The following is a 72089-nucleotide window of genomic DNA, read 5'->3' as shown; positions in this document are numbered from 1 at the left end:
TATGAATAACTAAATAAATTTATAAATGTATCAATAAATTAAAAAAAAAATTGTGAGAGATTTTAGGAGAGAAAACTATGAAAAAAAAAAGCTTATGCTTTAATGGAGGATAGCAAATCGGGAAGGAAGATCCTTGATTTAATATAATGATGCGATCAATTTCAATTTAGTGTGGTTCATTTAGTGATTTCCACGTTTGGACTTTGAATGCTGAAAATTTTATAACCTGACATTTTATTGTAAATACTTATTTTTGAAAAAATTTAAAAATATGTGTATAATTTGGGAGAGATTTTAGGGAAGGTAATCTTTGAGAAAAAAAATCTTGCATGAGTTAATAGTGGAGTAAAAATAAGATATGGGGTTTTGTAGATATGTATCAAGAGTAAAGTTAAAAATCATGATTTAATATAATTTTCTAAAAAGTAAAGGATATTGGGTAATATAGTCTCTTAAGTTTGGAATTTATATAATTTTACCTTTTTTATATAGCACAATTATTTATTTGCCCCTCAATATCTCAAATATTTCTAAACAACTTCATACTTATTTATCTTTCAACTTTTATTTTTTTTCTCCTTTTTATTTTACTTTAATTTTTATCTTTTCTTTTCTCTGTCTCTTTCTTTTTTAGTTTTTCTCAATCCTTACTTTTTTCCCTTTTCTCCTCTTAACTTTTATTTTTTCAAAATCTTTTTTTATTATTTTACTTTGATTTTTTTTAGATTTTCTCAACCCGTACATTTTTTTCTTTTCTCCGCTCAACTTCTATTTATTTTTTTAATTTATTCTCCTTATTATTTTTTTATTTTTATTTTTTTATTTTTATTTTTTAATTTTTAATTTTTCTCCATCTTTATTTTGGTTGTCTCTTTTTTTTTTTTTTCGATCTTTATTTTTTCTTTTCTTCCCTTAGCTTCTATATTTTCTTTAACTTTTTTATTTTCTTTGATTTTTTTAAATATTTTTCTTCATTTTCTTTTTTTTTCAATTTTTATTATTTTTTTCTTTTCTTTGATTTCTTCCAATCAAGTTACATCTCATGAGCAAAAGTTGACACTATCATATTGTAGGGGCAAAATTATGACTTTCAAACAAGAAGTTACGTTTAAGGGGCAAAAGTTTACACTATCATATTGTATTTTGATTTATGAGATGTTCTATAACTCTTACCTTAGAGGTAAGACTTAGCCCAAAAACTTTCAAACAATAAATTATACCCCACGGGCAAGAGTTGACTCTATCGCATTATATTTTCATTTATGAAATGTTCTACAACTCTTTCATTAGAGGCAACACTTAGCTCAAGGACTTTCAAACAACAAATTATGTTCTACAACTCTTGCCTTACATGCAAAACTTAGCTCAAAGACTTTCAAACAATAAATTATGTCTCACATGATACTACCATGTTATGTCTTCATTTTTGAGATATTCTACAACTCTTGCCTTAGAGGCAAGACTTATTCAAGGACTTTAAAACAACAAATTCTGCCTCATAGACAAGATTTGACACTACTATGTTATGTCTTTATTTATGAGATGTTCTACAACTCTTGCCTTAGGGGTACAGCTTATCCCAAGAATTTTCAAACAAGTTACATACATTAGGCAAGAGTCAACACTAACACATTATGTTTTTTACTTATGAAATGCTCTATAAATCTTGTATTAGAGGTATGACTAAGCCCAAAGGCCATCAAACAATAAGTTATGTTTCATGGGCAAGAGTTGACACCATCACATTGTGTATTGATTTATAGATGTTTTATAACTCTTTTCTTAGAGGCAAGACTTAGACCCAGAGCTTTCAAACAACAAGTTGTGCCCTATGGGTAAGAGTTGACATAACCACATTGTATTTTGATTTATGAGATATTCTATAACTCTTGCCTTAGAGGTAAGACTTAACCCAAGGACTTTCAAACAACAAGTTACGTGCCCATGGATAAGAGTTGACACTATCACATTACGTTTTGATTTATGAGATGTTCTTTAACTCTAGCCTTAGAGGCAAGACTTAGCTCAAGGACTTTTAAACAAGAAGTTACGCTCCATGGGAAAGATTTGACACTATCACATTGTGTCTTGATTTATGAGATATTTTATAAATTAAATACTTTCAAACAACAAGTTATGCCCTATGTGTAAGAGTTGACATTACCACATTATGTCTTAATTTATGAGATATTTTATAACTCTTGTCTTAGAGGTACAAATTAGTCCAAGGACTTTCAAACAATAAATTACGCCTCATGGGCAAGAGTTGATACTACCACACGTGTCTTGATTTATGAGATATTTTATAACTCTTGCCTTAGAAGCAAAACTTAACTCAAGGATTTTCAAACAACAAGTTATGCTCCACAAGTCAGACTTGACACTACCACATTGTATCTTAATTTATGAGTTGTTCTATAATTCTTGCCTTAGAGGCAAGACTTCTCCCGAAGGACTTTCTAATAACAAGTCATGCCCTTCAATTTGCTTTGATGTAAAGAAAAAATTTATTTTGTGAATTATCCAACTTTTTATTTATTAGTAAAATATAATAAAAGTGGAAAAAAAAAGAGAACGAACAAAATAGAGAAATAAAAAAAAGAGATTGAGAAAAAAAATAAGAAAAAATAAAGGTTAAGAAAAAAGAGAAGAATAAATAACAAAAAAAAAAAGATTGAGAAAAACAAACATGAGAAGAAAGAAAATAAAAATAAAATTTGAGAAAAATAAAAAATGAAAAATGATAAAAAACCAAACAAAAAAAAATTGAGATCGATGAATTAAAAGAGAGAAAGAAATAAAGAATTAAATAATGTTTGAGAAAAAAAATAATGAGAAGAAAAAGTAAAAGAAAAATAAAATTGAGATAAATGAATTAAAATAAGAAGAAAATAAAAGTTAAGGTAAAAAATAAAATAAAAAATTAAAATAGGAGTTGAGAGACAGATGAGAATGAAAAGTTTAAAAATATTTGAAATATAGAGAGACAAAAATATACTTATACTATACATAAAAGAGAAAGAAAACTACTTTTTAATGATTTTTCTTATAAAGACCAAAAATTTAAAATCACTAACTTTTGAGGTATCTCATGTAATTTCCTGAATTTTAAGGTCAATATATTTGTCCTTAAATAAATGGAAAAGATGCCACCAATCATGCCGAGAGTCGGTATATTATTATGTATGCAGACTGCACTCTGGAGTTGTTATATGTTGGGCCTATTAATTTTATTTTATTAAATAAAATAAAGCTACTCCTTTTGACAATGAGGCTACAGTTTTTATCCCATTTTATCTGATATTATATGCGTTCAGTGAGTGAATGTTTGTCTTTTTAAGGTACTGTTGTTACAAAATTGTCAAATGGTATTTTGAAAACGAAAAATATTCTAAAATATCCTATAACTATGTAAAATAGTGTAAAAATATCCTTCGTCTATTTATTGAATCTAAAATATTCTTTCTGTCTATTTATTGGGCCTAAAATAGAGATTTTTTTTTTTTTGAATCGATAAGCAAGCACTTACTCTCGCCGTACAACAACAGTAATTGTTTACTATACCAAAAATAGAAAACCAACAATACTTGTTTTTTGAAAAGTTAATAGATAATTTATTATTTTCTTGTTATTTCTACCCAATTTACCTTTACTATTAAAAACTATTCATCAATACATTTCTCCAAACATTATATTCAAAGAATGATATAGTAAAACTACTCCTATTTATTTATTTATTTATTATTTTTTAATATGCATATTAAGTTAATAATAGATAAATATTATTAGACAACGGAGTAATTTAAATTTTATCTCGTAGAAATGGTACAATAACTGAAAGATGACAATTCAAAGCACAATGTTCCGATTTTCTAGTCAAACTGTACTTCACATTGAACCTTTTTCTTAAACTCATTAGTTAACCAACTAAGAAGAAAAATCTTATAAAAGTTTTGGAATTTCTAGGAAGATAAACCCTTTGTTTCCATACATTTATCACATTTTTTTGTTTGCACAATCATTAAAAAATTATGTATTTTTATAATCATATTCTTATTTAATTTCTTTAATCATATTTCTTTAATTAATGAAAAATGTGATTTCTTATTAATTTTCTAAAATAACAAATATTGTTAAAAATATATTTTTAATATAATAGGTATATAGAAATAGAGAGAAGCATAAATATATTATTTTTAAATCAGAAGGTTAATTACTACTTCAGATTTCAGTAGTCTTTGTATCGTAGCCACCCCAGGGTTTTTTTTTTCGTTCTTTTTCTTTTAAAAATACATTGGAAATTTAAAATGACTACAAAGATACTAGTGACTTTGAGCTAAAAATGACAAAAGAGTTTGAAAATAAGGTGTAGGTGGTCTTAATAATTGAGTGAATGTGACAATTACTTTATTATGAATTAAGAAAGTTAAAATTTTTTAAAAATAACCCACAAGTTTTTCAATTTTCATTTTGATCCAAATATTTATTAATATAACGAGAAACGGAGGAAAAAAAAGGTGTGTTTGTCTCTCTTCTCATCTGTTGTATTCTCTCTCTTCACGATTTTTGTTGTTTATTGTTGTTGCTGCTTTATTCATCATCTTCTGCTTCATTATCATCATCTTCTTGTCGACCATTATCACCTTCATCTTCTTCTTATCGATCATTGTTGTTGTTCTTACCACTACTGCTGCTACTTGACCTATTTTTTAGGTAAAATTTTATTTCATACATCACTTTCCATGTTGTCATTACTTTATAAGTGACTTTGGGAAGTAAAATTATGATTTTTAGATGACACTGCTACTGCTGTTTTTTCAACAATGGCTAGAACCCGTTCAAGAATACAATATAAGAGCCCACAATTTAAACAGACCACTCAATCTATTGCAATAGATAAATATTCGGTTGCAACAGAAGACTCGTATGTTGGATTCATGTTTATGGTCCTATAGTACTCGTAACATGAATCGAACAGATGGGTAATTTGTTGCAACAAAATAATTATTTGTTGCAATAGACTAGCTAGTTATCTGTTGCAATATATTACTTATCTGTTACAACATATAAGTAATCTGTTGCAATATAATATTTATCTGTTGCAACAGATAATTATTCTGTTGCAACAGATGAGTAATCTTTTTGGAACAACGCAATACAACTCCTATCACAAACCCAACAGATGAGTAATCTTGCTATTGCTACTGGATTCAAATTATTCCTTAATCGTCGACATATTTGTTGAGAAGAAGAAAGACATAATGAAAATTAAATAAGAATTAAAACGTCAAAGTCGATCAAACATAAATTTTTTAATTAAACAAAAACAAATAAAATACATAGGCTAAAAGAAAAAAATAATCTAATTATTATTATTACTATTATTATTATTATTATTATTATTATTATTATTATTATTATTGCCAGTCGGCCAATCTTCAACCGACAGCAGCAGGGCCCTCCTTAGCCTGCGGATCTCCCGGAGCATCCTTGCTCTCACGTCTCCTAACTCCCACTGCAGGTCATGAACCTGCCTCTGAAGTTCCCGCACGGCTTCTTGCAGAAAAGCAACGTCCCACACTGGATTAACCATATCTAGAACACACATGAATTGACAAAAAACGTAAAAACAAAAGTAAAGTAAAGAATCTGAATGTAATACAACGTATACTATCAATTGGGTATATTTACACACAAAGCAAGAAGAAAACTCACCTGAGTCAGGGAAGAGAAAGTGGTTGAAGGTGTAATATGAAAAACAAGATGCAAGGAATGAATAGAATGTAGTAGAATGAACGAGTGAATAAGGAGAGACCTATTTATAGAGGATTAAATTTGAATGCGTTAGGCAAATAGACGCGACTGTTCACCTCCATTTATTAATTACATATTTGATTACTGTGAAAAGTTATGACTTAATTAAATCAAGCTGCCAACTGACTTTTTGAATATTGTGATAAGTCATGACTTTTCAGCTTATTATTATTAATTAGTTCTTTCCAATAACCGTTTTTATTAAGTTGTGACAACAGATTCTATATCTGTTGCAACAGATAACCCATCTGTGACAACAGATATATCATCTATTGCAACAAATCATCAACCTATTGTATCAGATAATCTATCTATTGCAACATATAATCTATCTTTTTTTTTAATAATCATCATATCATTAATTCAAATTTGGTGACTTTTTAATTATATAAATTTAAAAAATAGATTCAAAAACAAAAATGGTGAAAAGTCATTACTTGTCGCCTATTTAATATTATCATCAATTATTTAAATTAAATAACCATTTTTTTACGGTTATAAATTGTGCTTATCATTTATTTTCTTATTACTTTATGTGAAAAGAAATGACTTAATTAAATCAAGCTGGTGAATTTTTTATTATTGTGATAAGTTTTGACTTTTCAGCTTATTATTATTATTATTATTAATTAGTTCTCAAATTTAAATAACCTTTTTCTCAATTAAAAAATCGAAGACACCTTTTTAATAACCGTTTCTTTAATAAAATAATAACTATTTTATTGAGTTGTGGCAACAGATTGTACATTTGTTGTGTCAGATAACCCATCTATGGAAAGAAATATACCATCTGTTGCAACAAATCGACCATCTATTTTAGAAGCTTTTTTGATTTCTTCTAACAGTTGATTCATCAGTGGCAATAGATGGAGAATTTGATGCATCAGCTTGTTTTAAATGTGTTAGACAAAAAGTCACGACTGTTCACCTTTTTTTAACAATCATCATATACCTTAATTACTCCAATGTTGTGACTTTTTTATTATATAATAAATAAATAATTTTAAAAAACAGATTTAAAAATAAAAATGGTGAAAAGTCACGATCAGTTACTAAAATTAAATAACCATTCTTTTATGGTTATAAATTGTGTTTATCATTTATTTCCCTATTATTTGTTTACAAACCATTTTCATGTTAAATAATCGTAAAGTCATGACTTTTCATTCTCTCAATAACAATAATCCTTTTTTTTATTAATAACTGTCTGTTGCAACATATGATCCATCTGTCGCAATATATTAAACATCTATTGCAACATATGGTTCATCCGTTGCCACAAACGCTCAATCCCTACCTCCAACGACCGACATCTTGAGAATAAGGAATAGACAGAATGAAAATTTAAATATTAAATAAGAATTAAAATTCCAAAGTCGACCAAACATAGATTTTGGAATCCATTATATACAAATATATACAATAAAAAAACAGATCCTTGGGTAGATCCTATATAAAAAAAAATAAAATACATACTCTAAAAGAAAAAACATAACCTAATTACTACTACTACTACTACCACCACCACCACCACCACCACCACCACCACCATCACCACCACTACCGAATCCATTATATACAAATATATACAATAAAAAAATAGATCCTTGGGTAGATCTGATATAAAAAAAAGAAAATACATACTCTAAAAGAAAAAACATAACCTAAACCACCACCACCACTACCACCACGACTACTACTACTACCACCACGACTACTACTACTACTGAAGTCGCCCAACTTTCTCCGAAGTTTATGAATCTGCCTTTCAAGTTTCCGCAAGGATTCGAGATGAATCATCTTGTACAAATCTGGATCAGCCATATCTAGAAGTGGAGTAGAATGAACATATAAGGAGGGACCTATTTATAAAAGATTGAGTTCGAATGGGTTAGTCAAAAAGCCACGACTGTTCATCTCTTTTTAAATAAAACTAGTGACTTTTTGAATATGTAAATTAAAAAAATGGATCTAAATACAACATTTTGTCTTTATTGTATTTCAAAAAGAAAAGAAAATTTCTTTAAAATAAATCTAACAGATGGGTAATCTATTGCAAAATATATTCTATCTGTTTGATAATTTATAATATATTGATAACTGTTGCAACAGATGGATATATCTGTTGACTTTTCCAACAGATAAGTCATATGTTGCAATAAATTGATGATATGTCGTAACAGATGTCTATAATTATTTGATAATTTTAACAAATGTGTCATCTGTTGCAATAGGTTAGTCATTTGTTTATTCAAATTAAGCCTGGGCTAGGAAGAATAAGGTGCGTTCATATGGATGGATCCACTTTCATGTGTGGGAGTTATGTATTACTGATAAGGTCATCGAAACAATATACATAAAGTACAATATTTTTGTGAATGGAGTTTTTAACCGATTAGGCATTGATCATTCAAACAAGATCCTGCATTGTACAGTTAAGTTTGCTAGGTTTGAATTGATAAGGCTGAGGGGACCATAAAGATGGTGTTGATACCTTGTTACGAATTACTGATGGTTGTTGCTCATGTTTATGCGTGTCAAGTTTTGAGAAGGGATTAATATTTGGTGTCATTGCAGAGACCCAATAACGATTGGACTTAACTTTAAGTGAGCATTGGACTCTGAGAAGGCCTTCAAAGCCTCGCACTGCATAAAACAAGAACGAAAAAACAATAGAAATTTCCTTGGCCTAAATTTATATGGAAGGGTTGTTTGAGAAGATGATTATACGCCAGAAGGAGCTGTAGGAGAATATTTGCGAGGGAAAGGGGAGTTGATGAAAGACTATATCATCTGAGAGCTAATTAAAGCAGAAAAATAGGGTAATAAGAAACTTCTAGCGAATCTAGCCGATGAAACTGAATTTAAACATGAGAAATCTAAATCAAGTGAAAATATGAAAGTGTATCCAGTAATGAAAATTCATCTGTTGTCTCGCTGAAAGAAAAATAATACAGATGTACACTTTGCTAGGGAGCTGCAACTGGATAGTGTGGTCGGGATGATCACCTACATAGAAAATAATAGAACACCAAAAAAGCAGCTTTGCAGGCACTGGTGGTTGTAATGATGTACAGTAAGTCAAGAAAACTTGCGCCAAGAACAACTATAGTTAAAATAAGGGATCTAAGTGAAGGCGGCAATTTCTGAATTTTTAATTGCATCCCATGCCTTCTTGTTTGCAGTTCTGATTTGGTCCACTGCTATTGACCTGATCAGAACCACATACAAGATTGAAAGGCATATTGAGTATCATTACTTCCTTAGCAATATGCAATATGGATATAATTGATTGTGTTTTCTTGCCTTAGCATGCTTTCAACATATCTTGGAGAAGATCAGATGCTTCTTGTAGTATGTGAATCTCGATAATTTTCAAGCTTGCCTCCAGCTTGTTGATTCGATATTCAATCTTGTTGTTGCTGTCTTTGAGGTTAGTATAGAGATCTTGGTCTTTTGTGAGCTCGTCAATGAGAAACACTTCCTTAAAAGTTGTGGCATTGTAAAACGCCTTCAGAAGGCTTCCAGAACACTTTCTTCAAAAGGCTTAAATGATACATGGAGGGTCGCTATGTTTGTTTTTGGTCAACGTATTGATGCACACTCAAGCATTGGTCCCAATAGTTGAACAACTCACTTTCTCGAGTGTTGTTCAATGCAGCTTGTTCAACTAACCTTCAAATGATTTGATAGGATAATAAGCCTGGAATTAGTGGAATCAATTTAGATCAAACATTCTGAAATTACGTAACGTTTGATCTAAAATGATTCCACTAATTCCAAGCTCATTATCCTATCAAATCCTTTAAAGTTTGGTTGAACAAGCTGCATTGAACAACACTTGAGAAAGTGAGGTGTTCAATAGTTGGGACCATTGCTTGAGTGTGCATCAAAACATTGACCTAAAACAAACATAGCGACCCATCATGTATCATTTAAGCCTTTTGATGAGAGTATTCTGGAAGCCTTTTGAAGGCCTTTTACAATGACATAACTTCGAAGGAAGGGTTTCTCATTAACGAGCTCATAAAAGACCAAGAACTCTATACTAACCTCAATGACAAGTTTGAATACCGAATCAGCAAGCTAGAGGCAAGATTGAAAATTATTAGGATTCACATACTTCAAGAAGCATATGATCTTCTCCAAGATATGTTGAAAACATGCTAAGGCAAGAAAACACAATCAAGTATATCCATATTGCATATTGCTAAGGAAGTAATGATACTCAATCTGCCTTTCAATCTTGTATGTGGTTCCGATAAGGTCAATAGCAGTGGACCTAATCGGAACCATAAGCAAGAAGGAATGGGATGCAATTTAAAATTTAGAAATTTCCACCTTCGCTTAGATTTCTTATTTTAACTTCAACTATTCTTGGTGTAAGTTTTCTCGACTTACTGTACATCATTTCAACCCTCGATGCCTGTAAAGCTGTTTTCTTGGTGTTCTACTATTTTCTATGTAGATGATCATTCTGACCATGCTAACTAGTCGCAACTCCCTAGCAAAGTGCCCAGCTGCACTATTTTTCTTTGAGATAGGCAATAGACGAATTTTTCATTACTGGATACACTTTCATATTTACACTTGATTCAAATTTCTCATGTTCTAAGTTAGTTTTATCGGCCATATTCGCTATGACCTCCCTTCCTATCCTATGTTTCCTCTTCAATTATCTCTCAGATGATATAGTCTTTTATCAACTTCCCTTTTCCTTCCCAGGTATTCTCCTATCGCCCTTTTGGCGTATTATCATCACCCTGAGCAACCCAACCATATAAATTTGGGCTAGGGTAATAACTATATTGATTTTCGTTCTTGGTTGAATTAGTGGGAGGCTTCGAAGGCCCTCTCATAGTCCAATGCACCCTAAAAGTTAGTCCAATCGCTATCGAATTTTTTTACAATGCCACCAAAACTTGATCCCTTCACAATGCTTGACACATAAACATGAGCAACAACTATCATTAAATCTTAACACGGTATCAGAACCATATTCATGGTCCCTCAACCTTATCAGTTTGGATCTATCAAACCTAACTGTAAAATTGCAGATATCTTATTTGAATGATCAATGACTAATCGGTAAAAAACAACGTTCGCAAAGTCAATGTGCACTATGTATTTTTCATGATAACATTATCAGTAATACATACCTCCCACATATGAAGTGGTTCCATCTGCAAGCAACTTATTCCTCCGAATCCATCTTTACTGTAGCCTCTTGTGTTGGTCAGGCAAAAGTCGATCAACTTTTATTTCCTTATATCTACAAATAAGAGAAAAAAATTAATGTCAAACAAGAAAAGAACAGAAAGAATATTATCTATCTGTTGCAACAGATTCCTATCTGTTCAACAGATTGTCAATATGTTGTAACAGATGTGGAGCCTGTTGCAACAAATGTGGATTATGTTGCAATAGATGTGTAGTCTATTAGAATACATCAAACCATCCTTGCTAGTGGTTTAATTTGTTCCAATAGTTGCTCTATCTGTTGCAACATCAACAACAACATCAACTACAAAGAAACAACATCAAAAACAACATCAACAATAAAGAAACAACATCATTTGTTCCAACACTATCAACAACAAAGAAGCAACATTATTTGTTCCAACACCATCAACAACACCACACCACAAGTTCCAATAACACCAACAACATCAATAACAACATAAAAAATAAAGAAACAAATAAAATACATATAAAAAAATGATATTGCCAACAAGACTTTTAAACTTCTCCCAACAAATGACTTTTTTTACATATTTTAATAAAAATAATGGTTCGTTCATTCAAGACTTAAAAGTAACCTTTTCTTTATTTTTTTAAATAAATATGATATGGATAAAGGGTAATTAAATAAAAAATAAATGTAAATAACTAATTTAAATAACTTGCAAAGAAGAAGACGAGAATGAAAGAGCAATAATGAATCATACCTGCAATGTCAAAAGCAAGGGGATCAAAACAACAATTTCAGTCAAAGAAATATATAGATCGATTTTGATCCGAAAGGATCCTTATAAGAAAGAGGAGATAAAAGAGAGAAAAAAGAAGACAACTATGATAACTCTAAAGAGGAGAGAAAAAAAAGAGATATGAATAAATTTAGGGCTGAAGGAAAGATAATTCTAGACATGGGTTTAAATAATTATTAATAACTTGAGGGGCACGAGGAAGACATGTGACATTGAAAAGACAATATAAGACTACTCAACGATGATATTTTTGAGTTATCCAAGAAATATTTTTTATCGCCTTAGTAGTACTATTTTATCTATCTTTTTTCTTTCGGACAAAAGATTGCTTTAAAATTAAAAAATAAATTTCAAACAGATATGTCATTTGTTGCAACAGATATCAACATCTGTTTGAAAATTTTCAACAACTCAATCATCTGTCATAACAGATGCAAATATCTATTTGATAATTAAATCAAATATGCTATCTGTTGTAACATATATTAATATTTTTTTGAAATTTACAACAGCTCAGTCATCTGTCACAACAGATGCAAATGTCTATTTGATAATTAAATCAGATATATTATCTGTTGCAATAAATATAACTATTTGTTTGAAAAATTCCAACAACTCAGTCGTCTGTTGCAACATATTTCTTTACAATTAATTTAGCTAGAACTAGGGATGAGTACACAGGGTTAACTACAACTTTAATTGAGTCTTTGCAATTGCATAATATTGGTATTGCATTTCTCCCGACCCGAGTCGTAGATCGATCACTCTGAGTTGAAATGATCCATATTAACTTATTGTTAAGCTAATACCTAAATTGATTTAGCTAGAACTAGGGATGAGTGTATAGGGTCAACTACAACTTCAATTGAGTCTTTGCAATTGCATGATGTTGGTATTACGTTCCTCTTGACCTGAGTCATCGATTGATCACTCTGAGTTGAAATGATTCATATTAACTTATTTTTAAGCTAATACCTAAATTGATTTAGCTAGAACTAGGGATGAGTACATAGGGTCAACTACAACTTCAATTGAGTCTATGCAATTGCATGATGTTGGTATTCATTCCTCCCAACCTGATTCGTCGATCGATCACTCTGAGTTGAATGATTTGTATTAACTTATTATTAAGCTAATACTTAAATTGATTTACCTAGAACTAGGGATGAGTACATAGGGTCAACTACAACTTTAATTGAGTCTTTGCAATTGCATGATGTTGGTATTGCGTATCTCCCGACCCGAGTCGTCAATCGATCACTCTGAGTTAAAATGATTCATATTAAATTATTGTTAAGATAATAACTAAATTAATTTATCTAGAATTAGGGATGAGTGTTTTGGGTTAACTACAACTTCAATTAAATCTTTGCAATTGCATAATGTTGGTATTACGTTTTTCCAGATCCGAGTCGTCGATCGATCACTTCGAGTTGAAATAATTCGTATTAACTTATTGTTAAGCTAATACCTAAATTGATTTATATAAAACTAGGGATTAGTACATAGGGTCAACTATAACTTTTATTAAGTCTTTACAATTGGATGATGTTCGTATTGCGTTCTTCTTGACCCGAGTCGTCAATCGATCACTCTGAGTTGACACAATTCGTATTAACTTATTATTAATTTAATACCTAAATTAATTTAGCTAGAACTAGGGATGATTAATAAGACCAATTACAACTTCAATTGAGTCTTTGGAATTGCATGATGTTGGTGTTGCGTTTCTCCCGACCCGAGTCATCGATCTATCTCTCTGAGTTGAAACAATTTATATTAACTTATTGTTAAGCTAATACCTAAATTAATTTATCTAAAACTAGGGATGATTACATAGGGTCAACTACAACTTCAATTGAGTCTTTGCAATTGGATAATATTGGTATTGCGTTTCTCTCGACCTAAATTGCCAATCGATCAATTTGAGTTGAAATATTTCAAATAAGTTAATACCTAAACTGATTTATATAGAACTAGGGATGAGTACATAGGGTCAACTATAACTTCAATTGAGTCTTTACAATTGCATGACGTAGGTATTGCGTTCCTCCCGACTTGAGTCGTTAATCGATTACTCTGAGTTGAAATAATTCATATCTTTTAAAATTTAAAAAAATAATTAAGATCAATTCCAACCAAATTAACAATTTCAAAACTTGTCATTATTTTTCAAAAGTACAAATCAACCCATACAAATGATCTATTTACGGGAAAAATATTTCATTATTTTAAATATTGAGTTCTCGTTGTTTTCTTTCTCTCTCAACAATACAGACAACAACTTCTCAACATATTGCTCCACCCTTCAAAACAGATCAATTTTATTTGCTTTTCCGACCACATAGTTATTATTTATGACTTTATTCTCACTTGTATCTGTCGTTTTCTCTATCTTCGCAGGTAATAGAGTTCGAGAAGAGTTCTACATTTATTCTTTATTCTAAAAATTAGGGCTTTTTAGTTAATGATGAAAAAAAACTTTTAGTTGTATTATCTTTGAGAATGGGTAAACAATTTTGAGTTTTGATGCTAAAAATGTAGGAAGAACCCGAGAAAATCCTAGTTTTTGTTGAAGTGTTTCATTGATTGTTGTGCTATTATTGAATGGTGTTTGTGGTGTTGTTGTTAGTGTCGGCATTAGTGGTCTTGGTGGTGGTGTAGGTGGTTTTGGTGTTGGTATTGGTGGCATTGGTGTTGGTGGTGGCGGTCTTGGTGGCCTTGGTATGGGTATTGGTGACATTGATGGTGGTGGTGGTCTTGGTGGTCTTAGTGGAGGTATTGGTGGTCTTGGTGGTATTGGTAATGGTGTTGGTGGTGGTCCATCCATTGCAACAGGTGGAACATCTGTTGGGAGATATTAAATAGGTCTTCAAACAGGTTCCCCACCTGTTTCAACTGATGGGTTATCCGTTGGAGTATTTATTTATAATGTGGCATATAATAATTTATTGAAATTTATCTTACCTTTTTAAAAAAAAATTATGCAGCTATCAAAGGTAATGCATTTTTTATTTTTCTACTATTTGTAGTTAAAAAATGTCTCTCAAAAGAAAAGAAACTGAAAGTGGATCAACTTCTGACCACTTAACAAAAAAGGCTAGAGTACAGATAGATTTGGAGGAACTGCCTGAACAATCTCACTCAGGGAAAAATGAAGCCGGGGAAAGTTATGAAAAGGGAGGTGAAGAAAGGTATATAAAGGCTGGTGAGAAAAATAAAAGTGAGGAAGAAGAAGAAGATAAACAAGATGATAATACATTACCAATGTGGCGTGAATTAAGATCGAAATCCCAGCATGAGGCTGTCAAAACTATTAGTATTGACAGGCTTCAAGTTGCGCTGCTGATAGATAACCCGGAAGAACTAACTGGTGATCTTGTACTTAAATTTTAGTTGGGGAAACCTTTTTATGACTTTAGGAACATTATGAAAAATGAAAACATAGACAGATTTTTTAAGAAGAGCTGTTTTAGATGCTTTCTTGAGTTGCCTGAGGACCACATTGACCATTTTCAAATGAGCATGGTATATGGTCTTCTCAAGTGCGGGATCAAGTACGTGGGGGATGATAAAGATTCGAAGAAGGGGGACAAAAAGATGGATGAAATCTGGATCAACTATTGTCGCATGCCGATTTGTTTTGGCTTGAAAGAGTTTACCATAGCGACAGGCTTGAGATGCAATCGTCTAAAAAAACCTCTCATCAAGGAAACACCCAGAGAAAGGTCCAAGGCAAGCCACAGCCAAACCACCACCATCAAATAGACGAAAGGCATTGTCCAAGCAACCACCCACCAAAACCAACAAACGTAAGAAAAAATAGATGAGTTGTTCAACATTGCTGGACGTAGCTACAAAATAGCGGATTTGATAGAAGATCTCAAGGATAAAACCATACCAAAGTAGTACAGAGAGCAATTGTGCTTAGTTTGATTTGCCCATTTCGTTATATTGGCAAGAGATGTCAAGAAAGTCATAGAAGATAATTTGTTGGCGCTTACTGAGGATCTTGAGAAATTCAACGATTATCTCTGGAGATATTACAGGTACAACTTGACTATCAAATATTTACTGACAAAGCTATCCCCAAAGATGATCACATTATACGGCTTTTCTTGGGCTTTAATGGTAAATTTAAGCACTATTTGTTTACTCATCCATTATTTAATATTGAATAATTATTATGATAATTTTTTGCTTGCATCCTTTTTACATATTTTAGACTTGGTCATTTGAAGCCATTCCTCCCCTCCGAGAGCAGGTCAAGAATTACTCGGACGAGGTTTCGCATCCAAGGATTCTTAGGTAGTTGGCTACAAAGAGCAGCACAAGAATTATAGAGGCTGATTTCTTTAACCTTCCGAATGATGCAACATGTCTTCTTTCAAGTAAAATAATTTGACTCAAAGAAAGATATTGAAACAGATGTTCCATCTGCTGCGATAGATGGGTCTTCTGTTGCAACAGATTACCCGTCTACTACATCTGGTGCAATAGATGGGTAATCTGTTATAACATATTATCCATATTTTGTAATAGATTAACCATCTGTTGCTCTGGTTCTCTGATCCTGACTCAATAGATTACCCATCTCTTATAAATTATTCAATAGATGGGTAATCAGATGCAATATATTATCAATCTATTGTGATATACAGATCAATTTTTGTGACAGATAGATCATCTGTTGCATAAGTTGACTGTGTTAACATATAACCCAATTGACTGCAAATTATTATTATATGATTTAAATATGTCTTTTTTATAGGTTTTGTATCCTTGGATTGTGCCTACTGAGCATGAGTTGGGGATGACTTCTTTTATTACTCTAGATCTTGTTGATACAATAGCAGACCCAACGGTGAAGTAATAAAGAAGTAATTGGCTAGAGCAACAGCCATAAAAAGAGCAGTTATGCGAGGTTAGCCTAATATTGAAGCTCTTCATGACCAACCTACTACAACAGATGTGGGTGCTTCTTCTGGGGGTGTTGCTAGTGAAGGTGTTGATGTTGGTGGCAGCCATCCTAATGCTGATGCTGCTTCCAGTCGCGATGATGAGTATGTTGATGCTCAAGAAAAAATAAATACGTTTGAAATCACCCCTTACACAGTTCTCTCTTACCCTTACATTGGTCCCTCCCATCCTTTTAGTGGTCCCCCTCACCCCTCTTTACCCTCATGTTCTCATTGCAAATGCCAAGTGTGCAAAGATAGACAGGATAAACTCCTTAAAAAACTAGAGGCTATCACTAAAGCTGTCGAGGAATTGAAATCCAAGAGGGATGTTATACCATCCAAAAAGGTGAGGGAGCCATACACTTCTGCAATGGCGGTTAGGAGAAAGAAAATAAAAATTAGCCAAATACTCTTCGGACTGAAAACAAAAAAATTGCAAATCCTTCCTCTCCAAAAGTTGTTAAAGTTCAGGGGCTACTGAAGAAGGTGAACATATACCTGGCACTTGGCGATGAAGAGAGAAAGGAACTGTGATAGACTACGCATGAAAAGAAGCAAAAATCTTTGCAAGAATACACCATGCATATGTTTGATGCCCAAGAATTCAAGATGATGACAAATATACGTGAGTGGTACGTGGACAAGGTAAGTTTAGTTTTCCTAACCTATCCTTCTAGTCTATTCCATGAAGAAGAAGTTACGCAACAGATATGTAATCTTTTGCAATATCTAGATATTTTGGTGCAAGTGTTGGTTCTGTTAAAATAGATTAAACATTTGTTGCATAAGTTACGTTAGCTGGGTAATTTATGACCAGATTCATAGAACCCTCTATAACAGATGGACCATCGTTGCATCTTTTCACTATGTTTTTTTTTACAATTACTAACATATTTAAAAATTGTCTTCTTATATCACAGTATGTTAATGAAATTCTCTGCCTCGTGGGGGAAGGAAATTAGCGTACCCGGATACTTATGATGCTGTTGATATGATAATGGATCTCAACTTCTACAATAATTTCAAAATAAGTACAATGATCTCACTAGGCTAGCTAAAACTCTTGGTCTCTTGGGATTTGATTGGTATGTTTCTACGTACGAATGAGATGAAGATATGATTAACTATGTTAGAGGGAAGAGGCCATATCCACAGGTAAGAAATGGACCAAGGCAAAGAGAATTCTTACAGTCATGAACGTGAAAGTCATACATTTTTTGCTGTTGAGATACTTCTCGAGGAGGGAAAGATCAAGGTTTATGACTGCAACTTACCTGTCTTCGACGACTGTAATTTTTTACCCACATGCAGCCACTGCTGGAGTTGCTCCCCTGCTTTTTGAGGCAGAGTAAACTGATGGATCATTTGCCAGCGGAAATGTTGAAGAAAAAACATAGAGTTTTGAAGGTCAAAACAAGGACATGGGCCTTCAAAAAATAAAACTAGTGTAGCGTGCGGGCCATACGCGCTTGCATACATCAAATGTTTATTGATCATCACAGAAATAGTCGGTATATGTGATGCTGTTGTGGAAAAGATGTAGGAAGTCTGGGCTTATGGGGTACTAACTAGATGCTTGGAGCCTGTGTATAAAGAAGATGTACAAATACAAACACCATAACAATTTTTTATTTCATGCCACTTCACTTTACATGTAGTGGCAATTTTTTATGTTTGACGAAAGATAAATTTTTTATAATGCAATAGATTATCTATCTGTTGTAGTAGATAGTATATCTGTTGTGATAGATTGATTATCTGTTGCAACGGGTTGGTCATCTGTTGCATTATGCAGATGTTTTTTAGTCTATCTATTGCAACTGATAGGTAATCTATTAGAACAAATCAAAGCATTAGGAAGACCCGTTTGATAATTTTCAACAGATGACCTACATGTTACTATAAATGTCTAAATCTGTTTGATAATTTCCAATAGATATATCGTATGTTGCAACAGATGTATTATCTATTACGATATTTAAATCTAGCATTCTATTTCAATTAATAAGTTCAAAACTAAGGATTAAATTATATTCATAGACAACATAAAATAAATTGAAGCCTTCAGAAATTAGATGAAATAACACAACAAATAAATGAAATGTAAATAAATTATTATGGGTACAAATGACCTACTCTACAAACAAATCAACAATTTAATCTTTGGTGCCAACAATTCCCAAGAAGAGGTTATTACTTTGACAGACTCAACCTATAAATATCTACTTAATACGGACAAGTTGTTCTTCATCCGGCGCTATGAAATTTGGTTTTGGTCATCGTGGATCTTTAATGTCGCTTGCGTGCGATTTCTGCGCTTTTGCTTCTCCATGTTTCCATAAAAGCGCAGCATATCTTTTGTGGAGTAATCTGACACAAGTCCATCATTTGGTACTTATAATCCATCGCTCTAATACTCAGCGTAAGCAGCAATAAAAGGACCGCAATCCCTGTGTTTTAAAAAAATGGATAATTCATATCTTGCAATTAATATAAGTGTTATGAAATCTATAAAATGAAACTAAATCATGATACTTACAGGCTACCAAGGTGTTTTTGAGCAATTCCTTCAACAAATTCTACATCAAATGGATTGCCCATTTTATCTCGGTATGCTTCAATTGTCGATCAATCAGTACAAACCTTTTGATCCAAAAAGCGACTTACATCAAGGTAAGTAGGCAATATTTTGGCCAACTTTTGTATCTTAGACTCAGACGATGGCTCGAAACGTCTCCTCTGTGACATCGAGTCATAAACTCGGATGCACCTTTCTTTTAGAATGATGACAGCCAACACCCAATGAAATTCATCACCACAATTGATTGAGATGTAAACTTTCTCAACCAAATACCAAGGTAATTCAGTTGAAATGCTAAAACCTTTGAAGATGTTGATTAAATATTCCTCATTTTGGGAAACTTCTGATTGTTGTTAACAAAACCTATCGTAGGCATTATTGATGTAAACTTTGAACAAATAATTTTCTGTCGTTGTATCGATATTGTTCTTGTGTTTACAACTTGGCCTTCTTCCGAAGGTAGTAAAAAATAGCATCGATGTGCTACACATATTATCAGACATTTCAGATTACGTGATAATAAAATTAATACACAGATGCAATTAAATAGATTGTTAATTAATAGTAATATGTATGACATTCAAACCTCATCATTCTAGCAAGTTTGGGGTTGTGATATCAAATAGAACCAATCCTTCATTTCGAGATGTGCAATAACATAGTCGAACATATCAAAATCAAGACTTGATTCAGCCACTTTGTAGTGTTTGTCATTTTTTTTCAACATGATTTATATGTGTTAATGTCATATTTTTACAACAAGAGTTGTATAAATTAATAAATTTAAAAATAATTTATGTACCTACCGGTATGATGCTTTAACAACCCATTCTGAATATTCGTTGGTCAACTTTGTTAGTTTTTTTGGAGCCTCGTCTAAGATATTGAGCCCTTCAAATGGTTAATTCTTCTGTTCTCCCAAATTAACAGGCTCCACTTTTTCTTCTTCCATGAAAGCAGTTGATGAATTATCAACTGTGATATTATGTTGTTCGTCAGTAGCTTCTACTGTGACATCTATCTGGAAAGCTAGAATTGTCAATGCTAATCACAAATATACAACAGATTATCTATCTGTTGTATTAGATGGATCATCTGTTTGAACAAATTCAAATAGGTAAAATAAAGTTGTACGATAATTTCAAACAGATGACTCATCTATTGCAACATATGACTTATTTGTTGGTACAAATTAAAATAGTATGAAGACCTATTTGATTTGCGGAAATAGACGAACATATGTTGCAATAGATAACGCATCTGATGCAACAAGTTAGACGATAGTTGCAACAAATGTATATATCTGTTTGATAAATTTTAGCAGATGTATCATCTGTTAAACAAATATGTGTCTATTTGTTTGTTGGAACAAATGATATACATTCACCTTCTTCAGCTCATGCTGCTCTCATGTGGCCCATTTCCATTGATCAAAAGTGCAAGACAAAGACAGAGGAGTTACAATTTTGCTTTTTTCAATGCTTGATGATGTCTTGGAAAATTCTTTCCTTCTCCTCTTAGACACCTTGATCTCCAGTGGAGTGTATGGATATGGAATCCTCTTTGATGGAATGATACCCCTCTTAGATGTCATTTCCTTTACCGAAGTAGTTAATGGATTAATAACATTAATCACTCCATCATGTTTCGTCTTGCAGTCTTAACATTTGCACGTCAAACATTCGCTAGAAGTGACAAAATCTGTATAACCAGTATGATCATAATCATAATGATTTGTTATTTCAAAAACTGTAAGAGCAACACCATTAGCTCCAACAGAAGCACCACTACCACTACCATCATCAACAATAATAAGCCCATCCTCTAAAATTATTTTTCTTATGATGGTTGTTGCTCCAAACAATTCCTTCTTTATTCTATCAATGACCTTAGGGTTCGATAAAATTTGCACAGATCGTAAAGTCAGAAAAAATGACATCTTCAAATCTCGATTGGTCGAAATAAGCCACGGATGGAGAATCTAAAATAAACCAGTACATATATTAGAATGATGATGAAATCATTTTTAAAAATCTTTAAGTAAAATAAAAACTTAATTAAAATTAGACTTGCTGCTTTCTTTGGGGGTGGGGGGTGAAGAGATCAAGAAATTTTACATTTTTATCAGTTTTGGACGACAACCATCTCAGGATTCTTGGACAGAAAACTTCTTCCTGGTAGTTCACTTATTGTCTCTAATAAGGAATGACTTCAAATGCCCAAGCCTATAAAATAACGCCAATAAATTAAAAGCATTATTGAATAAAAAAATGAATTATGTCATAATAAAAGGAATATTTACCATGAAAACCCATGAAAAGACATATAAGTTGACTGTCTTTGGCGTTAATGGAGTCAACAAATATTTGGCAGTTATTTTGAAGCTTTCATAACCCCAAGGATAGCTGTTAAATGCCTCATGATCCTTGGAGAGCTTTATCAAACCAAGTGGTATGTTGTTGTTAATGTCTCTTGCCCAAAGAATATTATGTACAAACCAAACCAAGCACAATGATTGCTTGTGCTTTTTTGAAAGTCTTTTAGCTTTCGACGCTTCTATTAAATTTATGTTTTTGAAGCTTGGACCAACAAGGACACCAGGTCATCATGATCACTCGACTTGCCTTTGCCTTTTTTAGTATGCGGAGTGCTTTTTTGGGGTTAGAATAGGTATAACTTGAGAAGGAGAAGGAGGATAATATTTTAATCCAGTAACTATGAAAAACTCCCTCCAACCAAAACAAATAGGCATACCACAATAATTTATCCATACCTTAGCCATCTTATCTTTGTTTTCATACATAAACCTACACTTGAGAAGATCATATACCATTTTCATTTGGAAACGAGCATTGTTGTCCTCCGGTAAATCAAGATATTGCCCAAAGCAGCTGTCTCTGAATTAAGCTTTCAAATTTTGCTCTTGAAGTATTTTTCTAAAGGCGTCAAAAGATTTTCTCATGGCTGACTTAACCGCAAAATCACCCGTTAAATCTGTGGCACCATCGCACTGCATTCTCGCAAGATAACTATCAATGCTGAAGGTTTTGACCCACTCTTCGGTGAAAGGGCAATTAGCATTTGGATCATCTCTTTTGAAACATTCCTCCTTCCCATGTTCATTATCTTCTTCTTCTGATTGAGATAACGCTTGTAAAGAAAGCTCAGAGAATGGTGGATGTAGCCTAGCTGCTTCACTTGTTCCTTTACTTGGACTTAATTAGGTTTCTTTTTTGGGGAGCCATATAATCTAAAAATAACAAGAACATAAAATAGATTATAATTGATTAATGCATTATTAAAAAAGGATAACAATATATCTGACATGTACAACAGTAAAATAATAGTTTCAACAGATCATACATCTATTGCACCAGGTAGGTTACTGTTGCAACATATAACTAACCTTTTGCAATGGATGAGTAATTTGTTGCAACAATAAAAATAGATCACTAATCTATTGAAACAGATGACTGGTATGTTACCTGTTACAACATATAACTAACTTATTGCAACGGATGAGCAATCCATTGGAAATAATAAAAAAATCTCACTCATCTGTTGAAGTAGACACTCCTTTGTTGCACCAAGTAGGTTATCTGTTACAACATATAACCAACCAATTGCAACAGATGAGTAATTCATTAGAAACAGTAAAAATAGATCAGTCATCTGATGCACCAGGTAGGTTATCTGTTGCAACATATAACCAACCTATTGCAACAGATGAGAAGTCTATTGAAAATAATAAAAATAGATCACTCATCTATTGTCAAATGAGTTATCTATTGGAGTTGTTATCAACTGTCAATATTGTTTAGGTTTCTTCCAAACAGAATAGTTGTCTGTTGCAACAGATAAATGATCTGTTAGATTGTTCATCTGTTGCATCAAATTTTCATTATTGCATCAGATTTTCATCTATTGCATCAGATTTTTATCTATTACATCAGATGTTTTATCTGTTGTATCAGATGGTTCATCTATTGCATCAGATAATTCATTTGTTGCAGAAAAAAAGTACTAGAATTTTATTCAATAAAATAATAGAAATATCACCATTTAATATCAAATACACCATTTTTATTAAGAAAAATAACAAATCAACCCAGAAACACCAACACAATACACACACCGAGAACATCAACAGTGACCAAAAAACACGAACATTGTTGTTTTGCGTTTGTACAAACACAAACAATAAAAATTAAACTTCAAAAAACTCAACAAACACCAACAAATCGAATCAACAGTTCGACAACAAGAACTACAATAACAATAAAAATTATATTTCACACCGAAAAAAGTATAGAAGAAATGTCAAAAATTAGGATTTTCTTTAGTCCACATTTCAAATTTAAGCAAGAAATATTGAAATTATTAATCAATACTAGAAGAGAAGTTGGCTCAATTTCCTCTTTTTCTTCATAACTAAAAAGACATAATTTTGTACCTATGAAAGAAGAAATAGGACGACGAAGAACTCAAAGTTGTTGTTGCCGGAGAACACTGTTGTCATGTCGATTGACGATTGAAAGTCAAAAAGTAACTCGCCCAACTATTTTTCGCCTGATGTTGAAGTCGCCGGGGATTGAAGGAAGAAATTTTACAGAACTGCTGGTTGGGGTAGAGAGAGAGGGGAAAGAGACGGTTGATGATTTGGATAGGAAGGGGGTACGGGTTGATTTGTATTTTTGAAAGTGGGTTGATTTGTATTTTTGAAAAGATTAGAAAGTTTTAAAAATATTAATTAAGTTCACAATTAACTTAATCAAGTTTTCTAATTATGTTTGACCCTTTAAGTTGGTCAATGTCACTAATCCTTCATTCATGACTTAAATGACACATTTTCTTCAATTTTCTCAAGATACTTCTTCTAATTCAATGTAAATAAGTATTCTGTTTTATTTTTCTTGGTCTTTGTTGAGTGGTACACTCTTTAAAAAAAATTAATTAGGGGCGTATTGTATTATTCCCTTCATTTCTAAATACTATTCATCCTTACTAAAAATAAATATTTCATAATACTTTTCTTATCTAACAATACTTGTCCACTATTGACTTGACACACACCTTGAAAAATAAGAAATAATAAGAATAATTTTACTATATCATCCTTTTAATATAATAAATTTCACGCTTTGAAAAATATATTGGATAATGAATAATATTTAACTCTAATGGTAAAAATAAGTAAATTATCCATTGATTTGTTCAAAAACACGTATTGTCGAACATCTATTTTTAGTAATATGGACAAGTAAAATAGACGGAGGGAGTACTTGTCATTTTAGAAAATCTAGAGATAATTACTTGTTTGTTTTCACTTTTATCATTAGTCATAAATATGGAGAGAAATTAACATAGTGTAAAAAATAGACGTATTAAATAAAGAGGCGTAGTACTTCTGCCGTCCCATATTAGTTGACCGTCTTACTAAACATAAATGTTCCGAATTAAGTGATCACTTACTAAATCAAGATAAAATTAATTAAAAAATTTCAATTTGCTCCTACAATTAATATACTCTTTGAAGTTTAAGCAAATTATCTTTATATCCATTAATATGGATAGAAGGTATAGTAGTAAAATTGATCATTCCATTAATGATTCTTATGCACCGTACAAAATAAAAAGTGCTCAACTAATATGGGATAGGAAGTAAATAATAGTAATTTAGTCAAATTAGTCTCTAGTTAATATTTTTAACAAGGCACGCGCAAACCAAATATGTGATGAGTATTAAAAATAGAGAAAATAAATTAACCTTATTAATGATGCTTGAAAACTTTAAATGTAACTACTCCAATAAAAAGGTAATTTATCAGTATTATCCTTTTGATTCTTTCTAAACTCTTCTTAAAAAATAGAGATAATCATTATTTGGAATTTGAACCTAGTTGAAAGTCTAATTTAAAAGAAGGATGGTTCTAAAATAAAAATGTTTCCTTTGTTTCATTTTGCTTAACACATATTGACTTGACATTTCCTTTAAATAAACATTTATTAGAGTTTTACTTTATTAAACTAACCTTATTAGTTATGTTTTGAAAATCTAAATTTGACTATTAGTACTTTATGTAGTCACTTAACGATAAAGGTATTATTGAAAAACGAATTCTTTTGAATTCATAAATTAAACAAGTACTTCGTTCATTTTTACTTTTCATACTTGGAATTGACACACCCATTATGAAAACAATAATTGACATGACTATTTTACCACACTATCTTTATTAATTAGTGTTTAGTAGTATTAGTCTTGAAAAATAATATAGATGATAAGTAATTAATGTTACGGGTAAAACATGACACAAGTAATTATCTTTTCTAAATATATTAAAATGACAAGTAAAAAGAAATATATATTTTTGAAATAATAAATAAATAAAATTAAATAGAGAAAGTAAATTTAAAAAGCTGTTTTTAGTAAGAGGGCTAAACAAAATAAAAAGAAGGAAATAATTAGTACATCTTGAACTTTGAATTCATTTAGTTTGTATTATAAAAATATATCAATAATTTATTTATATTGGATGAGATGAAATAATTTTTAATTTTAAAAGCAAGTAATTTAAGTATGTCATAGAAGAAATTTCATATTGTAACGATCTGAAGTGTGAAATCATACTTTTTATGTGATTTGACTGTTTTATTTTTTCTCGTAGTTGATACATGTTGATTTTGGAGTGTGAAGATGGTTGACACGATTTTCAATGTCTTTGGAAAGGTTTTGAAAGAGTTTTAGGTGTTTGAAGCTTTAAAAGTTTCATAAGTTGACTTTAGTCAATATTTCATGTTTTGTGTGTTGGATGACAATGTGGACAATTCCATTAATATAGAATGTCAAATTTAGATTATAGCGAGGTTGATTCGGGTTCGGAGTCTTTAGTTTGCATTTTGATCCTCCATTTGAAAATCAGTGAAATATGTCTTAAAGGAATTCTGAGGTTTAATTTATTAAAAATGATCTTTTTTCAGAAATTCAACATCATCATTGAGTTCAAAACGTCGAAATTAGCCTAATAACATATATGGTTTGTTTCTGTGGCATCCCGTTCAAATCTCAAGGATCCATTTGGGGCATTGTTGTCTTGCACCAAAACTAGCACTTGCTGATATTTGGTACAACCTCTTAAGCGGTAGCCACCTTAGTGGTTCAAGATAGCTTAAGCGGTCGTCGTTGCTTAATCGTAGCCGCTTTAGCGGATTGATACCACTTTAGCGGTAATAAATTCTATTTCACAATTTTTCACCATTTTTAAACTTTGAGCTACGGGTTTGAGTGATTTTTAGGATTTTCATCACCATTTGAGCTTTGGTAAACTCTAAAACCTTAATTTCATTACTCTTCATTGAAATATATCATCAAAACACTCTCTAAACTTGATTTTAACATGAGATTTTGAGATTTTTTTCGAAAAAACTTAAAAATAATTTTACTTCGATTTGAACCTCGTTTTTAACTTATTTTCGCATGAATTTTCAACTGTAGATTCCTTTACCATTGGAGAATGTATTTCTAAAATAAAATTCTAATTTTATCCCTTTCGTTTTAGAACTTATTTTTCAAATTCGTTTTGGATCTGGATTAAATATGGACAATATAAGTATTATTAGTTTTATCTTACCATGTAGATACTATATTTGAATATTGTAGTTGATTCTGAGGTCGACTGAAAGAAGAAGACTCCATGTTGAAGGACTTTAAGCTTGAATTTCATCGCTTCAAGGTAGGTTATGACTTAACTTCTTCAGACTGGGGTGAGTAGTTAATGGATAATTAAAGCATGCTATGAGTTTGAAAAAATGACGATAAGTTATTTTTTTGAGCTATTTTTTATATATTGCGTGATGCCCATGCGTGGGCTTATATTATTGTTATCGACTTATAATATTATATATTGCATGTTGTTCGTGCGGGACTTTATTTGACATTATTGACCTTATTTATGCATTTGAATGTTTTATTCCTTAATGTGATGTTTGAATGGGGGCTTGAATAGATATTATAAGCCTTATTGAAAATTATTTATCTTTATCATGATAAAATACCCGTGTTTTTGATTGATATGATATTAATGATATCTTACATGCATATTTATTCTAATGGTGCCCAACTAGAACTGATATCATGTATTAGTGGCATACTGATTTGATTTCTTATATACGTATTGAATGAATTTGATATTTTCATACGGATTTAATTTTGAGTATTACATCTTCATTATATACATGCATATTCATGAGATAGTTTTTTTCAAAGAAAATGACACACTTTTGAAAATGCCTAGACCGAGGAATGTAGCGGTCGTGTAAATTGAGATATGAAATTGAGATTGGTGAAAATATGAGATAGTATACAGGTTGAGAACCTCTATGGATTCTATTTTGGGAGCATTGAGGCTCGATTGGTGTATACATAAAGTCATGCGATGATTTTAAATCATTCACTTCAGCATATATTGCATTGCATTTGCATGTTTTGTGTTTCCCATTATGTGTTTACTTGCCATATTTTGCTTCTATTTATATTTTCGTGTATGCGTGTCCGTTGATGATATATATATATATATATATAAAACTGTTAGTGGAGACAATATGAGCTACTGTTTGAAAACTTTTTGCTTGCAAGTTGCGTGCTCATAGTATTTTTCTTACTTGTATTATTTTTTACTTTGCTCAGTCGGTCTGTTATAACTACTGAGTACAAGTGGACCGTACTTACTCCTACTGTGCCCTTTCGGTGTAAATTTTAGTACAAGTGCAACACACGGTGGCTGAGTTTGTGTTTGATTCTTGATGATTTTGAGACGTTGGCATTCTCTAGGCTCTTAGAGTTGGTTCCAGACCTCATCTTATCTATCTATTGTTTTTATTTATTTCGAAGACAAACTTATGTAGTACTTCAGATTCGGATATGAATTTTAGATACTCTTGTACTTATGATATCAGATTTTGGGATGGTTATATATTTTGTTCAGACTTTCATATTTATCTATATTATGGTTTGACTTCATTTTAGAAGTCTCCCCTTGTTTCATTTTATTGTTGTTTTTGAACTTTTAAAATTTTTGATAACTTGACTTACTTATTAAGGTTGTGCCGAGATAAGTGCCATGACTTCAATTTTTGGGTCATGACACATACTCCTTCTTTCCTATTATGTTTTCATGTGTCAGTTTAAAAATCAAAGAGAAGCAATTATTTTCTTTCATCTTTATTCTTAGTATTAATTATTTTAAAATCAAATGATACGTAAATAGATACAGATCTAAGAATTAAAAGGAAAAATGCTCTTCTCATTTTTATTTTTCTTGACTCATTTTGACTTGACACTCTCTAAAGAAAATATTTATTATGAGTTTATTTTATTAAACTAAACCTTATTAATTATGTTTGAAAATGTAAATTTGTATACCAAAATTTATGTAGACAAATGATGGGCACACTATTGAAAAAATGATAACTTCTTTTGATTCATAAATTGGATCAATAAATTAAAAAAATTACTTTTAGTAAGAGCCAAGTAAAATAATACAAAGAAAGTATTAATTAAATTACATTCCTAATTAATTTTAGTTTAAAGATTATGTAAATTCTTATCCTGACAACTAAATAGAACACGTGAAGTATATATCTTTAAACTAATTTTTTAGATCATTAAATCTTTTCTGATACTCATGCCCAAAATAATCCGGTTAATATTACTCGAACCTATTGACAAGGTGCACTGTGTAATTTTTTTATTTAAGTGTGTATTTTATTAAATTAATTTTATTAATGATGCTTTTCAATTCTAAATTTAAATGTCATTACTTTATGTAGTTATTTAATATTAAGGGTAATATGAAAAAAATAATTCGACTCTCTTAATTTGTTAAATGAATAAGTAGCATCAACACATATTCTTCGACTTAGTCAGACATGTGATATGAAATCATAATTTGAAACCAAACCGATTTAAAGTCGAAGTATTATTTAACTCTCCTAAACATGAAAACTCACAAATTATGTCTATCAAAAAACTTTTTCAAATTTTATACAATCTTATCAAATAAGCAAATCATGATTCATAACCAAAATATTAGAATATTCTAAGGCTCCTCATTGATCAATCATATATCTAATATGTTGCTTTTATAAATCAATATTTGTATTGCAAATTATCAAATACACATAATTTTATAAAGATTCATTAGTCAAGAGCGACAGTAATAACTAATTCTTTAATATAGTCCTTTCACATGATGCATACAATCTCTTCACACCGACCATAGTTTTTTTATAAAATTTAAAATGGTGGATCTTTTTTTTAAAAATAATAATATAAATATATAGATCATATTTTTCATTTTTTTAAAAATTGAAATCACGATTTAGAATCTCAAATAATTGTTTTGGAAGAACTTGAAAATTAAAATTATTGTAACGACCCATCTCGTCGTTACAGTGTTACCTATGTTAAAAGAGTTTGAGGAGGGTTGTCCCTATAATGAAAGTTATGAAAATCTCAGGTTAGCATGAATTTAGATGAAATTTGAGCGTCGTGTTGTCTAGAGAACCTTTGTGTCTTGTGGTGGTTGGTATATTAATTTTTTAAGTGTGGTATGATAGATAAGAAGTTTAGTGATCTGTAAAATTTATGAGATAAAATTGGGTGCATAGAACTTCGATACTGTTTTTCACTCTACGATAAATTCATGCTGTTAAAAATAAAATCTACATATTAAAAGAGGAAAAATATGAAAGTTTCCTTGAGCTACAATTTAGGCTCCACTGTAGTGGCCCTTGGTTCATTACAATGGAATCGTTGTAGCGGTGCGGGGGACAGCTGTAGCGGTCAACAACTAAAGTGAGGTACTGCTATAGCGGGCCTCTTGGCCGCTATAGCAGTATCACTATAGCGGAGCTCTATAGTGGACGTCAAACAGTTTAATGCTTGGATTCCGATTTTTGACGTTATTTCCTCCTAAAAAAATTAAAATTTATTCCAGAACTATGTGAGGTGATTATCTTTAATTTTAGATGAGTTCCATCATTGAGGTAAGATTATTCCATCATTCTATCGTAGATTAACTTCTTTAATCTCTAGAATCATGGAGGAAGAAATTCTTAGGATAAACCCTAAAAATGATGAATTGAAGAGAATTGCCCTTACGCAGGCCTAAAATCAATTGTAAATAGTTTTAGATTGATAGAATTGACTTCCTAATGTGGATTTCTTCCTCTTTGCCGTAAGTTATGAAACAATTGAGTTGCTTAATGGGTAAAAAATCCGAAGTGGTAGTTTAGGCTATGAATTAGGTCAAAACTTAAGAGTTTTAATTCGTAATGTTATAAATGGAGAATGAGTTATTGATTTCTCCTCATTTACTATTTTAGATCGAAAATGATAAAAAAAAGGCACGAAAAAGAAAAAACATTGTCGAATTAAAGCATTTCGAGCTTATATTTGGGGTAAGTTATGATTTAAATTGTAGTTATAGACTTAATTTGATTTTCGTGGCTATCTATAAATTGAATAATTGTGAATTGACCTTCGGATATACCTGTGATTGATAAATTGACTTGGTAATTGATTTCACTTATACAAATAATGAACCTCGAATTTGACTAAATATCTAGATAAATTGTGTCATAGCATATTTGGTGCATTTTCATCATGTTATTGTTGATATTGGGTGAGATGTTTACATATTGTGACATCCAGAGGAACAACTATCAGGCTGGTCCGTGTTACTTACAGCTTAATATTCAGAGGGTTGTTTACAACATCAATACAATTTATGAACTGAGCTCATTTTCTATAGGTCATAACTATTGAACATATAAGACCCCTTGGTATGTGTGTACACTTTTTATGATCGAGTTGGTGATCATGATGCCTTATTTCATATTCTTCATTCATTGATTGTACGATTTTTTTAAGTGTTATTTCAAATAGAAATGACTAGATGAACTAACTTGGTATGTTACAATTGAGATTTGGAACAAAGCAGCGATAGCAAAATTATTATGGTTTTTGAGTCATAAAAAAGACAAACTATGGATAAGGTGGGTACACAGTTACTACATAAAAGGTGTATCATTGTGGGATACCAAATCAAAACAAGCATCATGGATTATGAAGAGGATTATAAGAGGGAAGAAGTATTTTATAGCTTCAAGATATTGCTACAGTAAGTTCTTAAACATGCCAAAATTCTCAATACAAAAGTTGTATAGACAACTGGAAGGATCATTCCACAAAGTGCAATGGAAGAGACTAATTTGTAACAATTTGGGGGCTCCTAAATGGTTGTTCATTTTTAGAGTTACTGCCTGGGAAAGACTTGCAACATAGGATAGATTAAGAAGGTGGGGACTTGATATTAGCCCGAAATGCCCATTGGTACTACAGGTATGGAAAGTGTTGAACATTTGTTTTTTGTGTGTTCATATTCAGCCTATATATGAAAAATAGTCTATCACCCTAGATGTTGGTCACATGAACTAGCGAGAATGAGTACTTGGAAAGAAAAGCATCCCAATGCAGTAATATTTCGGATGTCTGCAACAGCTTGTATACATCATCTATGGAAGAAAAGAAATCGTAGATATTTCAAAGAACCTTTCGAGATGAAGTGTATGTGATTGAGACTAGTATACAGGAGGTGTGTCACAGAAGGAGCAACAATACCAAGATAGCCATAAGATTAAAAGATTTAAACTTCTACCCAGTATAATAGCTTGCATAGGTCTGTTTTAGGATTATGGTGTTACTGATCTGGGCTGAATGTGCCCACGATCGTTGTCCTTTGTTTTGTAATTCCCACTGATAATAAATAAATGTTTATTTATCAAAAAAAGGGTCATAGGCTCTTCCCTTGTTGTGATTAACTTAGCTAAAGACAGCAGTGTGATGATGTTAATAGGTTATTTATTGTACTGTTGTATTATTGAGTTACATAAGAGGTTATTCTATGAATAGTAGTAAATTTTACTGTAATTACTTGTTATATCCTGATTGCCAGTTGTTCTTATTTGATTTTATGTTTATGTATGATTTTTAAGTTAAGTTGACCAATAATATCTATCAGTACATAATGTTTGTAATAAACTATCCGTGCTCTTCTTTTTGTTGAATGCACAGAGTGTTTCAACGACTGAAATGAGATCTTGAATTTAGTTCATGACCAATACCATATCGATCCAAGTGTGAGCACCTACCTTCAGGCAATCATTGAATCTTCTTATTGATCATGTTCATTTTTCTCTGATATATTTCTTTATTAGTTAATTTTGAGACATTTATTTCAGACTTTGATTTTAATTTTTAAAATGTTCTTATATGGCGACTTTCAGACCTTTGAGATAATGTAATCAGTAGTTATTTTCGCACTATTATCAATTATTTGATTTATGAAGATTAAATATTTATTTTTAAACGAGATTATTATTTATCATTGCTTAAAATGGTTAAATTATTAAGTTAACGGCTTGGGTTAAATGATTCTCCCATGAAGAATTAGTGTGAACGCCACTCATGACCATTTAAATTGTGATAGTTATAATCTGAAATTGAATATCTAAATACTAATTTGAAATTAGGACTTCATATCACAGCTTAAGTGGAAGCTTAATATAGAAACTAAGTAAAATAAAATGGAAATAGTATTATGTACTAAATGTCCTTTAGAAAAACATGACAACGAGTTTTTCAAAAGAATGACTTATTTTGACTTAGTACGAAATTAAAGAAATTAAAGAAGTCTTTTGAAGTTTGTGGTCTTAAATTAAAGATATGTTAAATATAACAAAATACTTTTAATTTTGTGGCATTAAACATGTCATGTATAAAGTTATAATTAAAAATTGCTGGAAAAAGTCATCATTTATACCCTAAACTATATTCAAAAAGTCGATTATACACTCAAACTATTATTACGATCTTTTACACACCTATACTACTCAAAAGTAAATTTATTCGCCTCTCAAGAGCTGATGTGGCAACAAAATTAAAAAAAAAAAATAGCGCGTGAAAGGGTAAATTTTTTTTTTTTTTTTTTTTTTAAAAAAGACTAAAAGCAGTCCATCCTCCATGGACATCCCTAAGTTATTTTTTCATTTTTTCTTCTTGACTTTTTCATGTCTCTTCTCTTTTTTTTTTTTCTATTCAAAATCACTTTATTTCTTTTACTAACTAATCGATTGCATATTCTTCACCATTCTCCGCCTTAAGCTTGAACGGAATTTCTAATGGTGATAATATTTAGTGGTGGATGATAAAATTGATGGTGATATATATATATATATATTTTGATAATTGACAATAGAACTGGTGCAATTTTGATGGTGGATGATGAAATTTTTGGTTAGAATTGTGCTTAAACCCGATAGTGGCAACGAAGGTAGATTAAATCTTAATAGTGCAACGAAGGTCGATTAAATGGGTTTCTTAATGGTGACAACGAAGGTGGAGGATGATTTTGATAATGAGATGAGTTTCTTAATAGCGCAATTAAATACTAATTGAAGAATTTTCATTGAAAGAAAGTTTTAGATTGAAGTTTTGGATCAAAGAAAGGAACAAGATGAGGAAATGAGTCTATTTTTTTTTTTTTTTGATAAATTCCGATAATAAATTTTATTGAATATATGATGATTCTTTGTAATTTTTTCATGGTGACAATGTTTATGTGATGATTTCGATAGTGAATTTAGTTGTGGATAGTAAATCTATGGTGGCGAAGATATGGATTTGGTGATGACGACGGCGGTGATATGGAGTTTGGTGGTGTTGTAGTGAAGAAGATGCAATTCAGTGACATGAATTTTTTTTTAATAAAATCTGATGTGTGAGTGATGAGGCAGTGACGTGGCGCGAGTGTAAATCACTTCCCATCGCGTGACTGATTTTAGGTACGCTAGGATGAACATAAATTTACTTTTACATAGTTGAAGTATGTATTAGGACATTTTAATAGTTTAAGTTTCTTTTGGACTTTTCAAATATAATTTAGAGTGAAAATGATGACTTTTTTCAAAAATTGCTAGAAAAAGAAAACAATCATTCTTTTTAAAATATAAAAAAAAAAAAAAAAGTTTTTTTTTTTTTTTTCAAACGGAAGAAATACTTATCTAAAAATGGAAAAGTAAAGCAGGCCCCACCAAAAAAACACATCAAACATGAAACAAAAATTCAGGCAGACAGGGTTTTGTGTTTTCGTGTCTAAAAGAATTAAACGTTTGGAGCTTGGTTGTGCACATTTTCCTTCCCTCTTACAATAATTGTCAAAGCACAATGTGAGTGTCCCCATTACTACTATATCCTTTGTTAGTGCAACACACACTTTCACGCTTACCCATTACTCTGAAAGAGAGAGAAATCAAGAATGATGGAGGGTGAGGGTGGTAGCAATAAAGAGGAAGCAGGTCCATCTCATGGTGGCCCCACTTGGTATGAGGAAGACAAGAGGATGGAGGAAGAAGAAGAGGGTGAAACTGAGGAAGATGACCATCTTCAAGATTCTGCTGCTGCTGCTGCTGCTGTTGATAGCACTACAACTTTTGTTCCTGGTCCTCTTCTTTCTCTTAAAGATCAAATTGAAAAGGACCAGGTTCTTTATCTCTTCCTCCCCCCCTCTTATTTTCTTGTCCAACCACGGGATACTTGACACCCTCCCCACTTGTTTGGTTTCCCCTTAAAACTCAAAAAGTTCTAACTTTGTGGGTTTCTTGATGTTTCATGGGTGTTTCAAGTTTCAATTTCTTGGGTTATTTTAGGGCTGTGCTTATCTGTATTTTGTTGTTTGAGGTGATGTAGGTTGTTTCTTCTAGCTGTAGTTTTTGAATTTGCATTAATTGTGATATTTTAAAGGAGAAAAAGGTTTATTTGGTGCTTTTGGGGGTTGAGAATTTGAGTTCTCCTCAGTGCAGTGAGTATTAGAAATATTTCTATGCTGTAACATCTAGTATTTCTTCTGCTTTGCTGTCCTGTTTGATCTGGAGTTGGGTTTGTTCTTGTTTGCTCCACTGAATTTTTTTTTTTTCCATTCTGTAAGTTGAAGGGGGCAGTAATTGGTAAAACTGTTGCCATGTAACCTCCTTCACGAGTTTAACCTGTGGAAATAAACTTTTGCAGAAATGCAGGGCTAAGGCTGCGCACAATAGATCCTTGTGGTCCAGCCTTTCCCCAAGCTCTGTGCATAGCAAGATCTTTAGTACACCAGGTTGCCTTTGTTCTTTAATTTGAAATAGGTTGCCAGTTCTTCTTTAAGAAAAAGTTGAAATAGTCTCCCAGGTGCATCGGAAAATTAATTTCCGGGGAATTTCTATGCTGTACCATCTAATGCATTCCTTCTCAGTTTTACTTTGCTCACTCCAGTTGGATCTTTTTTGACTTCCTTTATTTCAATTTGAAATAGTTTCTTGCATTCGAAAATTCGCTAGGTCTCTTGGCATGTTTTAAATTTCCATATGGTTGGTCTTTACCTTATTAATGTTTGTGTAGGATGATGAGAGCTTGAGAAGGTGGAAAGAAAAACTGCTTGGTTGCTTGGAAAGTGACTTAAATGGTTTGTCTTTTGTCAATCTGTGTTCCTGAACACAGCATACCGTTTACTCTGTAATTAACCATTAAATCTTGTTTACTGACTACTTGGATCAATTTTATAGGACAAATGGAACCTGAAGTTAAGTTCCACTCAGTTGGAATCCTTTCGTCTGACTTTGGGGAGATAAATACTCCATTACCAATTAAAGAAGAACAAAGCAAATCTGTTCTCTTTACGCTCAGGGAGGGCTCTGAGTATCGGCTTAAGCTAACATTTAGTGTTCTGCACAACATTGTTTCTGGTTTGGCCTACACAAATACAGTATGGAAGGCTGGTCTTCAAGGTTTGATTTCTATACTCAGTTCCTCTTTCTTTTGCATCCCCTTGTTTTAAAATTGCTTTGTTGGTCAGCCAAGCACCTAAGGGATTTAATACTAGCATTTCATTTTGTAGTTGTCAAGCAGCATGTTCACATTTATTTATTCGAGCATGGGTCTTCTTCGAATTGTGCATTTATAACTGAAAATACCATGTTATAGTGTGTGGACTGAATCATTTAGTTTCAAAGTTTTAGTCATGTAGATTGTGTGTGATTTTAATGAAGCAGTTAAAATGAATTATGGTTGTGCACTAGGTGTTCCAGCCCAATATCTAAGTCCGTCATGGAATGAAGGCCAAAATACTTGGTCTCCAAGTTTGTGGACTCTTTCATTTCTTTGGGTATATTGCCTGATTTGGTTTCGAAGATAACAAGGGAATTTGTCCGTGCTCCGCAGGGTCATGAAAGCTGTATTTATGATTGATCTCACAAATAGTCTTCTCTATTAACATTCGTGAAATTATAAAAATTTTAACTCCATATACGATGTACATTATGATTTGAACTTTCATGCATGTCATGTTTGGTTCATTTTTTTGAGAAAGGTAACATATTTGTATATTTATATAAGACTACACATAAACAGTGTAGCACCCCTTAGTTACAAATTACAAAAGTATAGAGCATTTGATCCTCTGTCATCTCACACGGATTCTAATACATCAAAGATTGTTTCTTGATATTCTAAACCTATTGCTTTACACCAAATAAAGACCAGCCCTAAGCATTTCATCTTAATCTTCTGGAGATGGTCGGCTTTGTTTCCAAAACATCTTTGGTTTCTCTCTTCCCAAACTGTCCACCAAATGCACGCTGGAATAATCTTCCATCTCATTTTTTGAATTGCATTACTGCCTTCTTTGTTCCAGCATGCTAGACTGCAAGCACATCAGCTATATTCCTTGGCATGGTCCATAGAATCCCCCTAAAGTTGAGGAACATCCTCCATAATTGTCCAGTTAGTTCACAATGCAGAAATAAATGATTAATTGTCTCAGCTTTCTACCCACATAAAAAACATGTGGAACATAGATGATGACCCCTCTTGCATAGATTGTCCTGTGTGAGTGCTTTTCCTTTAGCTAATAACCAAGTAAAACAAGATACTTTATAGGGAATTTTGACTTTCCATATCATCTTCTAGGGCCAACACCCAATCTGATTGTTGAACAGGTTGAATTCTTTGTAGGCTGATCTGACGGAGAATTCTCCTTGATTATTTCCTTGCCACTTGATGCTATCCTCCGAAGTTGTAATTCATGTAAATAGCTCTAGAGTGTTGAGGAACTCTGTTTGCGTATCAGTTTCCCGATCATTCAAGCATCTTCTAAAGATCAAATTCCACCCATGGTTGCTCCATACCTCCCCTATTGTTGCTTCTTGTTGTTGAGATAAAATATGGAGATCCGGAAAGAGTTGTTTCAGAATTCCTCGACCTAGCCATTCATCCTTCCAAAAGGATGTCTTCATGCCATTTCCAACTTTAAAGCTTACCTTGTTCATGAGTTTAGGCCACAGGTTGCTGATTGACTTCCATAGACTAACCCCATAAGGACCCTCCACAGTCTTGTTGTCCATTTACCTTCCATGCCATACTTTTCCTTGATCACTTCTCTCCATACTAATTCTTCATCACTAGCAAATCTCCACAACCATTTCAATAGCAAACTTTGATTTTCGGATTTCAGATTTTTAATGACTAATCCCCCTTCCTTCTTGCTGACGGTTATGGATCTCCATTTAACCAGGTGATACTTCTTTTTGTCGCTGTGTCCTTCCCACAAGAAGTTCCTTCTCAAGATATCTATCTTACTCAAGACATTCCCAGGTATTGGATAATGACATCATATATGTAGGCATAGCATCAAGGACTGAATTGATCAAAACTAGCCTACCACCCATTGAGAGATATTGGCTCTTCCAACTTGTTAGCTTCTTTTCAATTTTCTCCAGGACCCATTCCAAATTCCTATTGACTTACTATTGACTTACTTTTGGCCCCCAAAGGCATCCCCAAATATATTGTTGGTAATTCTCTTATTTTTTTTGAAATATTTACATATAAAAAATTTCGCCACATTTTGTAAGTGAGTTTATTATCGTTTACAGTACATATATCTCTGTCTTTTTCTTTCTGCAACACTTACATGAGAATATTAACTGATTTTACGAGTTGACTCATTCTTCTACAACTATACCCACTTGCATATTCCAATGTCTTTTTTTTGTAATTTTGCTAAATACATGACTGAATAATATTTTTACCCTAAGTTAAGCTATTCGATCTCGACTTATTCTTTTTAGTTGTAATACTCAAAAGCAAGACATGCATATTCAAGAATCAATCTGTAAGGCTACAAAGCAAATTTTGTCATCTAAGCAACAATAAGAAATATTAGATTCATATTATGGAATGTGAATTTTTGAAGTTATTCTTTGTTAGTTTGTTTCGGAGGTAGTAAACACTTAACTCACATCTGTATCCTTCTATGTCTGTAGTGCCTCCCCTCCCCCAGCGATAAATTTCCACTCCAGAAAAAAGAAAGAAATCATTAGGAACTGTTAGTACATATTTCTACCTTGATTAAAAAAAAGTACATATTTTATATGTTTACATTATATCTCGCACGAAGGGGAGCCTTGGAGTAACTGGTAAAGTTGTTGCCATGTGACCAGGAGGTTACGGGTTCAAGCCTTGGAAACAGCCTCTGGCAGAAATGCAAGATAAGGCTGCGTACGATACACCTTTGTGGTGGGGCCCTTCCCCGGACACGTGCATAGCGGTAGCTTCAGTGCACCGGACTGTCCTTTTTTTTACATTATATCTCGCACAAGCATTTATCAGAATGAGTTTGTTTGCTTCTTCATACTTAATTCTTTCATTTTTTGTGTGTGCTTTTTAGAGTTATTTCCTTCTTTTCCAATTTATACTATTGCATGATAAAAAGTAAAAAATAGAATAACTATAAGAGAATATAGATACAATTTTATCAAATTACTTACTGTATTACTTATTAAATCTTCAATCAAAGCAGTGTCCATTGAAATTGCTAAAGAGGCATACATGTATAGCTACCTTTTCAGTTGATGTTTACCCGTCCAGATTAGGCTGTGTTAAACTACTGCAGTAAACTTGTACGTAAACCTAGGGATCAAGATGAATGAAATAAGCTGAGTTTTACAGCCCACAATTTTCTACAACTCCACCTTTTGCTTTTCTTCTGTTATCTTCTTTTTGTTGATCAACAAATTACGGTCGTTTTATGATAGAGAATAATTATCAAAATCAACAAAAGAAAGGAGAGCATACAGAGTAGCTTGGGAACTACTATAAGTTGCAGTTATAGTCATATATAATTGCAAAATGAAATGTTCTCAAAGTTCTTATAGTTTGACTATCGAAAAAACGAAATATGAGAAGCATTTTTAGGACAGAGAAAGTAATATAAATTTTACAGGGAAAGAACATAAAACACTTGATATACAGGAAAAGGCTTGTTCTAATTATAAATTTGAAGGTTCGTTAAATAAGATGTTTTTGCTTAATATGTATACCTGAGATCATATCTTTGGAAATTACCTCATTATTTGATTGGAAGAAAACTTCAACTCTTCATTTTCAATAGCCTATTCCTAGTAACCGATGAAAAGTATGTTAGAGCATGCAAATTGGAGTATGTACAAAGATCTACTTCCAATCTATATATAGCTAGTGCATAACAAAGAATATTAAGAGGCGTGATAATTAATTATCAGTGCAATTGGGAGGAATTAATACACATTAAATATTATTGCAATTAGAAATTAGGCAAATGAAAAGAACTGTCAGAAAGATAGTGATTAATTAGGGAAAATTATTATGGAATGTGAAATACTTAACCTGTGATGATAAATGCTATTTAAATATGGTGCTTAAGTCTTTACTATGATGGCAAATGGAACATTGATTATTTTATTTACTTATTGATAAAGTGATTCCATTTTTCTGCCAATATTTTGAGGGAAATATAAGAGGAAAAGGTCAAAAAATTGACAAGAAAGATAAATACCAATGGGGCCTAAGAGAGATGTCACATCACTTGATGCCTAGCTTTACTATATATATAGATGTGATTTCCTTTGTTGAAACAGATTCATTCAAGTAAGAATGGGCTCGTATAGTAGATTTTTTTCCTTATCTGGGTTTCCCTTTACCAGAAGGTATAAGATGCATTTTGTCTATAAACAAATGCAAACAAACATTTGAGGCAAGGTGGGGAAATTGTGGAATAGAACTAGAAAAGAGTAGGAAGGCAAGTGGTTTATTCACTGGTTCTTCATCAGTTGGAAAGAGTGCAAGGGTTGGATTGGTTAGATCAAACGTGAAATTTATTGAACTTATTATAACGAAAGACCAATCCATCTCCCCATGGATGTAAACTATATGCTTGACGAATCACATTAAACTCTTGCACCTTTCGCATTCTATTATCTGTTTTCTCATCAATTCCACACATTTATGCCTTCTTGATTCACTTTTTTAGCTAAAATGCTTGCACAGCGGCTTAAGGTTATTATCAGTTGGGCTCAACCTTATTTTCAAGGGAACTCTAACTTAAAAACTACACAAGTATTACCTCTACTTTTCAATCTTCACTTCTGTTATTATCTTTAGTAATATATCATTTGGTCATTTGAATGCCAGTTGATCAAAGTAAGGGAATGCTTGGAACCTTTGCTCCTCAGCGAGAACCTTACATACATATGTTAGAAGAGGAGACCACTCCATCAGGTGCACTTGCAAGAGGAACATATACAGCTAAACTGAAGGTAGGATCATTTATATTCCTATTGGATTCAATATTACTTAGTATTTTTCATCTCATTAGTGAAATGGAGCATTCTATAACTCCAGCTTATCCACAAGAATAAACAGTTTTTGCATTTTAACTTCACACTGATTTAGACTGCAAGAAAAATCAGTCCCTGGTTTCAGTAGGGATACAATTTTGTTGTGTGCATGGCCAATATGTGGGTTGTGTATAGGACTTAAAGTGAAAAATGATCCTTCTGCTACATAGATACATCAATAATCATTGTCTCGTTTAAACAGAAGAGTTTTGTTTGTCTGACAATTTGCATTCTTTGCGAACATACTCATTTTGATAGACCCGATACTCTGAAATGGAAGTTGGAGAGCAATTGGGTTTTTCCTGTCAAGCACTTCTATTAGAAGCTTTTGGTGAGGGAGGTGGAGGCTTTCTCCGTTAAGTCGATTTGGATTCCTAAGATACTGAGGAAGGTGTATTTTTCCTCATGGTTAGCTGCTAGAGGGGTGATTGTGACGGCCGGAAACCTAAGGAAGAGAAAGGTCATATGCATTAGTTAGTGTTAGTTATGGCAGGAGACGGGTGAGGATGTTAATTATCTGCTGCTACATTGCAACCTGACCATGAGACTATGGTGGGATATGTTTAGCTGGTTCGGTATATCTTGGTGATGCCTAGATCTATGAAGGATGCGTTGTCTTGCTAGAAAACTGGTAGAAGCATGAGAAATTGAGCTTGGAATGTTTTTCCTTTAGCTTTGATGTGGATCATTTGGAGAGAGAGAAATAGGAGGGCTTTTGAAGGGGTAGAAATGACTTTTAGGCAGTTGAGGAGTAGCCTCTGGTCCTTATTTATTTTTTTGGTGCACTCATGTAGTGCCAGGTTGTATAGAGGATTGGATGTCTTTTGTAGGAGAATCATGTCGTATTGTAGGTTCTTTAATCTCTGGTATACTTTGTATACTACCGATTTTGGCCCTGTGATTAATGAAGTTGTTTACCTGTTTAAAAAAAACTGGTATTTATTTAGAAAACATAATTAGTTTGATCGAAGTAAGGTGACACCCATGGTGGAGAGCCGCCAGATGAGTGCGGGTCAAGAGAAGGATTGGCCGGCTTCTAGGCTAGCAAGCTTCTAAATAAGGGGTGCACATGACACCTGAATCGTATATCAGAGTTAGAGATGAAAGTGAAGAGCTTTATAAGGTGTAACACAAGTTCACATGGCGCGTGCACTTTGTACGCGATTATGGCGTAGCCCAAGGGACAAATCCGTGAGGCTTGTTGGGTAGATGGCATGAACTTGATTCTGACAAGTAATAGATTTTTAATAAATAGAATTTTTTTTCGATTGTCCATTCTGAAATAGAACATAACTTCTGCACGACAGCACGTAGTGTGTTTGCACTGTGATGGTAAAGTGACTCCAACAAGCAACTGTCTGTAGAAAGCCTAATTTTGCAACCTGGAGAGTAGTGTGTAAATAACCTGTTGTAACCGGTAAATATGTCCATAGTATGAAAGAAACTGTTTTACTTTTGTATCCGTCCTTTTAGCACTATTGGTACCAGGAATTATGTGCATGTTCGGCAACTTTATGGTTGTGTACTTCTGTGGCCTCTTTATCAGTCTTGCAATTTTCGTCCAATTTACGATTCATATTGATGAGTGAAGATGTTGATGAATTAATTTTTTTCTATGGATTCTTATGTTCTGCAGTTTGTGGATGATGATAAAAGATGTCACTTGGAGCTCAATTACTCATTTGAAATAAGCAAGAGTAGGTAGCCAATGCGTCCCTGCAGCTATTTCTGGCCTTCTTGTAAACTGGATATTCGACTGAATTTTTGTCTTTGGATTGTACCTTGTTTACTTGAGCACATACATAGCAATAGCTTAGCAAATGTGATTTACTTTTTACAGTTGATCTCTTGATGCTTTATATGAGATTTGGTTGCTTTTTGTGTTATTGATATTGCAAAAGGCTTCTTCCCTTGCATTGTTATAAAACAGTGAATTTTTGATATTATTGAGTATCAACTTTATGAAACCAAACAGATAAGAGGAGATAAAAGTAGAAGAAAACGATTCTGGATATTTGCACCTGTATCTTTTGGTACCAAGTCTGTTAAACTTAAGGTTATTCATCAGTCCTTTTCACATGAACTCGTTGGCTTTTAAATGTTCGCTTGTGGTTGTGGAGTTTTAAACTGCTAAAGCTAAACTCTGCCTGAAGGTGTGAAGTTTGATTTTGATGTGGCTAAATTTCAAATATTTCGTCAATTTTGACTATGCTTTAATTATTATATTTTCTCAACTTGGAGTAACTTGAAATTCAAAATTGCAATCCTTAAAGTCATAAGTTTCAAAGTTTTAACGCCACAAAGGGTCAGGTTGAGTATTTATACATCCCACTAAAGTTGAGGACTATCCCATGAAACAAGGGACTTTACATGAGGCATATAAAGATCTTTAATTCTCTTGGTGCCTTTAAAATTAACCTCCTCCATTTCTTCAGCTTCAAAATTGTAAACATGTAACAAAGCATATCCTTCTTCTCTCTCGAAAACTATTTCCTTCGTCGAAGCACAAAGGGGAACAAATCCAGTGATATCATATAACCTATTGATGCTATATCTCTTTAACCAATTCCCACTCTTCAGTATCCATACCTGAATCAGATTCAATGTGGCATGAGTTACAAAGCTCAGGGAGCCTCCAATCTCAACAAGTCTATCGTTTTTGGTGCTGCTGATTGGTAGAGGTATAGTTAGGAATTTCTCATCATGAAATCCCAAGGAGACAACATGCTTACAGCCCTCACTCTGTGGAAGCCAATACAAAGCACCAACTGCTGAAACAGATCTACGAGTAGTGATCAAAACAAATTCTTTTGAATTAGGTCCATCCACTGCATGCCATGATCTTGTAGTAAGGTTCAGGATCTCACAACGAATGTTTCTAGATTCACGGAACAAGTGTACTACTTTATAAGCACCTGTGAAATTGCTGAACATGAACCCATAGCACTCGGTCCCAAAGCCAACCGTTCCAAGGGGCACTCTAATGTGGTTCCGCGTACTTGGATTTATAACAACTAGACCTCCACCATTCCTAATCTTGACAAGGACCAAACCATTGCAGGCAGCCAAAATGCACTCTATGTTCCTCAAATTATCTGGCATACAAACTCTATGGCCTTTACCGCTGAGGATGTCCCAGAAATGGAAATAACATTCAGTCTTATTCGAAGGTAGTGGAAAATCTGAATGTATGATTTCCTCGTGAACGGAACTTTCAGTAATTAGAACTGTCTCAGATTGACGAAAGTGAGCTTCAACAAAAGTTGGACTGTTGATCATGTTGAGAAGCGACTTGCATACGCAACGCAGTCCACACAGAGTCTCAGCTGGAAGTAGAAGAAAAATCTTAAAAAGCAAGTGATCAGGAAGCCAATTTCCCTTGGTCTCTAAATTATCATCCATTTCTTCTTTTGTTTCTCTTGATGTTGTACATCGTTTCAGCTGTTCAAGCGTGATTGTTTCTACAGATGCCAACTTAAGCCACTTTTTACCTCTTGGCAACCTGTCTTTCATGACGTAAATCCACTAAAATCAGAAAGCTCTAAAAGAAATCTGCAGCCAAAACGAAAAAAAATCATTTTAGAAGGAAAAAGCTTCATGCCAGGTGCCAGTACCTCGTTATTCCCTTAGTATTTGTGAGGGTGAGCCACAGGTTTATGAAAATTACAACAATAATTTCCAGCAAAAAATTTTAGCAACCAGATAGTTTCACATAGAAAACTCCCATCATTTTTTTGTACTTACTTAATGCTTGTCTATTCTCACCTTACCTCGCCTTCTTGGCCTTTTTCTCTCCAAAGACAAAAAAAATTACCTTGTCACTACATTTTTTACAAGGAGAACTGCAATGGGAAATTGTGAAAGAAAAAAAATGACAAGGAGCAGCTTTAAGTGGAAAATGGCTTCACAACAGTTTGCTAACTGAAAAAGATTTGAAAATTACTCAATAAATGAAGAAGGATAAGCCAGGAAGACCAACTGTTTAACTAGTTGTCCTTACACTTCATTAAAGAAGAAATTGGATCATATACCTAATTTGTGTGTGTGTGTGTGTATGTGTGTGTGTGTGAGAGAGAGAGAGAGAGCAAGAGGCAGGGAGAGAGATGATGTAGGGCACAATTATTAGATCTAATTTTTAAGTATACAGAATTAAAACATGAACAGGATACTAGCAAGAAGCATCCAAAGATAAAGGTTGCATAAGTCTGACTATATTCATCCTGTTTGCTATTTGCATTCGCATAAAAGAGTTCATCATGAAATTGAGAATATGTAAAAACCCAAAACAAAAGGGGAAAAAATGGTCTGGAGTCGGACAATATAAATGTAAGCAAACTATATACTTGCACGCTTCAATTTATAGCACCAATCAACACGATTCCAGAAATCTAAACGGAATACAGCAAAACAATCATCATAAGAAGCACCTCTGAATTCTAAGCTTGTAGCCTCAGCTAACACCGGTGCTTTAAAATCTTGGCGAGTCACTAACATGTCTACCAGAGAGCATACACTAGAGAAATGACATAGGGCTTAAAATACTAGTAGAATACATCTTCTTTGAGCAATAAGATAGCTTATCAGGCATCAAGATTGCCAGTTTTTTATGACAAGGAATAAGGGAACTCTGAAGACTAGTAGTAGTTTTTGTGAAACCATTGCAACCCCAAACACTCCCATATGATCAGAACTCTTCGTCCAGGAAGCTAACTCACTAGGGGAATTAACCTGTTACATTCCCTGGACACAGCATGTAACATAGTCACCTTCATTCTTTTTGGCATATCTACAGGTGGACTAAATATATTTCAACTCAGCTTCGATCAATCATGGACAAGTTATAGCCAGCCTTCACATACCAAAACATTATGAAACTAGAAACAGGTAAGAAAATAGATTACAACCTGTCTATGGAAACTAGGGAATGATAGGAAAGGTACAAGTATAAAGCGGGACAAAAGTAGAGATTAGTAAGATTAAGTAATAGGTCAAAAAGAGAAAACTCTCTTTCTCCACTATGTATACTAGGGGAGATAGGATTAAAATGATGATATCCGAGATGTAAGGATATGGCACCTAGGCTTAACTCAACCCGAAAAACTAGCGCATGAGGGGAGGATTGCCCAAGTCCATATAAGCAAACCACCAACCCATTCCCCAACCAATGTGGAACTTTTACCCACTCTAACACCCCCCTTCACACCAGGGCCCAACTGGAGCACAGATCGAGAGCTCAAATGGGGATGGACCTGACTTGATACCATGTAAAGACTATTTTTATCTTGAGATGAGGCTATAGCGGAACAACCGCTCTACCTTTGAGGTAGAGGTTAGGTCTGTGTATACTCTACCCTCCCCAAGCGCCATTTTGTGGGACTACACTGGGTATGTTGTTGTCTCTTCTCCACTATCCTTCCTTTTTCACTTTTTAAACGAACAAAAAAATGAAAATAATTCAACTTGTCCCTTCATTTTTTTACCCTCCTCACTCCAAACAAAGCAAAACAAGCAGACACGACACGTGAATTTGTAACCAAAATCCATGGCATTAAAAAAGTTCAGCTTAGTTACCTATGACGATATATTCACAGCTTGATACTCCAGGTCATGCTGTGCTAAGTGATCTTAACATTAAACCTTGAAATAAGCAAAAACAATGGATGACTTTAGTTACACCAGTGAAGTCCAATCTATGAATAGAGATTTTCAATGGAAAATCATGGAATTGATTAAAAAAGACAACCCCCCCAAACACACACACTCACAACATACACACACCCAAAGAATGCATTTCTTGCTATACGACCCCAAAAAGATGCAGGCTATCTATCAGCACATGTTCAACTTAAAAAACAGACTGCATTGTATACTGTATAATTCCATGCATGATATTTCTTTCTTTTGTTCTACTAGAAGGAATTCTTAAATCATGTCAAACATTACTAATGCAGGCCTAAATTTAACTTTTCTTTCTTGTAGACAAGCTAGGCTACACGAGAAGCAACATATGCTGATCTTAATCTAACTAATAGTGTCACTTCTATCAATAAGCATTCTAATAGTCGGACTGTCAGATAAAAGGAGATAATGCCACGAGGAGAGGGAAGAAACAAAGTTTCGTACAGGCCAAAGTTACCAGTTTCTAAAAAAAGGTTTCCTACAGGCCACACAACATTCTATAGTCAACCCACTTAATAACATGCTAAAGCATAAACTATATACATTAGATCTAATTTAGCACAAATTTTTATGTATTGTTGATCCATCTGTCAGAATGGTTCAACAGAAGTCTAATATACATGATCTGTATTTCACATCATAGAGGAACACACCTTGATTTCTTGAACAAAGATGCTCCCTTTCATCAGTTGCAAAAGAAATTCTGTTATTACAGTCTTTGATAAAAAAGTCATAACCAAGCTGAAATTAACAAATAACAGATTTGCTTAAAATGCAAAGCCACGGTATAGCAATCACACATGAAATATCAGCATCATATACCCTATTCACCATTGATTCGATATGAGTCCTCCCATAATATGAAATTGTATCCCATCTCTTGCTGAAGCGGGTGAAGAATAGCTACATTTTGTGTTCAAACACTCGGATTTATAAGTTCACTAACTTATTTAAGTTCCTTAACCAAAAAGTAACAATCAGTCATGCTTTATTTTTATATACGACTATAATAGAATACAAAACTTAGACAAATCCCTCTTCAAACCCCTTCTTTAAATATTATTCTGCTCCAAGAAATTGTATAAACTTCACTAGAACATCCTTTTTCATAAAATCACATAAAGAGCCCTTTTACATAAACATAGTCGAGGTTCTATCTTAAAGACAACATGAGGTAGCTTTCAAAGGAGGATTTTATTATCACTCTCTGCAAGGCTTCCGTTCTAAGCATAGATTTTTCTCAAAACTTATTATTGTAAAATGATGCTATAACCTTTCAGATTTAAGTCCTCTAGGGTGTGTTAGTATGGAAGAAAACATATCTTGGAAATGTTTTCCCATTTCTCATGTTTAGTTGTTAAAATGTTTTGGAAAACATATTCTCTTGGAAATCATGCCACTTAAAAATGAGGAAAATGACTTCCCTAATGGGAGTAGGGGCCATAACTGACATTTCAAGTTCATTGTCTCTTCCCACACACCCAACACCCCCACCCCTGCCAACCCCTCTCCTCACCCTCATAGTGTTTTGCCATATTACATATAAATGCTCTTGAAAAATATTTTTGCTAGGCACCCAAGGGTGTGGCTTAATGGTCAATGAAGTGGGTTAAACACCATGAGGTCTCATGCTAAAATCCCAACAAGACAAAACACTAGGTGGTTTTTTCCTTTCTGTTCTAGCCAATGTTGCTCAAACTCTTCAAAATTTGATAGACAGGGTTCATTGATACTAGCTGCAAGTGGAAGTGAAAGGTATCTCATGAAATTACTCGAGGTGCTCGCAAGCTAGTCTAGACAGCACGATTATCAAAAAAAATCTTTTTTCTCTGAACTACCTAACACTACAAAATAAGTAAGGAACTCACCTCTTTTCAAAGAAAACATTTTTCTTCACACCAAACATACCCTTAGCTCCCTCACAATATCCACATGAGAGTAGAATTCTCTCTTTTTGTTTTGAACAAAAGCCTAATTAAATAGACAAATAGCAGAGATAAAAGGCTAGGTGATTTCTTTCCATCTGTTCTAGCTTTAGCGAACAAAGATACCCGATGATACTTGTTGCTGGTGGAAGGTGGTAGGTGATAGGTATGCCGTGGAATTAGTTGAGGTACACGCAAGTTGGACCTGAACACTACAGTTATAAATAAAATTAAAAATAGACAAATAGCAAGCAGGAGCTCAGCTCACTCAACCAGAACTCTCAAATTCAGGCCAAATAAAAATTATGTTAGGTAGCCCTTTCCCATTAAAGGGTCGAATTATTAGGGCAGTAAAATTCTGGATTTTCAATAAAAGGGCAAACAGAACACCTGATTACCCATTCAAGTCAACATTAACAAGCAAGTAAAAACACTACAAGTACCAAAACATTCAAAGTAGAAAATAACACCACATGGTATATATATATATTAATCTCATAAAAAAGAAAAACAAATAAAAGAAGGCATGCATGATGATCAAACTCTGATACACCAAAAATAAATATGTGAATAAAATTAGTTGTAATTAAAGTTGGTGGCTGACTTGTGTTGTTTATGTAGTTTGTTGAGGCGATGATCGGCGGAGTCTACTGTGGAAGTCTTCGCCAGTTCTGTAGTGCTTCATCATCAATCATCTAAAAGTATTCACATGTTTTAACAATAACACGTTAACAAAATATAGTGGCGTATCCACTTACTTTATAACTAAGGCCAAAGGGGCCAAATACACTATTCAACTTTTCAATTTAGAGCAAATATACCGTTCCTTGACACAATGTTTGGATGATGGTTTAATGGAGTATAATATGGTTAGAAAGGTAATGTTCACTTTAGGTAATTATTTATTTGGTGGTATCCTATGATTTATTTTTTTTAATTATGTTTTTATTTAATATTATGTAGTCTTATTTTATTCTATATATTATATTAGTGTATAATACCTCTTATCCTGACCTCCACCCCACCAGCCACTCCCTTTCCAAAAAAAAAAAATATATATATACTTTTTTCTAAAAAACTTTTAAATTTTTTTCTTATTTCTATCCCTATCCCAACCCCAACTCCTACCAAATCCTCACTTCATTTTTTTAAAAAAAATTTAAAATTTTTTCTTACCCCATCCTCACCCACCCCCGCCTCTACCCCACCACTTTCCAACCCTCTTTTTCGCACCATCTTTTTTAGAAAAAGTTTCAAATATTTCAATATTAAGAACAAGAATAGCAATGTAAAGAACAAGACAAGAGGAACAATAAAAAATAAATAATAAGAGAGAAATATAATATAAGCTTCTTCTTTCTTTAAGTGTATAGAACATCTTTCTTAAGGCCTCTATTTATAGTATTGCATAGGGGGATTTCAAGAGGTGTCATAAACATGACATTAACTCATCAGAAAGTGGGGAAGAATATGGAAGAATGGATGATCAATGAGGAGGCATTGAAGGTGTGGGAGTTACTACACTTAAAGGAGGAATTACACCAAGAAGTTATAGACATCCACATTATTATAATCATTTATAACACTCTCCTTTGGATGTCCATTGATAGATAATGTGTCTCGTTAAAATCTTACTAAGAAAAAATCCTATGGAAAAAAATCCTAGTGAAGGAAAAAGAGTACACATATATTCTTATACGTATTGTTTGCTGTCTCATTAAAAACTTCGTCAGGAAAATTCATTGGGACAAAACCTAAATCAAGGGAAAAAAAGTCCAGCGTGTAGTTTACTCCTTTGATGCAAATATCATTTCATTTCTCTGAGACGGCATATCCCATTCTTGAATACCAACTTCTCAAATGTTGAGGTTGGTAATGCTTTAGTGAATAGGTCTGTCAAATTATTGGCTGAATAAATTTGTTGAACATCTATTTCACCAGTCTACTAAAGATCATGAGTGAAAAAGATTTTTGGTGAAATGTGTTTTGTTCTGTTTCCTTTAATGTAACCTCCCTTCAACTAAGTTATACATGCAACATTATTTTAATACAATGTAGTTTGAATATCCTTATTCAAAGGAAATTTACAAATTTTCTAAATATGTTGAGTCACTGATCTCAATCAAACACACTCTCGGCTCGCTTCATGAATAGCAATGATTTCTGCATGATTTGAAGAAGTTGAGCTAATGTTTGCTTCATTGAACGCAATGATATAGTTGTGCCACCATATGTAAATAAATAACCCGTCTGAGACCGAGTCTTATATGGATCAGACAAATATCCTACATCTGCACAATCAATCATTTCTGACTTGAATTCATTAGAATAAAATAATTCCAAGTCAATGGTTCTCCGAAGATATCTGAATATATGTTTGACACTATTTTAATGTATTTTTATTGGGGAAGAGATGAATCTTGTCAATAAACTTACCGCAAAATAAATATTTGATCGAGTATTACTGACAAGATATATTAGTATCTCGATTGCACTAAGGTATGAAGTTTCATCACTAAGAAGTTTTTCATTATTTTCTTGAGGTCGAAATTGATCTTTGTTTATATCAAGTGACCTCACAACTATTGAGGTACTCAATGAATGTGATTTATCCATGTAAAATCACTTTAAAAGTTTTTCAGTGTATGTTGATTGATGGACAAAAATTTTATCTGTGAAATACTCATCTACAGGCCGAGATAAAATTGTTATCTTTCCCAAATTTTTCATTTCAAATTCTTTTTTCAAACACTCAACAACTTTTGAAAATTCTTTAGGAGTGCCAATGATATTCAAGTCATCAACATGCACAACTATTATAGCAAATTCAGATTTAGATCTTCTTACAAAAACACAAAGGCAAATAGGGTTATTTTTGTATCCTTCTTTTGGCAAATATTCGCTAAGACGATTGTACCACATCCGGCCCAATTGTTTCTATCCATAAAAGGATTTCTGAAGCTTTATTGAGCAAGCTTCTTACAAACTTTTATATGCTTCAGGCACTTTGAAAGTTTTTGGGATTAAAATATCATTGTCCAATGAGTCATACAAATAGGCCGTGACAACATCCATTAGATGTATATCAAGCTTTTCATGAACTGCCAAATTTATTATATATCTAAAGGTAATTCCATCCACCACAGGAGAATATGTCTCTGCATAATCAATGTCAGGCCTTTGTGAAAAATATCGTGCCACAAGTCGTATTTTATATCTTACGAATTCACCTTTTTCATTTCATTTTCGCATAAAAAATTATTTGTACATCACTGGCTTGACATCTTTAGGTGTTTGGACTATTAATTCAAAAACTTTATGTTTTTCAAGCGAAGTCAATTCCGCTTGGATTGCATCATTTCATGTTGGGCAATAATTTCTGTCTAAATTCATTGACAGATTTTGATTTCAAATCCTCATTTTGTTGCATTATTTCAGTAGCAACATTGTAAGCAAAAATACTATCAACCACAATATTATTTTAATTCCACCTGTTTCTCATCGAGATATAACTTATTGAGATTTATTCATTCTCCTTAGTTTCGGATATTTTAACCTCCTCAGTGGTCTTATCATTTGTTAGATATCGAGGCTCCTTTTGAACAATTATCATCATATTGTGATCATTTTGATCATTTATTTTTTTTTCCTTTTTGAGGATTTTTATCCTTGAAATCAATTGATCTACCATATTTCAAACGTGGGCTAGACTCATTTGCATTAATCACTTGTCCTATTGGGATGTCAACTCGAACTGAAGTATTTGCAGCTGGAATATAAGATTTAGTAACCCTTGAAAGGCTACTAAATGTATCTGGCAGCTGATTTGCAATATTTTGCAACTAAATTATCTTTTGAACCTCTTACCCACATTGATTTGTTCGAGGATCTAAATGAGATAGTGATAATTCATTCCAATCTATCTCATATTTCAGCTGCTTAAGTTCTCTCCCTAATGTTGGGTATGCTGATTCGTAAAAATGACAATCAATAAATTTTACCATAAATAAATCTCTTATCATTGGTTTCAAATATTTTATAATGGAAGGAGATTCCTACCTAACATATATCCCCAATCTTATTTGGGGTCCCATATTTGTGCATTATGGTGGAGCAATTGAAATATATATCACACACCCAAAAAATTTAAGATGAAAAATATTTGGTTCTTGATCAAAAGTCAACTATAATGGGGAGAATTTATGATAACTGGTTGGCTTTATGCGCACAAGTGTTGCTGCATGCAAAATAACATGCCCCCATATTAAAACATGAAGTTTTGTCCTCATTAATATCGGTCTAGCTATTAATTGAAGACGTTTGATCAATGATTCTGTTAGACTATTTTGAGTGTGAACATGAGCAATCAAATGTTCAACTTTTATTTCAGTGGACATACAATAATCATTAAAGGAATGAGATGTAAATTCATCAGTATTATCAAGATGAATAGTCTTTATTGCATAATTTAGAAATTATGCTCTTAACCTTATAATTTGAGTCAACAATCACGGAAAAGTCATATTGTAAGTTAATAATAAGCACACACGTGACCATCTTGTAGATACATCTATCAAGACCATATAATATTTGAAAGGTCCACATAGAGGGTGAATTGTTCATATATATCACATTGTATACGTTTCAGAAATGCGGGGGATTTAATCCCAATCTTAGTTATTGATGATTTAATAATCAACTTTTCTTGAGAACAAGTAGCACAAGAAAATTTCTTTGATTGAAGAAATTTTAATTCTTCAAAGTATGCGCATGTGAATTCTCAATAATTATGCACATCATGTTAAAATCAAGATGGCTCAACCGGTAATGTCAAATGATAAAATCATTACAATTTGTAAGTTTTTTATTTACTATGACAAGTGATTCAACCATACAAATACTTGTATGATACAATCCAAAAGAAAGTGCAGGTAGTTTTTCATGCACAAATTTTTTTCTGCTTTTATTGTAGTAATATAAAGATATTCAACCCTTTTTTCATTTGCAGTCTCAATATGATAGCCATTTTGACGAATAACCTTGAAACTTAATAAGTTTCTTTGAGACTTACTACAATATAATGCATTATCAATGGTCAATATTGTTCCCGCAGGTAGTAATAATGTCGCTCTTTTAGAGCCCTCAATTAATTTTGTACTACCAGATATTGTATTAACATAGTCCCTTTTCATAATTAAATTAGAGAAATATTTCTTTTCTCCTAATATAGTGTGAATTGTAGCACTATCAAGAAAGCACATATCTCCATTACTCATCTTTGATCCAATTAAAGGTTGCAAAAATTTTATTATCTTCACAAAATAAAATACATGATAAGAAGTGAAATCTAACAATCTTACAATAAAATTTAAATATTTTTTTTATAAAAATAAAAATAACATAATGAAAAAATATGATAACAAAAAAATAACATAATAAATAACATTGTTTATTTTCTCAATAAATTGATCAAAATTTAGTTTTAATCTCCAAAGAAGTCTTCAACTTTCAAATGAGTGACATCATCAAGGCCATCAAAATCACCATCTTTCCAAATCAAATTTGCCTCAACATTGTCATCAATTTTTTGTGAAGGTCCTGCCTTATCATTATTTTTAAAAATCAAGTGTGACTCCATTCGAACATTAGAAGAGGTCACACTTTCATTTCTCTTTCTTTTGAAAGATTCTTGATAAAGCCTAGCAAAATGCTTAGGCGTTCGACATTCATTCTTTCAGTTAGGCGTTCGACATTCATTCTTTCAATGGCCTTTCATGCCACAACGATGACAATTACTTCTTGAAGGATTATTTTGAGGACCCATTTGGTTCTCTCTTTTCTAGTTACCATCACCACAACGATTATTATATCGTCTTCTGTCATTGTCGTGTCCACGTATATTATTATGACCCCGATCTTATCGTCTTTTAGGTTGGTCATGTGTTTGTACCCCATTTATTTTTATAATGTAGCAGCTCCAGTGGGACGAGTTTATGATTTTTCATCAAAAGGATTCTATGCTGTTGAGCCACCAGAAGGCATGAGATCAATTCAGAATACTTATGAAAGCTTTTTTTACGGTATTGTTGCAACAATATCACATTTGAGGCATGAAAGTATTAAGTTTTTTTTTCCATCATATCCTCATCATTTATAGTTTTTTCACATAATTTCTATTGGGAAACAATCCTGAATACAATAGAATTATATTCAACAATGGTTTAAAATCTTGAGACCGTAAGTACATCCACTCATAATAAGCTCTAGGCAGTACTGTGGCCTTTAGGTGGTCATATCTTTCCTTCAAATCAATCCACAGTTCAAGTGGATCTTTCACTGTTAGATATTCAACCTTCAATCCTTCATCCAGATGATGACGAAGGAAAATCATAGCCTTGACCTTGTCCTGACTGCATTATCCGAGGAATAGTAGCACAAACACCCTTAGCAGCTAGATGAATTTCAACATTGAGAATCCATAACAAGTAATTTTTTTGGAGATATCAAGTGCCACAAACTCAAGCTTCGACAAATTTGACATGATGAAAACTATCATAAAAATAATGAAGTTAGACATCAATATAATAACATAATCTCAAAATAGCAGACCTTTTTTCTCAAAGATTTAACACTTTTTTTAATAAAATAATGCATTGCTTTTCTTTTTTCACAAAAACAAAGGCTTTTAAAATACATCATGAAAACATCACTCCAAATAATAAATATAAGCAAAACACAAAATATGAAATAAAAAATTTACACCAATGTTATTACCTAACAATTTTAAAATTAAATTTCATGTTGTATATGATAAGAAAAATTAAGTTCCAGAGACATACAAACTAGCTTCGTGCACACTTGTACTTGTCCTGGTTTGTAAAGTAGACACTTCTACTTACACTGTTATCATCTGGACTCATTAACCCATCAAACCAAAATATTTTAAACCTTTACCCATCAAAACATAACATTTTAAATCCTTTTTTCATCCAACTAGTATGAGTGTAATACACTCGCCAACACATGGCATGCCATATCATTTTTCAATGACACGTTGAAAATTAAATATTTAAAATATATATATAAGATATAAATAATATTTTAGAAAAAAATTAAGCTCCCCCATTCTTGTCTTCTACCTTCAACCCGTACTATTCATCAATTTTGGGATTAATTTTTGGGACAATTTAAATTTGAATTTGTGGGTATCACTCCCACGACAACACACTTCAACCAATTCCTCCTCTTCCTTTCCCAATCCAAAAAATTCAAACTCATTATCCACTTATTCAAATTCAATCAATTCAAATCAAACTTCAATTCACACAGAATTTTCAGACAAGCCAAAAAAAGACTTGTTAAATCATCGATTCAACAACTCTGTAAAATAATAAATTCTGAAAAGAAGCTTTCAGACTCCAAAATTAGTTAGTAAGTGATGAAATTTTGCTTTCTTCGTATACGTTTTCATTGTTGATTTACTCTTTGTGTAGTAAAAGAAGGTTCAATGAGACACTTGGAGTGTTGAAGTTGATGAACAGTGAAAAAATAGATACCCTTTTGATAATTTTGTATGAGTTGTGTGATTTTTGAATTTTTGAGTGTTGAAAATGCTATGAGTTTAGGTTGATAATGGTAATAGAGGAAAATGGGAGTGGGTTATGTGTGTGTTTGATAAAGGTGGAGAAGAAGAAGATGTGAATGAGGGTGGGAGATGGAGGAGGGAAGGAGAGGGGAATGGATGGCTGGTGGTGGTGCTTGGTGAGGGTTGGGGACGGTGGAGAGGGGTGGGGACTGGTGGCGCGGGGTGAGAGTGGGGGTGGAGGCGCAAGACTGGGAGGGGGTAGGGGTAATGAAGAAGAAGGTTGGAATTTTTTTTAATTTACAATTTTTTTTAAAAAAAACTTTCTCCGTTTTCTTTTACTTGTTTTAAATTTTCTAATTTGATTTTTCATTTTACTTGTTATTTTTCACAAATCAAGAAGAGACAAATTATTTTTTTTCATATTTTACCCTTTGCATTAATTACTTCTTCTTCAAATTAAAATGTAAACATCATTTAATAGGGGTACTACAGTAAACTGACCTTGTTATTAATTATTTTTCTTAATCACTTTGGCAAGTTAAATTGGGACAAGTAAAATGGGATAGAGGAAGTATTTTTAAGGTAAAAATTTTACTTCACTCGCTGAAAAACGTGTGCAAAACGCGCGTTTTTTAACTCATCAATATAATGTCACATATGCAAACAAGGGTTTAAAATATTATGTTTTAATGAGTTTAAGGGTCAGATATCAAAAGTGTAAGTAGAAGTGTCTACTTTATAAATCAGGACAAGTATAAGTGTCCACGAGCTCATTTCGCCAAAAAAAAAAAAAAAGTTACAGAAACTTGGAACAACAAATGTGTAACATATATTTTTCTGGTGTGCATATAAATTTGGCCAATGCTATTATATTATTTCACTTTTTCATCTGTAACTTTGACGTTAAAACTAAAAGTTTGGTAAACGAAAATAACAAACTGCAATATTCAAACAAGTAAATTGTTTATACCTGACGGGTTGAAAACTTGGAAAAGAGTAGAATCATGCTGATAACGTGTTTCAATATTAAGAACAAGAATAGCAATGTAAAAAATAAGACAAGAGGAACAATAAAGAACAAATAACAAGAAAGCAATATAATATAAGTTTCTTCTTTCTTTCAAGTGTATAGAACATCTTCCTCAAGATCTCTATTTATAGTATTACATAAGGGGATTTCAAGAGGTGTCATAAACATGACATTAACTCATAATAAAGTGGTAAAAAATATGAAAAAATGGATGATCAATGAGAAGGTGTGAGAGTTACTACACCAAAATGAGGAATTACACCAAGAAGCTATGGACATCCACATTATTATAATTATTTATAACATCAAAAAAAATTCTTATCCCACCACCACCTCCTACCAGCCCACACTCACCCACCCACAAAATATGTCTTAAATTTATTTTTTAAAAGAAAATCAAATTTTTTCTTACTTCATCCCCTATTCCAACCCTTGCCTTCACCCCTAAATATTTTTTTTAAAATAATTTATAATTTTTTTCTTACCATACCTCCCCCCGTCCCCCCTTATCCTATTAATTCTCATCGTTTAGTGTTAAATATATACAAATATTTATAAAAATATCTTTTTATTTGCATAATGAACACAAAAAATAAGTAAGAAATAATTTATTTTTCTAAAAAAATTTAGTATTTCATACCGAACACACTCATAGCATACACGAAAGATGCATTCAAACTTTCTACTTGTCGTTGGTGGTCACGTTTCAAAACAACAAAAGAAAATGAAATTTGTTACTATAAATATGTTAAATTTTACATGAATTTAACAACTTAATATATTTAAATGGCAAACTTTGTGAAAAATTCCAGGAAGAAAATTATTTTACTTACAATTATTGATAAATTTAATATTATAATAATTAAGAGCATTTTAGTAAACATATCAGTTACGATTCATTAGCATACCGTCAAATCAAACAATAAAATTGTTACTTATTAAACAACAGTAACAATATAGTCTATCCAAACATTATATTGTACTATACTGTATAGTGCAATACCATATATCATAAAATAATGACAAACCATCATCCAAACAAAGGGTAAAAGGGTGGAGTAAATATATCTTTTTTACTAATGAATCTATATATTTTAATTTAAATATTATTTATCTTATTTTTTAAAATTAAATAAAAATAAATAAATTTATTTTTAATCATAGTACATTTATTTTTTAACTGATCCGACTCGTCTGATTTAAAAAAAAGAAAATAATTCTTAGATTTTCAATTTAGGAAACAATAGAGGAGAATTAAAATACTTGTATTACATGTTAAAATTTGTCCATATTGAAGTATTTTAATTTTCATATGGTGTTTCCTAAATTAAAAATATGTGGGTTGTTATTTTTATTTGGATCGAACGGGTAGGATCAGCTAAAAAAGAAAATATAAACAATATAAATCTCATTCTCTTTGGAGCTAATTACTCCCTATCTCAATTATTTTAATATTTCTAAAAATTTCTAATTTAATTCATATGAATACATCACATTCTTTTAAATATATCACTTAATATTCCATGAATACATCATTCAATATTTCTAAAAATACTGAATAATTTTGCACGGATACTTCACTGTTACCCAAAAATATTAGGGCCACATTGTCGACTAATTCGGTAATTTTAAAAGAAAAATAACGACAATCTTTTTAGTTAGGGAATAAATCACATAATAAAAGATTGTGAGACTTCTCTTTTATTAACAACATATAAGAACATATTCCTGCATTATTTTGATATGTATCAAATCTCATTTTACATATAATATGTGATGACAAATAGTTTTTAATATATTTTATGAGACTAATTAAGTCATGATATATAAGTTATTAGTTTATTTTTCGGATTGGTTGTGTGCCTTTTTAGATAGATCTTTGTGTTCTTTCACTACAGGTAACCAACTAACCTTATATATCCACTCTGCATTGCATTAAACTGTGTGCCTATGAACTTGTTAATAAGAAATCATTGAATAAGACATGGCCAACCACCATGTCATAACTCCGACCGCCGAACCACCAACGCCACCAGACCCACCCAACCTTATGGAAACAAACGATCTACCTTACATAGCCGACCCGGAACTGACGAAGTTGAAATGACCTTCAAGGATGCCCTGCAAAATAAAGAAGATTCCTTAAATGGAAATTACTTGATGTGAGACAACCGAAAGTCACCCCTAATGCCAACAGAAATAGGGGACACAGTACTACTGAGCGCAGAGAACAAAGAGAGAATCTATGCACCTTGCCGCTTCGCAGTAATCGTGAAGTTATTCAAAAAAAGACTTGTTCATAACTATTTGAGGACTAAACTAGTGGAGCTCTGGAAGCCAACAGAACCACTAACCTTGATAGACTTGGGAAACGATTTCTATATTGCCAAGTTCACCAATTCAAAAAATATGCAGAAAGCCCTCCATGAGGGTTAGTGGTTTGTTGCAGGAAGCTTCCTCTCAGTCAGACACTGGGAATCAAATTTCATTTTGGAGGAAGTCACCCAGTCACATACCGCAATCTAGATCAGACTTTCCCACCTCCCAATGAAATTCTATGACAAGAACCATCCTAGAAAGAATTAGAAACAAAGTGGGCACTCTGCTAAAAATCGATACATGTACTTCAGAAACTCTAAGAGGCAGGTGTCACGCCCTTATTTTGAACAACACACTATATATGGTGGTATGTCGTGACTTTTGAGATTTGAAAATTATTTTTTAGAATCACCACCTAACTTTTTAGGAAAGTTAGGAAAAACCATTTTTTATTTGCAAAACTCTGTATTAGTCTGTTGAAAATGTTTTGAGATTCTGAGTAAGTTTTGATTACTCGAGGGGAAGGTAACCGAAGATAGTCCTACACTTAGTTTAGGAAAATATTTACCTTTTATTATTTGTGAAAAATGGTGGTAACTACACATATGTTTATCAAATTTAAAGAAAATCACACAAGGTACATAAACACATTCTTATGATATACGAAAAATAACATAATTTATTATCGAAACACATGCACATTTTAAAAATATGAAAATGAAGCGTAAAAGTTAACATTAGTCTTTATACCTAAAAAAAAAATTAAAGTTATAATTTTGCAGGAATATAGCGTTTTATGATGTATAAAACCAAGTGTATGAAGAAAACATTCATGAGGAAAGCATGTAAAATATTTATTTGTTGATAAATCATTACGTACACATGAAAAATTAATTATTTTAAAAATAAATTTATACAATACGCTTCTCGCAAAGAAAGAATAAAAATAAATAAATAAATAAATAAAACATTTACTTATTAGATTTTTTTGAGTAAAATAGATTCGTATATTCTCAAAATATGAGAAATCACGCTATTCAATTATTTGTAAACAGTTTAAGGTGGTAGTCAAGAGTTACAAAATAAAGGTTACATACAACCATGTAGCTGGAACGAGTGTATATAATGATCCTAATAACAATAATAATAATAATAATTCTTAAAAAAAAAAAAACAAACAAACAAAAGTAGAAATATTTCATATTTGATGGATGTATTTATATGTACCTTGTGTTTTCGGAGACATTTAAAAAATCTGAAAATTTGAAGCAAAGTTAGGAACAAACACGAGATATAATATGCACTTGAAAAAAAAAAGTACTTTTTGACGAGTAGGTTTCTAGCGAAAGGCTTGACAAAAATTTTAGCGACTACTCTGAAATGTTAAATTTAAATGATAAAAAGAACTTGTTGATTGATAATTTTTTTTTTTTAAACGAAGGTTATGGCAAACCATTTTAATCCTTTTCGAGGATGTGTTCTCTTAATTTGGGATTGTGCATAAAAAATAAAATATGATTCTCTTCTTCTAACAGGCTTATTCTAAATAAGTTGTTAAACGCTATACCGTTATTATATTGATAAGCGTCGAATGAACCAGAGATTGACCAAATAAATCAATTCGAGGTGATAAAAATGTACCAAAATCAAGCAAAATTAAGGTTAACCAAACCACACAAAATACACATTTAAAGTGATACAAAGTAAGTAAAGCAAATGTGAATAATAAAATAGCGAGGAAAGTAGGAAACTCGATACTATAGATTTCCTATTGAAAGACCGGCTTCTAGCGATTCAGACCCCGAGCACTGTGATACTATGGCCATTGACCCTAACTTGGGTCAAGATGAGTTTTCACTGAAACCCCAACTCCAGAGTTTACATGAAATAAAAAAAAAAAGATAAGGATTAGGACCAAACTAATTCATTATACAAGAATGCAAACTAAAGGAAATATATGCCACCTAAACGCTCGGATGCTTGAACTTTAAATGCCACGTAGTGTGTAAATACATAACCTTGATTTTTATATGGAATTGTAAAAAAAAGAACAAAGGATGAAGACTTCATGCTTTAACGGGGAATGGAGCAATCAAGAAGAAAAATCAAACTTACTTTATCTAAAAAAGACAGTGAGGATATGGATTCAAAATTTCTCTTCACATCTTCAAGCGCAATATTCAATATTTAGAATATTTAGACGAAATGAGATTTCAAAATCCATCAAACCCCCCATTAGCACCAAAAGTAATACAATAAAATATGCTTATTGTTCTTCTGATGAGAGAAAGGTTATATCATGTAAAAGGACTCACATAAGAATTCACGTGGCTGATTTTTTCATTTAACAAGTTATGGCTTAGAACCAACAGCCATTGTAGATGTAACAAAAGAAACAGAGGACATGGGATCTCTAAATCTTTTTAGAGAAGAAATCAATTATGCAGATACCATACACTTTGGCGCAAGGAATGACCAATTTGTATATTGCAGACATAAATCCTTTCACTTCCTATAACTATATAGATGTGAAGATAATTAAAATTGCTAAACCCGACAATCTCCAAAATTAGCATAGAATTCAATAAAACGAAAAACCACATTCATGAATGTGATTCGGAGGCAATAGCCAACAACAAAATCCAGTGATGGAGTAAATGACATATTCCAAACCCTCCAAGTGACAACTATGACCTCCTTTTCCGACTACTCAACGTGAAACTAAACATAAAGGAAACATATGTGGCATTACGTAAACGTGTCGATTAAGGGGAAAGGGTAGTGTGAAAAAAGGACATTCCCTTTTTGCAGATATGAAGAACATATTTCAAAGTCGGACACTCATACACACGTGGACCTCCATGAAAATTTAGAATAACACCACATTTCGAGACTTGATTTTGTAACATCATGGTCAAATCTAAGGTAACATTAACAAACTTTTAATTTATATATTTCCAACAACAACAACAACAAACCCAATATATTCCCACATCATGGGGTCTGGGGAGGGTAGAGTGTACGCAATTCATACCACTACCTCTAAAAAAGTAGAGAGATTGTTTCCGATAGACCCTCAGCTCAAGACAAAGGACGGTATTTATAGAAAAAAGAAATGCATGGAACATGATAAAATAACATAAGCATGACATCCACCAAAATTATTAAACACTGCCAAACAAGGACACCAAAGCCCTCCTACCTACTGCCTACGACTCAACCACACACCTTAGCCCTCTATCCGAATGTTTTTCCTTCATACCTTCCTATCCTGGGTCATGTCCTCAGTCAGCTGTAACTACTCCATGTCCCGTTTAATCACTTCCCTCTAGTATTTCTTCAGTTTATCCCTACCTCGCTTGAAACCGTCGAAGGACAACCTCTCACACCTATGAAACGGGGCATCCGTGTCTCTCCTTATCACATGGCCAAACCATCTCAACCTAACTTCCCGCAATTTATCCTCCACCGACACCACTCTCACCTTCTCCCGAATACTCTCATTCCTAACCCGGTCAGCCCTTGTAAAACCACACATCCAACGCAACGTCCTCATTTCCGCCACCTTTAACTTTTGAATATGAGAATTCTTAACCGGTCAACACTCCGCTCCATATAACATAGTCGGCAGAGCTGCAACTCTATAGAATCTACCTTTCAGCTCGGAGGGCACCTTCTTATCGCATAAAATTCCCGAAGCGAACCTTCATTTCATCCAACCTGTCCCAATACGATGATAGACATCCTCGTCTATCTCTCCATTCCCCTGAATCGTAGACCCAAGATACTTAAAACTATCCCTCTTGCAAACCGCCTGGAATCCAACTTCACTACCACCTCCTCCTCTTGCCTCCAGTCACTAAACTTGCACTCCAAGTACTCCATCTTAGTCCTACTCAACCAAAAACCTTTAGACTCCAGGGTTTGTCGCCAAACCTCTAGCTTATCATTAACACCTTGTCGCGACTCATCAATCAAAACTACATCATCCGCAAAAAGCATACACCAAGGCACCTCGCCTTATATGCTCCTAGTCAACACATCCATCACCATGGCAAAAAAAAACGGACTAAGAGTCGATCCCTCATGCAACCTAGTCAAGACCGAAAAATGCTCAAAATATCCTCTCACTATCCTTACCCGATTCTTCGCCTCCTCATACAAAGTCCTTAATCGCTCTGATGTACGCCACAGAACCCCTCTCGCCTCCAAGCATCTCCACAGAACCTTCCTAGAGACCTTGTCATACGTCTTTTCCAAGTCAGTAAACACCAAGTGAAGATCCTTCTTTCTCTCTCTATACTACTCTACCAGTCTTTGCACTAGGTGAATTGCTTCAGTCGTGGAGCGACCAGGCATAAAATCAAATTGATTCTACGAAATAGACACAATCTCCTTAACCTCTGTTCCACCACCCTCTCCCAAATTTTCATGGTGTGACTCAACAACTTAATACCCAAATAATTGTTGCAACTCTGGATGTCACCCTTGTTCTTATATAAAGAGATCATCGTGCTCCATCTCCACACCTCAAGCATCTTAGCGGACTTGAAAATGATGTTATAAACAAGTTGGTTAGCCACCTCAACCCTGCCCCACAAGAAAACTTTCAAAAATCTACCAGAATATCATCGGGTCCCATCTCCCTACCCCTTTGCATCTTGCGAATAGCCTCGCTAGCCTCTTCTACCTTAAAACGCCGACAAAAGCCGAAATCGCGACACTTCCCGGAGTGCTCCAAATCCCACAACACAACACCTCTGTCCCCCTCATCATTCAGGAACCTATGAAAATACGACTACCACCTTTTCTTAATGAGAGTGTCTTCCACCAAAACTCTGTCATCCTCTTCCTTAATGCACTTCACTTGATCCAGCTCCCGACCCTTCCGCTCCCTAACCTTGGCAAGCCTAAACAACCTCTTTTCCCCGCCTTTCTCCTCTAACCCCTTATACAAACTCACAAAAGCTGCTGTCTTAGCAGCCGTAACAACTAACTTAACCTTGGCAAGCCTAAACAACCTCTTTTCCCCGCCTTTCTCCTCTAACCCCTTATACAAACTCACAAAAGTTGCTGTCTTAGCAGCCGTAACAGCTAACTTAGCCTCCTTCTTAGCTAACTTGTACTCCTCCCTGCTCACCTGTTTCTCCTCTTCATTCTTACTCTCAACCAACTTAGCGTACGTCGACTTATATATTTCCATATAAACAAAATATTCAGTGTCAAAGTCGCATTCATCCTCGGAACTCAAACAATAAAATGAGTTTAATGAGACTAAGAATCAAAACTATGTTTACAAACTTCCAAAAAAACAAGCGAAACAAATGAAGCCAGAAACGGGACAATTTTATAGATTGTAAAACTTCAAACAAACCAACATTCTTAAACAACAGAAAAATTGTGTATTCGCAAACAGACCCACTTTTAGAATTAAAGCCATCTTTGTCATTTAAGATAATAAATGTTCAGAACAAGCATCAAAGACATACTGAAATCATACGCACATAACCCAATCCAGATTAACAAAATAATAATAGAAAAGATGAAGAACCAAGGTAAAGGGACGATTCACACCTTTTTGGGAGCAACAAACAAGAGTCTCTCCGTCGAGTATTCCGGCGACTTTGAAACTCAACCCGAACTTGAAATTTTAAGCAAAACAGAAAAAAACTAAGAAAACTTGAGACCCCTGATTTTTAAATCCTGTTTTCGCCCCCCTCCTTTTTTTCCTTTTCTCACAGATTTTTCTTCTTTTCCACTGATCTTGCTACTCTCTTTTTTTTTGTCTTGCTTACAAAATTAAGTCTCTGAAAAAACCTCATAAATTTTTTTCTTTTGCTTTCGTTCTCTCTCTCTCTCTTCGACCTTGTCCTCTAAGGATGAAGACATCCTATTTATAGGCTAAATCCGGACTTGAAAGTCCGGATTTAAAGCCAAAGATTTAAGAAAAATGTAAGAACCGAGGAGAAAAATTCGAAATTCAAATCTAGATCTTCAACCTTTTCAGACTTATGATGGTAGATTTGAAATTAAAAGCAGGTGATATCATAATTTAGGATCTGTTGCTTCTGATTTTGGATTTCACAGTTGAAGCAAATGCGGCATGACTAGGCTTCCGTTTAGGGGTGGGGTAGGTAAGGAGAGGAGTAAGAAAAAGGAGAAAGGGGCGTTAGTTTCCTGTATTTTTCGAGAAATTGGAAGAGACAAGACGATGGTTCTCTTTGGGGAAATCATTCACGTGCTTCTCACTCGTAAAGACGTGCCTCTGTTTTCTTTTCTTTTTTTTTTAAGATAGAGAAAGGGACAAGTGAAGGCATTTAATGTAAAGCTCATTGAAATCTTAACCAAATTTTAATCATTGATCGGACGGTACTAAAATAATAATACTTTCTTTATCTCATTTTATGTATCGTTATTTGATCGAACACAAAGTTTAAAAAATAAAGAAAGATTTGATAATATTTATCAAATTATCCTTTATCAAAAAATATGCTACTATTTTTTTTAATTAAGTGGATCCAATAAAGATAAAAGTATAATTATATTTTTAAATACTAATTTAGGTGTACACGCTTTGTTCGTGTACCTCACGAGTTCAAACATTACATTAAATAGGATGTTTGTTTAAATAATAAAAATAAATATAATAATTAAATTTAATATCTTTTGAGTATGTAAAAATAACGAATTTATTTATTAAACCTAATATTTATCAAAAATATTTTTAAAAGTCACTGACATTCATATATCATCTGTAAATTACAATAAAATAATACAATGATAATGACATCAAAATAATACAACTAAATTTAAATTTTACACACAAAAAATTTCTCAAAGTCGTCCGACACTCATCTACCACCTGTAAACAATAATAAAATAATACAATAATATAGATATCAAAATAATATAACTAAACTTAATCTTTACATAAAAAAATACTCAAAGCCAATCAATATTTATCTATCATTTGTAAACTACAACAAAATAACACGATAAAAGTGATATCAAAATAATACAATTAAACTTAAATTTTACACACAAAAATTTCTCAAAGCCGATCGAGAATCATCTACGAATTGTCAATTACCATGAAATAACAAATTAATAAAGATATTACGTTAATATAATTAAACCTAATATTAACCTAAATTTTTTTTTTTTTAAAGCTGATTCATATTCATTTGTAAATTAAAAGAAAACGAAATTGTCTCTTCCATGCAATACATTCTTCTTCTGCACAACTTGACTTTGATGCTGTATCATTGGCAACCATATCAACAAACAAAGGAGCCTTCATTATCATGATTCATGCACGAGAAGAACAACAACAACAGTGTATATTTTCTCCTATTTATAATATTTTTCTTTGATACTTTTCCTAAACCCAATATGTTTACGTGCAAATATTTTTCTTTGTGACCTTTCCTAAACCAAATATGTTTACGTGTCTTTCTTGCCTCTTTTTGGGATTTTTACTCAAACCGTTTTATTTTAGGAAAAATAATGTGGAGTACGAGTTATAATTATTAAGTGTTAACTATACAAATTTGTTCTTTTGTATTTATGTAAGTCTCCTTTTACATATCAAAAAGGGTTGCTCATAAAATTTACATATCAAAAAAGGGACGAATTTCGTTAATAAATTCTTATTTTAGGAGTATTTTTTAATTGGACAGTAGAAAAAAATAATAATTAATTTTGCTATCATATATTTAGGAGTCTCGTATATTTTAGGAAGTATAGTAGAAAGTAAAATATTAATTAATTTTCATACCATATATTTTAGGAGTCTCATATATTTTAAGAAGTCTAGTTAATATAATAAAAAAAATTAAATAATAAATTCAAAAATAGTGAAAATACAATTCTGTCTAAAGGAGAATCTTTTAATGAAGGGTAAAAAGTTTAAATCACTATTCTAAAGGATTTCACACTTTTAATATATTATAGATTTACCAAATAAGGAAACATGACATTCTTTTGGGGACCGACTAAAAAGAAAATGATGACACATAAAATGGGACGGAGGAAATAGTACAAAAAGTTTATATATATATATGTAAACTAGAGGAGCATGACCCGTGTCAGCACGGGTCCAACATTAAGATATTTATTTATCTTTTCAATCTTGATATATTTAAATAAATTTTTTTGATCAAAGGATTGCATATGTTTTCTAGGATTCATCCGGAATCTAGCATGAGTTCAACATATGTTATTTTAATACGTATTTAGATAATTTAAGTTGTTAACTATTGTAATTTATATTTTTTTTATATAATTTTCAAATTAATATGCGTTACTTTTCTTGTTCAAATTTTTGTGGCATTGATAGTCAATTATATTTTAAAAATAATTTAAGTTTTTAATTATTGTGATTTATAATACTTTTCTTCTATTTCAATTTTAGTGACACTAATATAATTTTAAGAGTCAACCAAATATTTATATCTTTTAAATTTTTTAAGTTGTAATTATTGTGATTTCTAGTATTTTTCATGTAATTTTTTTGAAATATATAACATATTAAATTGTTTTTAGAAATTTTAAGTTGTTAACTATTGTAATTTATAATACTTTTTATATAATTTTTGAATAATATATGCTACTCTCCTTGTCCAGAGTTTTATGTCGACGATAGCCAATTATATTTTATAAAATAATTTAAATTTTTTATCATTGTGATTTATAATATTTTTTCTATTTCAACTTATGTCGCACAATGCTTAAATGACCATAATAATTAATTAGAGGTGATATAGTAAAATGTAATTATTATTATTTATTATTTTTATTATGTGTATGTGTTGATTCAAGAAAAATTTGAAAACATTTAAAAATGTGTTGAATGTTACAAATGTTAATAATCCATTTGGTGCTTCTTGATTTCTTTACATTTATCTCTTGTGTATTTTTACTCTTTTGCCCTTTGAGTATATGTAATAATTTTTTTTTAAAATATCATGAAAATTTTATTCATAGTATATATATATTACTATTATATATAAGCGCCAGTGGCAGGCAGCTGGAAGCAGGCAGCTGGCGTTCGACATGCTTGCTTCCAGCTGCCTGCTTGCTTCGTGATTTTACTATATCATCCCTAAGTAATTATTATATGAAATTTACTTATTAAAAAAATAATAATATTTAATAAAAAATAAAATAAAAATTTATAAAGTAAAATAGACATTTATGATATGGTTGTTTCAGCTGTTTCAATTATTATTTTTCTGCATCACCTATAATAAACTATTATGAGTCATCTAAGTATTTAAAAATTGATAATATTTATTTTATAAAAGGTGAAATAAACATAAAATGATAAATTAATTCTTGATGTTTTAAATTAATTTGACATCTTATGTGAGGCCATTTAAAAAATTTTCACAAGTATTTTTTATAGCAATTTTGTTATATTACTTTTAATTAGTTATTATGAGTTATTCAAGACATTATGATTTCACTATTTCAATCGTGATATTTGATTTACTCTCGAAATTATATCAGTATCGTTTAAATTGAAATAGTTAAAAATGTTATAAATTACAATAATTAAAAATTTAAATTACTTTAAAAGTCTAAATTCACCATCAATACCATAAAAGTTTAAATAAGAAGAGTATTATAAATTGTAATAGCAAACAATTTAAAATAGTAAACTACAACGACAAAAAAGTACTATAGATTATAATATTTAGCGATGTCATACTAATTAGGATAAAGAGATATTACATAAAAATTACATTGAAAATTGTATAAATTTAAATTACAATAATTAAAAACTTAAATTATTTTGAAAGTCTAAATTCACTATTAATGCCATGAAAGTTTAAACAAGAATAGTATTATAAATTAAAATAGCAAATAACTTAAAATAGTAAATTACAACGTCGAAAAAGTATTATAGATTACAATAGTTATCGATGTCATATTAATTAGGATAAATGGATATTACTTGAAAATTACGTTGAAAGTCGTATAAATGATAATATAATTAACAACTTAAAATATCTAAAACTATATATAACAAATCACTTTCTCAAATATTAATCAGTGTCATATAAATTTAAATAAAAATAGCATATAATATCTGAAAAGTAGCACATTGGGCCCAGCTCCAATATTGTGTATATATATATATATATATATATATATATATATATATTTTATATATATAGTAAAATCGTGGATTCAATATTATTAATTTTTCAATACATAAGTGACTTATAATAATTAATTGCGAGTGCTACATTAAAATCACGATTGAAGCAACAGAAATCAGTCTTTTTTTTTTAATTATTGTTATTTACAGTACTTTTTATTTCATTTTCAAATAATTTATGTTGATTTATATCTTCTTCTGTCCCGTCCCAATTTATGTGGTAATAATATAATTTTGATAGTCAATCAAATATTTTATGTTGACATATCATTTTATTATTTTTATTTTTCTAATACATAAATGACTTATAATAAGGAGTGATCTAGTAAAATCATCGTTTGAAATATGAAAAATTAATTTAAAATATTAAGAGTTAATTTCGCATTTTATGTCTATTTTATTTTTCATTAAATATTATTTATTTTCTTAATAACTAGATGACTCGTAATAATTAATTAAGAGCGATTGATTATGTTATTACTATAAAAATTAATATAATTTTATCATATCCAATAGTAACCATCGATAATTCACCGAAATAGTAAATTAATTAAATACGAGATGCTATATTTGCATATGTAAAATATGATATTTATTAAATATTATTGGATAGTGCACTATATTTATCTTTCACAATAATAAAATTTTACTATATATTTTTTTTTTATTTCTTTTTAACTTGATACATAATGACCCAACACAAATTCTAAGAAAATAGTCATTAGAAATTTATTTTATTAAATTAAATTTATTATTTGTACTTTAAAATTTTTAATTTAAGTTTAAATATTAGTATTTCTATAAGAAAAAAATAATTTTAAAATTTAAATTTACTAAATTAAATAAATAAATAAAAATATTAATTTTCTATATAAAAGTCAATTAAAATAATATAATTGATTTACTTTAAATATTTAGTTGCAATTAATTAAGATAATTTTTTATTTTGTCATGATTTATGGTGCACCTATAAAATTTTGAGAGTTGAATAGAACTTTTATCTATTTTTAAAAAAGTATTTAACTTGTTAATTATTGTGATTTATAATCATTTTTACGTAATTATCAAATAATATATTTACTCCTTGTGTCCCAATTTATGTGTCTTCGATATTATTTTGAGAATCAACTAAAATTTTTATATATCTTTGAAATATTTTAAGTTGTTAATTATTAAGATTTGTAGTACTTTTTCTTTTATCTCAATTTATGTGGCATTGCTAAAATAATGAGAGTCAATAAAATTTCTATATGTCTTTTAAATATTTTAAGTTATTAATTATTGTGATTCGTGGTAACAAATTAGTTTTGAACATGATAGCCAATTAAATAAATAAAAAAAATTTACTTCCAATATGTAGTTATAGTTAATTAATATAAATTAATATAATATATTAAATATTTAAACCATTATGATGAAACAATGGAATTATTATATATTGGGGCATGGTATGTAATTAAGTGGAAGTGGAGGAGTTTTTTGGTAATTGCATGAGAGGTGGTCGAAACCACCTCTTCTATATAATAGAAATATAGAAAAGAGAAGCATGTCCCGTGTCAGCACAGGCCCAACATTAAGATATTTTGATTATGTACGATAAGTTAGATTGATATCAATTCCAATTATGAATTATATATAAAATATAAATATACAAAACATATAACTATTGATAGTATTTTTCGATGAGCCAAATTATCTCAAAAGATAATTATGTATAACTTACTCATGTAAATAATAAAAGTTGAAGCATTTTGAAGTTTAGATCTTTAATCTTGTGACTAAGATTTGCTATTCTAAGTATAAAATATGAAATTAAAATTGATACATAACACTTGATACTTTTTGAATAAAATAGAAAATAATTGTTGAAAATGATAAAGAGTTGTCTAGTAATTGCATATTAAATCACATGCGGGTTGCAGTGAATAACCCAAAATTGAATTGTATTCCCCTACTAATCCGACATAAATATTCTTTGTTTTTATTTCTCCTTTTCTGTTATTTATCAATTTGTTCTTTGAAGTTAAATTAAATTAATATTTTACATTTAAATTTTAAGTGTTTTGAAAATTATAAAAAAGGAAAACTACAAGTTACCATCTTTCATATTAATTTAAGTTATTTGACTTTGAGAACACGATAAAATATACTTCTGTAAATGTTTTATCGAACTTTGTTTTTGTATATGTTTCTTTCATTAAAACATCGGAGTCGTTTGTATGTTAACATTATTTCT

At 32.0% G+C, this 72089-nt stretch overlaps 2 protein-coding genes and 1 long non-coding RNA gene across 12 annotated transcripts; 1 reads left to right on the top strand and 2 right to left on the bottom strand.

Moving 5' to 3' along the window:
- The first annotated feature begins 34519 nt into the window (after positions 1–34519).
- Positions 34520–43036, top strand: LOC107863892 (rho GDP-dissociation inhibitor 1-like). Of its 6 annotated transcripts, XR_007053552.1 has the most exons (7): positions 34531–34945; positions 35470–35557; positions 35839–35902; positions 36003–36224; positions 38009–38088; positions 40945–41069; positions 42787–42811. XR_007053552.1 is itself a non-coding variant. In XM_047409310.1 (6 exons), the coding sequence occupies exons 1-6, from the start codon at positions 34770–34772 to the stop codon at positions 38349–38351; spliced, it is 768 nt and encodes a 255-aa protein (XP_047265266.1). In that variant the 5' UTR covers positions 34531–34769; the 3' UTR covers positions 38352–38809. The 6 variants fall into 6 exon arrangements, 5 of the variants coding, with proteins under 5 accessions (XP_047265269.1, XP_047265266.1, XP_047265268.1 ...); XM_047409310.1 differs by lacking the exons at positions 40945–41069; positions 42787–42811 and adding an exon at positions 38214–38809; XM_047409311.1 differs by lacking the exon at positions 38009–38088 and having other exon boundaries at positions 34535–34945; positions 42787–43036.
- Positions 43037–43395: 359 nt separating this feature from the next.
- Positions 43396–49622, bottom strand: LOC107863894 (putative F-box protein At2g02030). 5 transcript variants are annotated; one of them, XM_016710084.2, is made up of 4 exons: positions 49359–49610; positions 47483–47570; positions 46722–46787; positions 43396–44702 (listed from the first exon to the last, which is right to left on the bottom strand). In XM_016710084.2, exon 4 carries the CDS (start codon positions 44661–44663, stop codon positions 43482–43484), a length of 1182 nt encoding a protein of 393 aa, XP_016565570.1. In that variant the 5' UTR covers positions 44664–44702; positions 46722–46787; positions 47483–47570; positions 49359–49610; the 3' UTR covers positions 43396–43481. The 5 variants fall into 5 exon arrangements, with proteins under 5 accessions (XP_016565570.1, XP_016565571.1, XP_016565567.1 ...); XM_016710085.2 differs by having other exon boundaries at positions 47483–47508; XM_016710081.2 differs by lacking the exon at positions 49359–49610 and adding an exon at positions 47652–49345.
- Positions 49623–54871: 5249 nt separating this feature from the next.
- On the bottom strand, positions 54872–66002 carry LOC107863895. The gene is made up of 3 exons (XR_001672482.2): positions 65263–66002; positions 59281–59490; positions 54872–55303 (listed from the first exon to the last, which is right to left on the bottom strand). It is a non-coding gene; the product is annotated as an uncharacterized LOC107863895 (long non-coding RNA).
- Between the last annotated feature and the right edge of the window lie 6087 nt (positions 66003–72089).

This window comes from Capsicum annuum, chromosome 3 (assembly GCF_002878395.1).
Source record: "Capsicum annuum cultivar UCD-10X-F1 chromosome 3, UCD10Xv1.1, whole genome shotgun sequence".
Classification (NCBI taxonomy): Eukaryota; Viridiplantae; Streptophyta; class Magnoliopsida; order Solanales; family Solanaceae; genus Capsicum; species Capsicum annuum.
This window is presented reverse-complemented; position numbering and strand designations above follow the sequence as displayed.

Bases quoted from the DNA above. Each gene is read 5' to 3' on its own strand.
- LOC107863894 (XM_016710082.2), bottom strand. From the start codon at position 44,663: ATGAAAGACAGGTTGCCAAGAGGTAAAAAGTGGCTTAAGTTGGCATCT.
- LOC107863892 (XM_047409310.1), top strand. From the start codon at position 34,770: ATGGTGGCCCCACTTGGTATGAGGAAGACAAGAGGATGGAGGAAGAAG. The intron at 35,558-35,838 runs GTTGCCTTTGTT...ATGTTTGTGTAG, and splicing joins CAAGATCTTTAGTACACCAG to GATGATGAGAGCTTGAGAAG. The intron at 35,903-36,002 runs GTTTGTCTTTTG...TCAATTTTATAG, and splicing joins CTTGGAAAGTGACTTAAATG to GACAAATGGAACCTGAAGTT.